This window comes from Magallana gigas, chromosome 9 (assembly GCF_963853765.1).
Source record: "Magallana gigas chromosome 9, xbMagGiga1.1, whole genome shotgun sequence".
Taxonomy (NCBI): Eukaryota; Metazoa; Mollusca; class Bivalvia; order Ostreida; family Ostreidae; genus Magallana; species Magallana gigas.
In genome coordinates, this window is record NC_088861.1 from 16,823,363 (window position 1) to 16,895,451 (window position 72,089).

Below are 72,089 nucleotides of genomic sequence, written 5' to 3' on the forward strand. Positions count from 1 at the left end.
TTCCAAATATGCTTGGCGTTCCCACCTTCTCGCGAGTATCAAAGTAAAACTTTTGGGAAACAGATAAAATGTGTAATTTTAAGAACATCATGCTTTTTAAGTAATAAAACAGTTTATTTTGCGTAGTTTTTTTTTCAGGGTAGTTTTTTTTTAGACAGACGACACATGACCGACGTGAACTTTGACGTCACAATAAGGGTAAATTAATCTAACTAGTTATTGTAAATTTGCTGAAATATAAACACTAAAAACTTCTCAAAAATTTGCAGAGCTAACGAAAGGGGACATTTCTTCAGAGATAGGAAACAGTTGTAACTTGCTCTTATTTGGATGAATGCTTACATTTATTTTATTCACTATAATATTTACGATAATATCCAGGAACGTTTTTGGGAGTTGATTTTAATCAACTCTCCTATGCAGTTACTCAGACAAACCGAAAGTGAAACAGTGTTTGGACCTCAGCACAAATCATTGCTGTTGACAAGACTTAGTTCTTGAAAATAATTGAATAATTCGATGTAATGTAGGCTAAAGCATTGTTTTTCAAGGAAACATATTTATAAATACCTTGAAAATAGTCAGATTTTAAATGGTATGAACAATTTAAATATTTTTTGTAGTCGTATGTATTCCTACGCCAGAAATCAAAATAGTCTCGTTCAACTCGACGCTCGGCTGTCTCCGTAAATCCTTGTCGGAGATTTACGGTATCAGCCGAGTGTTTGGTTGAACGAGATTAGGGTTCAATATTGCTTGGATCCTTACAATTTTCGAGAAATATTTCTATTACTGATACATAGTTTGATTGAATTAATTTAATCTCTAAATATTATTTAACATGATTTATATGGGGGTTTCTCGGCATTCTTGTCCAAAAAGTAAAAAAATTCGTATTATAAAAATGTGCGTAATTCATATTAGAAACTTCATGTACTTGTCATGCAAAATAACATATCATTGATTTTAAAATAAATAAACATCGACAAAATCAACTCCCGTCAGTTCTTCAGTACTTTGATTTGAAAGGGGCGTGGCAGCCTCATTTAAAAAATCTTCACAAACATAAAGAAAAAGAAAATTCTCAAAATCAGGCAAGTTCTAATCTAATCCACGGTGGGGAATGGAGAGTGCATAGTATGCGTTTAGCTCTTTAGCTGCTCAATGGTATCTTTTTTTCACTCCAATTAATCCAAGCTCCAAAGGGGGGGGGGGAGACTTCATTTTACTTATATGATCAGCAAATTTTTTGTACGTAAATTAAATATACAAAATTATATTTTTTTAAACGGTCGATTAGTCATATTTTAATATGTAAGTTTAAGAAAATGTCTGTTGCAGAGGAAATAAACTGCAACGAACATTATTTCAAAATCTTTATTATTCAGTAATAATGTATCTGAGATAAATTCTACTTATAAATAAATAAAAAGATCTTATAAATTATGAATAATGAAAATTAATTTATCATAATTCAATATTTGACCACATGCTGCGCTCGCCCCAATGGTCGCACTGTAAAACATATTGATTAATACGCTAAAGATAGAAAAACTAATTAATTATAGTTTGTCCCAAGTTATATTGCTTCCATCACTTTTTGATCGTTTTTAATAAAAATACACATACCTGTAAAAGAAATGCAGCTGAAATCGATAAAAAAGAGAATAGAAGAAAGCTTTTGTTTACATTTTGAATGTTGGAGTGAAAATTCCAGTTTTAGACATTAAATGAATGTGTTAAACATTAGGAACTCTTTATTTATGCTTAAAATCAATAAAAAATAGACAAATCAGCTTGAGAAAGACTATGTACAGATATGTTAAATCTATGTAAACAAAAACACGGTACGAGCCTTGTTTACATGACAAAGAATTGTGAGCCCTGTATCTTGCTTATAACTTAACGACTAACTCTCAAATTTTATATGATCATTAAAAATGCATTCCTAAAGCACTTTAAATAATAAAAACAGAAGATTAGAATTTGACCAAAATCGTGACCTTGCCCCTTTTAACATTTCGTTACTTCAATATACAAAGTATAAATTCATCTACAAAATCGTGTGCAGTCATTACTCGGTCCTAAATTCGACGATTGTACTAAATTGTCCTGTCAGTTAAATTTAATTTATCCTCACAACATTACTTGTTTTTAATTAGTGAATCTTCAGTCCTTGCAAACGATATATCATAGGGTTCGTCATTGGGTTTCTATGTTTGTATTACGATGATTTAAATTCAGAGTAAAGCTGGATTAATCAAATTAGCTCTTTGCTGTTTTTGTTGAGAAAGATTCATAAATTAATTTCTTAGTACTTGCTTGAAGTGCATTTTAATAAATATTGGGCCAGTTGATTGCTAGTCTACCATAGTTTCGAAATGTCGACCCTGTTGATTTCAGGACCTTCGACCATGCCAATATGGTTCAGAATGATCAACAATACGATTAAAATAAACATACATACATTGTATAACTGTCTTCAAGTTCGATGTACAAACAATGATAAAAGTTGGGGTTTTTTTTATCATAGTTGGTTTCCATGGTTTCAAACTTAACCTAATACTAGTAATTGCTTTTCTGCCATTTCTGTGATATTTCCATTGTCATATAATAATATTAATAATAATAATAATAATCTGTTCAATAATATGATCATTGTGTGTAAAAACTCCGCGCTCTACAGGTCCATGCTCTGTGTTCTGCAGAGCAAATACATTTTTGTAAACGTAAAACATCGTTATATTGATGATTCTGAACAATCAATGTGCGATTCTAAAACGTAAACATAAGTAATAAACTGCAATTAAAAAAATGTTCACCGGGAAATGAACTTGGCTAGTACATGTACGTGATCAAATCTTTCGAGAAGCCTTCAAGCTTTATAGGATTTAATCACGTGACCAACTAAGTTTATATACCGGTGAACTTTTTAAATTGCTCTTTATCTCTTAAATATTCAATATGCAAAATAGAGAGTTTATAAGTAATAAGACTTGTATAAAGTTAATCTGAGAAAAACAATGAACTGTTCCATGGGATTTCATAAAAAAACAAGAGGCCCATGGGCCACATCGCTCACCTGAGGAACAATAGGTATGATAAAGTCAGCTTAATGGAGTCATAATACAAACAATCTGGACAATGTACAATAATACATGTAGATCCTGTATAAATAAAATCCATTTTCCCCCCTTCGAACTCGGATAGCCCTGATTGCTGCCAATATTTACAAGAGCAGACTTTAGTTACCGCTCCTGCACATGTATAGGGACTCAACGTTACGCAGGCAGGGATGTCCGCACACCTACGCAACTCAACAGGTACCAATGTTAATGCAAGCAGGGATAACGCAACCGCACACTTGTATTAATGCTATACAGGGCAGGAAAGAGCACACACTCTGTATCATAGGTTAGAAAACACGAAGATTAGATAGAGCAGGGGTGTCCACACACTCACTCTATCCATACCTGTTCAAGTTTAACCCCAAACAGTCGCACATTGTAATGGAAGAGACACTGTCCCTATATATGTGCTGGCCTAAAATAATTCATAGTATCTAAAAATTGGAAATCAAAAATAAACAAACTAATCCAGCCTAACCCAAAACTACTTACGCAGAACAACTTATATACATTGAATATTTATTATTGTATAAAAATAATCATCACAATAATTGGTTAACAGTGGATGCATTAATTAAAATAATCAAGAATCAATAAATCAAGGGCAATAACTCAATACAGAAATACAATAAGATTTTAATGAAGAAATAGCTGCCTGCCTCAATTTTATAGTCATATCACATGTTGAGTATTGCAGTTTTCAAAAAGATCCTTTTCAATTGTTTATATATGGGATATTTTGCTGCATCAAACTCTGAACCTTCTTGTGAGGCTGAAGAATTGTCCTGGAACCAAAGTCTTAACAATTATAAAGTTTCATCTTGCTGATCCGTTTCTAAGAAGAAGATTTTTAAAGATTTGCTCTATATATTCCTATGTAAAACTTTAACACCCCCCCCCCCCAATGTGGCCTCACCCTACCCCCAGGGGTCATGATTTTCACAACTTTGAATCTACACTACCTGAGGATACTTCCACACAAGTTTCAGCTTTCCTGGCTGTTTAGTTTCTGAGAAGAAGATTTTTAAAGATATACTCTATATATACCTATGTAAAACTTTGACCTCCCATTGTGGGCCCACCCTACCCCCGGGGGTCATGATTTTCACAACTTTGAATCTACACTACCTGAGGATGCTTCAACACAAGTTTCAGCTTTCCTGGCTGTTTAGTTTCTGAGAAGAAGATTTTTAAAGATATACTCTATATATACCTATGTAAAACTTTGACCTCCCATTGTGGGCCCACCCTACCCCCGGGGGTCATGATTTTCACAACTTTGAATCTACACTACCTGAGGATGCTTCAACACAACTTTCAGCTTTCCTGGCTGTTTAGTTTCTGAGAAGAAGATTTTTAAAGATTTACTCTATATATTCCTATGTAAAACTTCGACCCCCCATTGTGGCCCCACCCTACCCCCGGGGGTCATGAATTTCACAACTTTGAATCTACACTACCTGAGGATGCTTCCACACAAGTTTCAGCTTTCCTGGCTGTTTAGTTTCTGAGAAGAAGATTTTTAAAGATATACTCTATATATACCTATGTAAAACTTCGACCCCCCATTGTGGCCCCACGCTACCCCCAGGGGTCATGATTTTCACAACTTTGAATCTACACTACCTGAGGATGCTTCCACACAAGTTTCAGCTTTCCTGGCCGATTAGTTTCTGAGAAGAAGATTTTTAAAGATTTACTCTATATATTCCTATGTAAAACTTCGACCCCCCATTGTGGCCCCACCCTACCTCCGAGGGTCATGGTTTTCACAACTTTGAATCTACACTACCTGAGGATGCTTCCACACAAGTTTCAGATTTCCTGGCTGTTTAGTTTCTGAGAAGAAGATTTTTAAAGATTTACTCTATATATTCCTATGTAAAACTTCGACCCCCCATTGTGGCCCCACCCTACCCCCGGGGGTCATGAATTTCACAACTTTGAATCTACACTACCTGAGGATGCTTCCACACAAGTTTCAGCTTTCCTGGCTGTTTAGTTTCTGAGAAGACGATTTTTAAAGATATACTCTATATATACCTATGTAAAACTTCGACCCCCCATTGTGGCCCCACGCTACCCCCAGGGGTCATGATTTTCACAACTTTGAATCTACACTACCTGAGGATGCTTGCAAACAAGTTTCAGCTTTCCTGGCTGTTTAGTTTCTGAGAAGAAGATTTTTAAAGATTTACTCTATATATTCCTATGTAAAACTTCGACCCCCCATTGTGGCCCCACCCTACCTCCGAGGGTCATGAATTTCACAACTTTGAATCTAAACTACCTGAGGATGCTTCCACACAAGTTTCAGCTTTCCTGGCTGTTTAGTTTCTGAGAAGAAGATTTTTAAAGATTTACTCTATATATTCCTATGTAAAACTTCGACCCCCCATTGTGGCCCCACCCTACCTCCGAGGGTCATGGTTTTCACAACTTTGAATCCACACTACCTGAGGATGCTTCCACACAAGTTTCAGCTTTCCTGGCTTTCTGGTTCTTGAGAAGAAGATTTTTGAAAATTTCTCGAAATTTTTCATTAATTTCTAATTATCTCCCCTTGAAAACGGGTGTGACCCTTAATTTTCACAACTTTGAATCCCCTTTGCCTAAGGATGATTTGTGCTAAGTTTGGTTGAAATTGGCCTATTAGTTCTTGAGAAGATGTTGAAAATGTGAAAAGTTTACGGACAGACAGACGGACAGACGGACGACAGACAAAATGTGATCAGAATAGCTCACTTGAGCTTTCAGCTCAGGTGAGCTAAAAACCAAGCATTCTGAGAGTATTACATAAGCAATACACGTCCCCTACCGGTTTGTACTTTTTTATGAAAGCTTCGAAGCATACATCTATTTCAAAACTATTTTAAACGAGATGTTATGCTTTAATCAGAGATAGAAAAACAGAATTAAAATAAAAATGGCTTATATACAATGCAATACTCTCTATTTTATCTCCTGTAATTTCGCCAAGTCCATTAAGTATTTGCTGGTAGAAAGAAGAAGGTACAGTTTCTTTCAATATTTGCCCTAAAAAGTACCAAGTTAAACATTTTTATCTTGTTTGAATAAATAGTTATGACTTAAACATTTTGGCATATTTCCAAGATTTGGTAAAAAAAAATGATAAAAAATGGCACATTTTCTCATAGTTATTTGTAAAGGAAAATGTGTCCGCAGCCGTCGCCCACAACGAATTTAATATATTTTATGTGATATCACATGATGAAGTTAAAATGCGAGTTTCATTGTGGGCGACAGACATTTTTCTATTCAAAAATCTACTTAGGAATTGACGTCTTCTGCTCAGTTTTATTAAAATTACGGTAAAATGCATTGTTTGTGACATCACAATTAAACTTAAGGAAGTCTAATCGGGTAACTATATATAGATTCTTAGTTTATGGATATTCTTGTGTATATAAACGTTACATTTCAATTTCTTGTGATATCTTTAAATATCTAAAACAGGGCAAAATAAGATTGATACTGTACGTAGTTCTTTGTGAAAACAATGCACTGTTTTGCAGAATATCATTTCTTACCGTCTTCTGTACCTTGAATCAACAGACCAACCATATAACGAACCAGATTGTAATAATACAAAAAACCCTGTCGATTAAATTTATAACATAAAACTTGACACTGTTTTACAGAGCTTTTTTGTTTTTTAGAAACAATAAAAGGAATGGTACAAGTAATGCACGATTTTATTACTGAATACATACTTTCCTCGTTTATTCAATACACACCGAACCCGATAACGAACCCGAACATTAAAAAATTGGAATATATAAAAATAATTTTCTCGAAAATATGTCAACCAGACGCTACAAAAGTGTAAACTTGATCTGTAGTTTGACATTTTTAAGCTGTTGAGCACATTTCATATTATTCCTCAAACGCATAAAGAAAAAAGTGTGGAAAACTGAAGTGGGACAGAGAGATGGACTGACGGACGCAGAGGAAAGCTAAAGTCCCCTCCGGTGAAACCGGTAGGGGACTAATTAACACATGAAGAAACTTAAATCTAATTTTGAATTATAAAAAATAAATCTATTAAAATGTCATTGTCTTGATTTTATTAATAGATACAGAAACAGATATATCAGGGAAATGTGGATGAGAAGCTCATGAATGAGCTGCTGGGAAACATTACAGAATATCATCAGCTGATAATACAATATCATTTGATGATACCTACATATGTAATATTTTAAATTAAAATTTTATAATGTTCATACAACAGATAGATGGTAATAAGCCACATGGTCCTTTTATTTCATATGATGAGAAATCGTTTGAGAAGAATATCACGGAAGAATTCGTGATCAAATTTTTATGCAGAACCAGAAAGCAAGAAGCAGAACGACAGCAGTAAGATACGCTCAACATATTTTCTGCTCTCATTTTGTTACTGGTTGATACTTCAAAGACAGTGAAATCTGGTATGTATTAGTAATTACTCATTCAGATGCCATATTCATCAATACATAAGTCATTGCTGACGCAAATAATGAAATAGATGCATTAGAAAAACCATTTTGAAATTTAATCATACTATCTGGTATACTCATCAATATTTACATTCCACATATTTTGCACATAAAGTATGTGTAAAGCTACTGTAGATATACCACCATAACGCAGAAAGGGTGCTCAAAGGATACTAGTAAATAAGTTTTATTATGGCGTCACAATATTTGAATGCTAATAAAAATCACATGAGTAAATTAAAAGTCACGCTGCTCGTACATGTACAGTTATTTCATGCATATCTTTTACAATTTACAATTTAATGCTATGCTTTGGCATGCGATGTTAATGATATGCTATGAGATTTCAATATTATAATGCTATGAGATTTTTATGCTCTGTTATGAGAAATTGAAATGGAGGGCTTAATGATATATTATTTATCATATTAATCTTTATACTTAATTTTCCTATTTAATATTCCAGAAAATGCTAGAGATACTCCATGTCCATTTCTTGACCAGCGTCCCATCCCCACATAATTATGATCCCGAGTTCGTAAATTTAATAATTTTGTAAGACGACTTTTTGCTCATCAATAACATTACGATATGCTAAAATAGTATTATATAAATTAAAAATTTTATAAAGCAGAAATTAATGCCCACTGCAGTATACCCTTACACCAAAACCCCATACCTTAGGGTAATAAATTTCTCAGATACGATACAGGCTTTCTTGTTAAATATAAACCATGCTCTTAGTTTATCCGATTAACGGTAATTTGCAGAAAAAGTCATTATCAAAAAAGCACCTAAAAATTATGCATCATGTGAGGTGGGCGTCCTGAATTAACACTTAATGATCCGTCCTGAATTAACACTTAATGATCTTTCCTCCTTTGTTTGCACTTAAAATCCAGAAAGCTTTAAAGAAAAAAGCTATAAATATTAAAATGAATAGTTACCATATCTCCAGGTCCACTAAGCATGAAAAGTCAAGAAAATGTTTCATTTTAAAAAAGTCATTAAAAGCGTTAAGTACACACAAATGATATATCACATAAATAATGACGTCTAACAACAAAAAAACCTTCTTACATTCTTTACTAGACAAAGGCCTTAATACATTGAAAGCTTAAATATATTGTGATTTAACATTTTTAAAATTGTTGGGAAAAAAACAATTAAAACGTATTACATGTGTTACAAATAGTCAAGATTAACCATGTACAACCGATTCGATGCTCATAGTGGCCACTCATATGTGCAAGGTTACAAATGAAACTCAATTTAAAACGTATACGGAAAGTTAAAAAACGTTAAAAAGTTTAAAAAAAGAACAACCTAATTTACAAAATCACTCTTGCAACACACATGTTTCAGTGATGGTCTACCCTCAGCACTTTAGCAGGTGTGAGTAAGCATCTTTAAAAAAACAGGAATTGTTTCATCAATAAATAAATTCTGTAAAGAAGTGAAGGAAAACCGCAATAACATCATACAATTTAACATTTAGATAAGACAACTAATTTCAAAATAAATGACGAAAACAAGTTTCAAAAAGCATTGTGTAAAGAATAGACATTGGATATAAACTGCAAAAAATATATAATTAAGCTATATGACAATATCATTACATGTATATATGTTAAACCAATCAACAATGTAGTAGTTCCCAATAAAATCAAATACAAAATGCCGCTTAAAGACTGTTAAAAACTATATAAATCATTTCGTTTTCTCTTGGACTGAAATGTCGTATTTTCATTGGTTTAAACATAGCACGTGACTGCTTTATTTATCTTTATGTTAGTTCGGTGAGAATAAATACTAGGCAATATGAGCGTCATTGGACGACTCTTCGCCTTCTCATTTCGACATTTTATATTATTTAATACAGAAAGGGCATGCTGTAAGTTCTTAAAATATTTGGAGTAGTTCTTACTTCGCTGTCTATGGAGCAGAACAAAATGGCATCGTCGAAATTTGCTCAAATCTCTGCAGAAGAAAGGGTAAAAATGTTTAAAATTGAATAGCAACAAAACATTTTAGGTTAACATGGGTGAAGCGAAGATCTTTAAAGAGTATTTAAAAAGTGAGATTGATAATTTTGAAGAGTTTAAATAAGTAAAATTGGATGAGATGTTAGGCATCATGTACATGATTTTGCGTGGATCATGATCACTATTTGTGAATAAATGTGTCACTTCATAGTCCTCGATACAATAACGCGCTTTCCATTAACGTTGCCTCATCGACGACGTCATCGAGAAATGGTGACGTAAATGGAACGTTTGGCAACATCAAAATGCTCTAGCAAGGACATATTTCAATGTAGTTGGACAAATTCTTGTATAAGTAATTCTGGTTTTGTAGAATATGATAACTATGACGCCATATTGTTTCCTATATTCTGACCCAAAATATTTATGCTGCATATTTGAACGATCTTTCATAAAAATACACATACCTATGAAAGTAGTGCAATTGTAATCGATGAATAGGAAAATTTCCATGATAAATTCATTCACATATTATCATATTTTACTCGTAAAAATTCACAGTAACGAAAACAGATTTCTTACGGAGATTTATAATGGGGAATGTTGACATCTTTTCTCCATTCGGAAGTATTCGGGACACTTTGCGCAATTTTTCAACGTTTTCATCCGGGCGTCTTTATCTCTTTGGCAATAGAAACCCCTCGGGGACTTTTTATTCTTAGCCCTGTATTGATACCCGACAACCTAGAGGGGGCGTTTCAACGGGAAAATCTTGGGATTTTTTCATACTATTGAATGAACATTGTCTAAACCAAGAGGTATTTAGAAATATCGAATAATTTAAGGAAATATGCGGCAAAAATATCTTGGACCAGACTATAATCGGCAACGGTATATTGCGTTGCACGACGCGCGTTCCAGCAATCGCCGGTGAAATGGAAAGCACCCTTAGAGATTGATCAACCCAATATATTTCTGTAGTCGGTCAGTAGCAAACCTAATAAGTAATATTATCTTGCAACTATCCCTTACATTGACCGAGTAAATATAACCTAATTAACCAAAGCCAATTCAGTCAATGCCCAAATATAGCCTCGTGCATTTAACCGACGTTCAAAAGCATTGTGACAACATTTTTTGCTTCTTTTACGCCATAGCGTCATGGTTGAACTGCAGATATGATATGATAGTTCTTTGACGAATAACGCTCCTTTAAAGCGCAGAATGTCATATCATGTTGTAGGATCAACAACATACATGATAACGGTATTCAAATATAAGCAATATTTGGGCTCGGGTTCAAAACGTGGAGAGGGCTCGGCAAGCATCCCCCTCTGTCACGTTTTCTTAACCTCGCCCAGATATATAGCTTATATTTCAAGACAGTAACCATGCATTTCATATATACTTACTATTTTATAGATCACTTATTGAAGACAGTTTTAGATTGCTAGAAAAGACGTCATATGGTATAAGATGTAACATGTATGTATTTTTTTGATCGACGTTATAAAAGGAGCTAAATGGATATAGGCCTATTTAAAATCATATAAAAAAATTTAATAAATTTAAATACATTTAAATTAAATTGGTCTAAAGCCATGCCATTATAAAGATATGGCGTCAGAAAGATAATCTTCGTTTAATAATAAGGAATTTTCCTTTTTTTTCATTAAAAACCATCAAGCGCATACTTGTTTACGTACCATTTTGTAACTATAATGATGTGTATGCTATATAAAAAAAACTATGAGAAAATATGGAACCCGATCAGCCATGCGCTTTAAACATCCGAAGTACAAATACTTTCAGTATTGTTTTAAATTCATAGTTATATTATTCCATCCTCCTTGCATATATTTCCAGAATTACAGTCAACAATATTACTCTTGAAATTCCCTATTAAACGATTATTTGCCTAAATGTATATGCATGCAAAAATAGTTTTTACCTAATCATTTTTCAAAATGGTAAATGTACATGTAGGTAAAATGATCAGAGTATTCACACAGTGAAAGTGAATCTTATACACAAGACACAACTGCACTCTAATCTCCGATCTGCATATTTGTATGCATGTTTAAAAAGCAGTTATGTGTTCATGTGGACTTATAAAATATGTTCAAAACTTGTTCTTTTTGTGTGAATATGTCCCATAGCGAAAGAAGAATCTCATCATTTGAATTCAAATTGAATATGTATTAGTTCTTTGAGGTGATGAGTCTTTGTTTAGGAATTTTTCAAATTATTTGAAGCAGTACACACTTTCCTACATGAGTGGGATAACTTTGATTTAACGAGGCCGGGTCTAATTTGTTCTGCCCTAGATTTTTGGATGAAAATATTTACATGAATTTCTACTGATATAATTATTATTTTAAGATTAAAAAATAAGACATTTACCACACCGTTTGTTAAGGGGGTCATCTCAAAGTTTGTTAATCTTTAACATTGGCCCCTGTGGGATTTTGCATGAAATGTATCAATTTTGCACATTTTTTTAGAACTTCTGCCCTAGGGATTTCTTTTTCTGTTCTACATATTAAAGTTATTGCTAAAAGGCATCAAATGGTCAAATAAAAAAAAATAAAAAAAACCTTTTACCTCCTGGTTTGTTCCAGGGGTCTTATCAAAGTTGATTTTTGTATGCCCAATTTCCCAGATTCATCAGATAACGGCTATTTTTTATTTGACAACGGTGGAAAAGGTGATCTATATAGAATTATTAAAACATTAAGACATATTTAAGTAATAAAAAGATATATAGCATCACATATTAATGGTCATTAATATAAAATACATGGTTACTGTCTTGAAATATATGAATTAAGCTATATTTACGCGGGTTAAGAAAACGTGACAGAGGGCTAGGCTTGCTGAATCCTCTTCATGTTTTCGACCCGAGCCCAAATATACTTATACTTCGATACATTTATGTTTATTCCACAGTATAACATTAATTTTACGCATCAAACGAGCTATTTTCAACAAACTTCGCTGAATATCTGCAGTTGAAACTATCACGCCATGGCGTCAACCAAGCAAAAAGATGACGTCACAATCCAAATGAAACGCTGCGCGAAAGCGTGCGTACTCGTTCTGTACTCGGCCTCGTCAAAATAAGAACGCTTAAAAGGAACTGCGAACGCTGACGCCCGTTTCCCGCCTACATTTCACATCCAAATATTTCGGAATTTCTGTCAGATATTAAAAAACTAAGTTTTCTACTAAAAAGTATAATCAAATCCTAATCAATTTATATCAAAATAAAATCAAATTATTTATTTTAAAAAAAAAATTTGCAAAAAAAAAAATTCATTGAAATCTGTCTGTATGAGTGAGGAAAATTTTATTTAGCGGTCAATATGTGCATAAAAACATAAAAATAACATATTTACTATATATATTAAAGTAAAATTTCATTTTAATTCATATCTGTTAATCAGTTAATCGGGTATTACAATATTTTGTTACCTAAATAAATCTATTAATTGTTGTTATTAGAGAGATGCATATATATGATATATCTCTAAATGTACGAGGGTCAATAAAAAAATACGAAGACTTTTGTCATAGCTATGTTACTTAACGTCATATCATATACTAAATTTGGTAGACATAATTTAGCAATAGTTTCAAACAATTTGCAAGAACAAAATTTCATAAATTTGTTTATTTCTAAGAATTATTGTGAATCTAATCTTGCAAAAATGAGGTCACGGCGCACGGTCAAAATTTGTCTTATGTCATCAATAAACCATAAAATGTTGAAAGTAATATCTCTATGAATTGGGCTTAAAGCCACATAATATTGAAACTTCAAATTTGATGTAGTCATGGTATTATATGTACCAAATAATGACGGGATATATTGTTTTGTCGAAAAGATATTAGTAATTAAAGACAAATAGTCATCTTTAGAATTGACTAAAAACATCGACATCGCCGGACTTCACGGCGCAACAAAAAGTACAAACAAAATAGATTTAACCCAGGAAAAAAACGATACAAGCTGTGAAAATGGTCAATGGTGCATAAAATAAGTCAACAATTATTTGCAAGTTTGTGTTTAACTGTAATAAATTTTTTGGGGGTGGTGGTCATTGTATTTTGAATATAAAACAGTCCGAAAAAGAGCAAATATCTGTAAATATAAGGTCAACAAAGAAGTAACGTCAACCGACGTTCAGGGTTATCCTTACTGTAAACTAAGAGATAAACGGTTAGAAAATGAAAACTTTGAAGAACTAACTTATGATTCTAAAACACATGGGTGCAAATAAGATGTTAAGTGGTTCAGTGTCATTTTAAATTGTAAGGAGCAAGACACACGATACTAAGCATGATATAAAGATGGGGTATATCTATAAACTGTGCGTGTTTAATCTTGACGTCATGTTTTGAACGTTACCGTGCGCCGTGGTGACAAAACATGTTGTTTTTAAAAAGGGGTAACAAAAATACCGTTTCATCAAATGGACTCAAACTTTGCATATCAATAACATAAGTGTTGGTGCACAGATTAATCTGTTAAGTATGACTTTCATGAAAAATATATAATAGACAGCCACATTGTCTTCGTATTTTTTGATTGACCCTCGTATAAATATATGATTTAGTAATATTACATATGTACGTGAAGAAATTACATGGACGAAGTAATTGTTTATGTAAGAGCGATAACTTAAATGATTATGTACATCGTATAAATTGTTTATATCATTATCATGTTGTGCATATTATAAGGCACACTCTCATTGTATATTTCAGGGTTGTTCATTTTAATACAGAATATATATATATGAAAATCCGAACCATCAGTATTGTTATTCTTGGTACAACGCCCAATAGTAACGCTACTTCATGTTTATTTTGATTTCCCGTTTTAAGATACTACAAATTATTTTAGACCGGCACATATATAGGGACAGTGTCTAAAGCATGTGAATGGAACGACTGTTTGGGGTTAAACTTGAACAGGTACGGCTAGATTGAGTGTGTGGACATCCCTGCTCTATCTAATCTTCGTGTGTTCTAACCTACGATACAGAGTGTGCAGTCATCCCTGCTTTGTGTTGCATTAATACAAGTGTGCGGTCATCCCTGCTTGTATTGGTGGTGGTTGCGGCGAAGCACTAGTGTGTGGTCATCCCTGCTGGTGTTCTGACCTTTCTAGCGCAAGTGTGCGGCACTCCCTGCTTGCGTTAGGTTGCGTTGTTGATGCAAGTGTGCGGTCATCCCTGCTTGCGTTAACGTTCGTACCTGTTCAGTTGCGTGGGTGTGCGGTCATCCCTGCCTGCGTAACGTTGAGTCCCTATATATGTGCAGGAGCGGTGATTAAAGTCTGCACTTGTAAATATTGGCAGCAATCAGGGCTATCCGATTCTATCTCGGGTACGGGCCTGCGGGGGATCACAGGCAGTGACCCCCTTGCACGTTACACTTGCTTCAACGCTTCCGTGACCTGTTTTGGATTCCTAGTACTTTTAACATTACTATATTTTTTATCAAAATTTGATATGAAATTGATTTTTTCAAAGGTTTAAATTAAAAACTTTAAGGAAAACACATACCTGTGTAGCATAGGCGTCGGAACCGGGGGAGGGGGGGGGGGGGCATTACGGGGGGTAAACACAATTCAAGTAGGTTCGGTACGATATTTCCGGATTTAGATTAACAACAGACATTTCAAAATCCTCAATTGTTTGAACTGTATGCTAATTTTGGTAAATTGTAGCGTGCATAATTATAAATCAAATGAATCCAACAGGGCTTAAATATTCACGGTAAAAAGCAATTCATTGATATTTTCTACATGAAATGGTACTGAAAAGGGCCTATTTTCTATAGCACTTGTTCATTTGAGGATAAGTATGTAAAACATTTCTTGAACTGGCTTGTTTCTGCCTTAAAATGGCCAAAAATGCTGCCAAAAGATATAAAAGCAATGAACATGAAGCCTTACGGTAACATGTAACATGTCATTTTGTTTGAAAAATTACACACAAGAACAGGACAATGGTTTTTTTTATTACTCAGAACAGATGTCGAACTGCGCAGCTTCAGTATTATTTTGTAAAATTAAAAATCTGAAGAAAAAAAATCACGAATGGGGTTCATTGGTGTCCTCTCTACAACCATTTGTTGAGAAAATTATTTAATCTTGCACGTTTATGTTGTAACTTCGCCTCATATTAGGTTACCCTGTTTTTTATCAGTCGGCATTGGGTGGATCTATTTTTAGAACAAGGGAAGGGTTTGAAAAATATGATTTTCTTAAATTAAAAAAGTATAGATTATATTTCTATGAAAATATATTTTCCATGTACCTCCATAGGCACAGACAAATATATCTTGTGGTATTTGAGGTCAAATTTAAGAATAGGGTACCCTACTTCGAAACAAAGTTACAACTGAAATAAGGAAATTTATTATAATACCTTCTTCAAACATATCCCCTTAAAGCTGAACACCACTCGTAAATAGGCACCGTCACACAGACAATAGGGGCTCGTAACATGCATACAGGGTACTTAAGTCTAAGACAGTAGGACTTATGTACATTCTTAGACTTAAGTCCGTAACTAGAAGAGTGCTTAGCTAAGACAATATACCCGTAGGCGTCGGAACCGGGGTTTGTTCCCCGCAAAATTATACCTAACCATTGGGCACATAGCATCATAGAGGGTTAACCCTCCCCCACTTTTTTCTCGCAGGAAATAAAATTGTTCCTAAAAAGATAGAAATATTGAGAAGTTGGAGTCAAAAGTATACTAGCACCCCCCCCCCCCCCCCCCCCACGAATTAAGAATTTGATGATTTGGGGGGGGGGGGGATTTGGTACGTAAGATTTTTTTTGCAACTAAAGTTACTCCCCCCCCCCCCCCCCCCCCCCCCCCCAACGAATTAGGATTTTCATGATTTTCGGAATTAGGTTTTTTTTTCAATAATTCTAAGGAGTAGTTTAGCCCCCCCCCCCCCAAATTTCAATTTGCTTCTTTGCCACTGTTACCCAAAACTTAGGCGGCCGGAAGATGTGACTTAAGTATTGTTTTCACACATTTAGAAGGTTTTTTGTTATTTTGAAATTATCTAAATTCAGCATATGATTACAGAGTATCTAATCACGTTATGCTATTTACACAGAATGAATATCTTAATATTCACCAATATAACATTTTTGATTTGATTGATATAAATATTATTAGTGGTCGTAATAATCTGGCACATTTTCCAAAAACCGTTAGTATGCAAGTGATCTGCTGGATATGTTGTAAACACGGTAATGGTTGGTTTACAAGAAGTAACTGCATTTTTAAACTCGCGAAACTTGATAAACTAAAAGAACGACGTTCAAAGACAGAAACACCCTTAGAAATTTTAAAGACGACGATTGCCTCATTTCAATATATCGACTTAATGAAGGAATGATTATACCCAGATCATTTGAATTGCTTTATTGGTGAGGTAAGAGATAGAACAAAACATAAAAAGAAATCCACTATATAGTTATATTAAGTTCTACGGCATCGCAATATTACGCCACAGGTAGTCTTCGAGAACGACTTAAATAGTGAATATTCGTCAAAACAAAAAATCAACAACAATAGACTGAATATATTGTTCGAGATCCATCGCTTTGAGCTTTTCAAAAATTTTAGGCACATACATGTATGTACATGTTTATACTCATGCCACCTTGAATGTTGTGTCTGTACATTTACATCTCAAAGATGTCATGCATGTGTATCTATAAAAACCAATACATAGAAATTCGACAAAAGAAATGAAAAATACGTTTTTACCGTTTAACATAAACATGACTTAGCTAAGACATTACTAAGTTTGCTTTATGCTACGGTATAAGACATACTTAAGCAGGACTTATGTAGGTCCTAAGATTCTGCCTAAGTCCTACTTATGACCCTACTTAAGTCAAAATCTTAGCATGCTTTATGTTACGGGGCCCGTAACATAAAGCATGCTAAGATTTTGACTTAGGACCAGGAAATTAGAAAAGCTAAAACGAATTTTAGCGTTTGGAAAAGAAGAAATTTAACAATTTTTGGTACAAGTTAGTGTACAGTTGTTTACACATTAATTATTTCGAAACTCGTTTATACTGAAGTTTATAACTTTATTATTATTATTGTTATATTCAGTAGTATATTCTAACTATATTTACTATACTATATTTTATATACTATCAGACAACAATGATTTTATTAGCCCCTTTGGGACGAACATATTGCCCTCCGCTTCGCGTCGGGCAATATTTCGTCCCTCAAGGGCTAATATAATCAATGTTGCCCTCAACCCCAGTCAATATTTGTATAATATTATCCAATCTAGACAATGTTTTGAAGATAAGTTAAGATGAGCTCGCTTGTCATCTTAGTCTCGCGTTTTCACTACATTTCTTTCGAAAAAGTAAGAATGAGATCAAAAGTGGGCTCATATAAGATTAATGGCCCCAGCCCAAACACCAGTAAAGCTCTAGTCTCGAGCTCGTTTAGTATCAGATACTGTATAAGTAGAAAACATTACAGTGTTTTTAATTTCACAAAGTTTAAGATCGGACAATTGTCCGTGAACATTGTTGTGAACACCTGTGCTAATTTTTAATTTTTTATCTTGAACATCTCATTAGGGAAAACTTTTTATAGACATCCTTTAAACCCATGTTGTCTGCGAAAGGTATAATAATTCATATTGGGCAGTTCACTTTAAAAACCTAAAAAAAGAGGTCCTAGACTACGTTTTCCGCCTTATTTACAGGCCAAAATATCAGATGCGCATTATAGACCAGTGCGTATTGTATTTGACAATTTTTTTAAATTAATTATTTTCTCAAAGCATTTAATTGGATAAGTACAGTAAATTAACGTAATTCCAAAAAATAATGTAATTGCATGGTTGCATGTTCTGGTGGTTAATTCATTACCCATAAGAACTGGCGGTTAATTAAATAAATAACTCATGTGTATATTAAAAACCAAAGGTAAAAAGAAAGGTACTTACAGAGGAAATTATGAAATAATTTTAGACCCGTGGAATTAAGTAAGTTTACAGTATTAGTTCATTTCAAACTGGTATATGTAATTGTTAGAAAACAAGCACCGGCGTCGGAAGCAAATTGAAAGGGGGGGGGGGTAGACTAATCCTCAGAAATATTGAGGAAAAGGTAATTCCCCAAATCATGGAAATCCTAATCCGTGGTGGAGGGGGGTGGGGGGTGGAATATACCTATACTTTCAAAAGAAAAAAAAATTACTTACCCAAATTTTTTTCTCCATCAAATTCCTAATCCGGGGGGGGGGGGGGGGGCTAGTATGCTTCTGAATCCAACGTCTCAATCTTTCAAGGTAAACTTAGGAACAATAATCTTTTCTGCGAGAAAAAGTGGGGGGGGGGGGGGCTGAACCCTCTATCATGCTATGTTTCTAATGGTTAGCTATAACTTTGCAAAAAAAGCCCCCCCCCCCCCCCCCCCTAGCCCCCGGTTCTGACGCCTATGACAAGAAAGGTTTATTCTCAGGCGAGCATTAATTTTCATGCTCAAGCTGAAGTCAATCATGAATAGTATCTGTGGCTTGCTTTAAGTACATATATATTGGTGATGTATAACAAGGGGAACGCCTTTTGAGCACCTTACGATATATACAGTAATTTTAAGGACCTCAACTCGTATGGTTATTTCTGTTTCATGGAAAAAAACTAGATTCTGTTATTGTTTTATCATAATTATAGTTTATGATTACTGTACATAGTCTTGACTTACTATTCATGGTGTAGTGTTTTGTTACATGTGTGCCCCCTTCTCTCTTCTGGTTTTCTTTTTTTCCTGAATAATTATTATAACTCATTTACATTTGTATCGACTAAATCATTCAAGGTAGTACACAACAGTTAAGCTAAAATTGTTATATCGTTCGATTTTTCTATTACATGTAACTTGATATATTATTACAGGGAATGTTCAAATTATGGAAAATTTGAAGAGGAAAACACGGACTTAATATTTTTGTCCACTTCGCCTTAACTTGAGATGCTGAACGTCTGTTAAAGTAATTTTTTCATCAACTATTTAAATCTTCTTTCAATGAAGTGTGAAATGAAATATTCATCGTTAGAATAATTATTATTTTTATTATTATTATAAAGATATATCTACCAATGCTTCTACTGCTATTAATAAGATATACCTTTTTGCTACTTGCATACATTAAAATGACCCCTAAATGTTTACTTAAGGTAATTGATCCACAATAGCCTAATATTCATTGAATCTGGATGCCAAACAGATATGTTTTGGCATAATACTTATTACACTTGATTTTCATTTTTATGTATCAATATGTAAGAGAGTAAATTGTCCTAAAGCTGATTTTTTCTTATCTTGTATAACTTGTAAAAATCAATTTTTTAAAAACCGAAACAAAAAATTGTTTTTAACTGCTTTTTATTCCTTATGATCAAATGCATATTTCAATAATATCATTTATTTATATTCTTAGTATTTTTTTTTTATTTTTTTAAAAATAAATATGCTTGTCCCCAAAGACCTTAATGCAATTTTCATTATAGCCTGTCCCAAGATAATTATGCTGCACATTTGGACGATTACAAACAAAAATACACATACCATACATGTACCTGTTATAGAAGTGCAATTGAAATCGATGAAAGGAAAACTTTACAAGGTAACTTCATTCACATATTATCATTTGTCCGACAGGAACGAAAACAGACTTCTTTGGGATTTATCATGGGTAATGTTAACATATTTGGTACATTTGGAAGTCACTCAGAATACGTCGCCGAATTTTTCAACGTTATCACCCGGGTACCTTCATCTCTTTAGCAATAGAAAATCCCCGTAGACTGTTTAGTCGTGTATTGAAACCTGGTAAGCTAGAGGGGTGTTTCAAAGAGGAAGACTTTGGGTTTTATATCGAATAATTTAGGAAAATAAGCGGCTAATATATCTTAGGACAGACTATAAATTTATATATTGCTGCTTAGATAATAACAATATTGAAAATTTCTCGTGGTAAATCCTTTTCTACTCTAAAATTCTTCAAGATAATATTAGATTGCTTCCGAAGCATTGGTGGAAATTCAAGGTTTTAAAATAAGGTCCTAATATGGATCAGATACCTTTGGGTAATTTCTTTTTGCAGCACTTAAAGGTCTCTGAAAAGAAATTGTAAGTTCAAATTTAAAATAAAATTTAGGTATGTGATTGCCATGACCCCGTTATTAAAATTTGTTTTTTCCTCGGAGTAAAATATAAGACATTCCTTTGTTTAAACATGACACGTGACTGCAGAATATATATTGATATGACCTTGAAATTTGATTAACAGTAAATTTGTATTCTGATAATTGTTGAGGCTAAATTTCAGGCACATCTTCAAATAATAAAAATCGCAAAAATATCAAATGAATATAGCTTTTTTAAATTATCAACATACGTATACGCTCTATATCATTTTTTTTTTGCCTCGAGTTATTTATTGGTATAGTTTATGTTATTTTCTTGAAATAATGGACCAACGTTTAAATGAACTTACTTTTTAAGAATACTAAATATATCGCAACAATTAATATCGCAAAACACATTGCCGCTGAAATGAAATACAGAGCCGTCATTGATTTCCTAAAATTGAAAAAAATATTAAATAAAATTAAACAGAAAATGATTTCTAAAAATGTTGCCGAATTTAGTTACGTTTTTACTAATCAGTCTGGGCGGACTCCGAAAACGGAGTAAAATGATTTTTCACAAGTGAAAATACTGCGAAAAAGAAGTTTGGCGCATGCGCAGTCCATCAAAATGCCACATTTTTACGTGAAAACAGGACACTCAGGAAAATTGATCGTGCAATGCGAATTATTCATATGCAGGTCTGAAAATTCGTTTAAATGCTTTAAAAGACAGGTTTCGACAGAATGTATTTGGCAAAAATAGACGTTCGTTTGGCAAATCAAATCTTATATGCTGTCAAAGTAAGTCAATTCTGTTTCCGATCACGATGTCAGTAAAAGTGAATAAACTAATGTTGTTTTTTTTATGATTTCATTATAATTAAAGATTATTTATGTGCTAGGGTGTGAAATAAACTACTAACGCGAGTTTTATATCCCGTTTGTAGTCTTCACACTTTTCTGTTGATCACGCGACGGCTCGCCCAGTCGACACTTCTTAAAACTTTGTATAGATCGTAATTAGTCGTATTTTTTTTTAACATCACCTTTATTAAAGGCTTGAATATTTACATAAGTACAACATTTAAATTTCCATCTCTATACTTCCAAATTTTAATATGAAGTCCGATTTTTCAATCTTACAAGTTCGGGTCAACCACGCGTGAATTGAAATTTGTTTTATATATTTTTCCCGTTGTTTACTGAAACATTTTCACATTTCTTTTGAAGTATAATTCAAAAATTAACCATTTCTGTATCTTTCCAAATTTTTTTTTACGCTTCTGAAGGATTTTAATCTATTTTTCAATCACGTTTTCACGAAGAAGGGAAGCAACTCTGCATTATTTACATTAGTTACAAAACGGAAGTTGAGAAAATCGCAATGCAGCATGACGGTGCCAAAGACTCCGTTTTCGGAGTTAACTCCGTTTTCAGAGTCCACCCAGACTGCTAATAGAAATATGTTTGTCGACATCGTTGAAAAACTAATTGAGACTAAAAAAATCAATAACATAATTTACAAACTATCTACAAAATGATCTTACGAAGTATTCGATTCATCACTATTGGTTGCTGCAATTGTTAATTTTGTTGCGGACATCGAAACAAGCTTATAACAGTCAGGATCTGTAAATTTCAAAAGCTCTTACAATATTTAATCAATATGTACATGTAATATATTATTATTTTTTAAAGTGCGATTATATATATATATATATATATATATATATATATATATATATATATATATATATATATATATATATATATATATATAGAGGGAATTTTTTATCTCGAGTCCTATATCAGCCCGAGAGTCGTCAGGCTCAAGGGCTGATATACAGCAACCGAGGGCTAATTTAGTATGCAATATAAAAAAAATGCCATGTCTCCATTTTTAAATCATTAACTTATAGAAGATATCGAAGAAACATCGTTATTGTCACCAAATCGCTTCGTATCTATAGATTTGTCTTTTATAAACTTTCCTGTCCGTTTGCACCAGCTGTTGTTACATTTGTATACCAAGTTGACGTCGACGTAATAGTCCATTTTCGAGTAACCGTATTCCGGTAAGAATTTCACATTAGGTTTCTACTCGATGCGGGTATATGAACATCCGGTTTCCCGAAAATGACTTTTGAAAGGTTCTCAGTGCCACAAAGCGGGTATTACAGAATCGCGGAGTTACCTGTCACTTTTACAGAAGAGATCCCCTTCTAAGACAGTGCAAACTTGCAGAGGAATTAAAGTTGGAAGTTTTAAACGACGAATCAGGTAATGTATTGGAATAAAAAAACAATGCAGTCGCTTTGAACATGTTAAAATCGGCACCCTTATTAAATACATATACTTTACGATTTAATTCTTGAAATGTAAAATTGCATTGTGAAAGGTTAGGCCTATATTGAACTTCATTACATCATATTTATGGCTGATAAAAAATACAATATCTAGCCAATTTATGCACGTTACGTGGATGAAATTTGAAAAGTTTTCCTTGAATTCATATTTTATTTCTTATTTATAAATCATCTCATAAGAGCCGTAATAAACATAAGTTCTCACAAACATTATTAATAAACCGAATAAATTTAATATCATTCAGTTACATTATTTTAAAATTCCAAGACGAGTTGCAAAGTGGAAATGGAAGTACTGAGAAGGATATTTTGGCAATAGGGGATGTTACAAAGTGGTCAGTTAATTTGGCAATATTACCATCAGTTGAGTCGTGTGACATAATGGTGCATCCCCTGAATGATTGTGGATTGGAAGCTTCACGATTAACATCCTACATGAAGGATAATGCCTATAAGTTACACAGAGACAACCATATCAGTGATGTAACTATTGCGGAGGTAACTGTTTCTGCACCATACATTTAATACTTTTATGTGAAAGCATGCTGTGTACCAGAAACTAGACAGACTAAAACCCCATATGTCACTTGGGTACTTTTAAAAACTAACGGACATGTTTATGGTGGCGGTTGTTCTTGTGTTTGTAAGCAAATTTTGTATATCTGTATTATGTGAATGATAATCATGTAATAGTTATAGATTGTGCACTTGTTTTCCTTTCATTAATAGCATTTTCAGACATTGTTTTTCTCATTTTTGTGTTGCAACTGAGAGAAGTACTTAAGAGGCACTTAATTTAAATCGGTTTTTTGTTTCGTATTCGTACTTGGATCGTTGACTTCACATTCATACACCACCTATCATCTACCCCAGTGCTGGCAACTTGGGGATATCCATTTTCATGTAACCAGCTATTCATCTGGTATGAAACTGGTATTGTTTATCATCTTCATTTCATCATTTCATTCGGTCATCCAATCCAGTGTATTTGAATGATAAGAACAATATCAATATTTACTTGATAATGTTTTGCATTTTTTTTTTCAGATGTAATAGAATATGTAAACAGTGTGTTGCCCTATTGTTCTCCCTGGTGAGTTTTAGTGATAGACAAAAGAATCGCTATACGGAGGCATGTACTGCCATTGGGTGTATGTGGGACAGGCCAAAGAAAACATTTGAGCCAATGGAGATAGACAACATTGATTTGCAGAAAAATACAACAACTGAGAAAACATTTTGCCAACTCCCCAAATTTCTCCCCTTGTGGTGAAATCAATTTAAGGGAAGTTGAGAAAAATGTATTTACTCTGTTTTAATCAAGCAACTTATTACTACTACAGGTTTTAGATCATCCAAGTGATGACAACTCTTCTGATGATGAAATGGATGTTCCTACACTAAAAAATTGCTTTACAAACTGGCACAAAAAATTTCCATTTTAGAACACTTAAAAATGACTTACACACCAGATGTTGTATTAGAAATAGAAAAGATTACTAGAGGTCAGTCCAACAACACTGCCTGGTTCGAACATAGATACATGCATGGCAGGATTACAGCACCAATTTTTTATGGAGGGTAATCGTGTTCAAAAATCCAGACATGTAAATTTGTTAATCCGAATGCGCAATCTTGTCGATGTGTGAGCCTGAGTAAGAATGAGTGTAATTTTGATCGTATAACCTAAAAAACGCAGGGATAAACACTTTAGAGTTGACCCCACAGACCTTCAATCTAATTTTCCATACAGATGCTTAATTGCAGCTGTAAAATGCTGTTTGTTATTTACATGTAACCTGCTACTTTAATACACACTTTCCATCTCAAATCTCTGCATTTGTATTTCCGTTTTCTGAAATATCACGGCTGACATCTTCCAAATTGACAAATGTAAAGTCTACAAGTTTATCGAATTTTGACATGACCATTTATGGAAACAGTGACGTCACTGATTGAAAAAGGCTAGCTGCAGGTAAAGGCATGCCGTAATCGCCGGAATAGGGACGGAATAAATAAAAAAATATATATTAGGTAGGCCTATAATCATATTATCTCTGGATAACAACATTTCATAGAAAGTATTATTTTTCGGAAAATTAAATTATGAGATTGGTGTACATTTTATCAAAAAAATGTATAAAAGATGCTAGTAAAGAATTCGATCGGCTTCAGATATATCCTCTTACAACTGAAAAGAATTACATTTAATGACTTTGTTTGAATACACGTGTACAAAATTATATACGCATTTTTATTCATAGGCGTCGGAGCCCGGGGGGGGGGGGGGCTTAGCCCGCCCCGCCCCCCCCCCCAATTTTTTTTGCCAAGTTAGACCTAACCATTAAAAACATAGCAACAGGGATGGTTCACCCCCCCCCCCCCCACCCCACCACCACTTTTTCCTCGCAAAAAACAAAATTATTCCTGAAAAGAACTTAAAGAGAATGAAATATTAATAGTGATATTGAAAATTGGAGTCATAGTAGGTATACTAGCATCCCCCACCACCACCACCACCACGGATTAGGAATTTTTTGATTTGATTGGGGGGGGGGGGATTGGGAAGGTATACCCCCCCCCCACCCCCCCCCCCCCCCCCCGGATTATGATTTTCACGATTTGGGGAATTCTTGTCAAGATTTTCTATGATTAGTTTAGCCCACCCCCCTTTCAATTTGCTTTCGACGCCACTGTTATTAGAATACATGCAACAAATTGTTAAAGTATAGGCCTCGGCTGAATTAAGAAAGTATCTCCAAATGCATCGCTACCACAAAGTTGTGACAAGACAAGACGCACCCCCCCCCCCCACCCACACACACACAAATCCCCCGCGAAAAATTACACGGGGTCGGTTAGCCGAGTAGCAAAGTTATCGATAAGAAAAACAAACTATTTAAAGACATTGGTTTTGAGATTGTGATTAATATGGGACATAAGAAATGAAACCCTCTTTAAAAAAATGAATAAAAATTCCAAAAATAATGTGAACTGTCTTGAAATTAAAATGTGTATACATTATTTTAAGAAATGTTTCTTTGCATTGTCGGCAATATATAGGGAAAGAAGCCTATCATGCAGGTAAAAATTAGCATGTTTTTTTATTATTTCAAGCAATTATATGAATATGACGTCCTGAATGTCGGTTCAATACAAACTAATTTTGTGAAGTTGGTTGATAAAAATTTTCTGGAGAGCTATTATGATAGGCTTTACAGCCACCTGTGAACTAGCTGCAGGTATGTAGCTCCCGGTCTGAAAAAAATTCAGACGAACGACCTGGGAGCTACAGTGCCTCCCATAGTAAAACCTCAATTTGCGGCGCACAAAAAATATGTGCTAGTTAATTTATTATTATATATATCATGACAGCATAAAATGTGTATAAATTATTTTAAGAATTTTTTTTGCATTGTCGGCAATATATAGGGAAAGAAGCCTATCATGCAGGTAAAAATTAGCATTTTTTATTATTATTTCAAGCAATTATATGAATATGACGTCCTGAATGTCGGTTCAATACAAACTAAATTTGTGAAGTTGGTTGATAAAAATTTTCTGGAGAGCTATTATGATAGGCTTTACAGCCACCTGTGAACTAACTGCAGGTATGTAGCTCCCGGTCTGAAAAAAATTCAGACGAACGACCTGGGAGCTACAGTGCCTCCCATAGTAAAACCTCAATTTGCGGCGCACAAAAAATATGTGCTAGTTAATTTATTATTATATATATCATGACAGCATAAAATGTGTATAAATTATTTTAAGAATTTTTTTTGCATTGTCGGCAATATATAGGGAAAGAAGCCTATCATGCAGGTAAAAATTAGCATTTTTTATTATTATTTCAAGCAATTATATGAATATGACGTCCTGAATGTCGGTTCAATACAAACTAAATTTGTGAAGTTGGTTGATAAAAATTTTCTGGAGAGCTATTATGATAGGCTTTACAGCCACCTGTGAACTAACTGCAGGTATGTAGCTCCCGGTCTGAAAAAAATTCAGACGAACGACCTGGGAGCTACAGTGCCTCCCATAGTAAAACCTCAATTTGCGGCGCACAAAAAATATGTGCTAGTTTATTTATTATTATTGAAGATTGTATTATTATTTATCTTTCAACCACACAACAACAAAAAGTATAAATACATGTAAAGTAACATAAATTTTTCCGCGAAAAATTACCAAATCTTTGCAGGTCTAACTAGTCTAACTAATTCAGAAAAATAACAAGAGTAAAACTGTCAATGACAGCAAAACGGGTTTTGTTTTGTGTGAACAGTTTAGCTGAATGTTATGTTTATTTTTCGTCCATTCCGGCGGTTACGGCATGTCTTTTCCCGCAGCAAGGCAGTTGCCATATAAGGTCATGTCAAAATTCGACAAACTTGTAGACTTTACATTTGTCAATTTGCATCATGTCAGATGTGCTATTGCCGAGCCTGAAGTTACAAATGCAGAAACTACGGATTGAAAGTGTGCAAAGTTGAAGGTTTAATTAGCAAATGAATTAATTTTTAACTCTGTCATGCATTTGAAATTTACTTACAATCCTGAAAATTATATCTTGAAGAAAATACTTAGCACTTCTGTAGATTGTTCTCATTCTCCTGTACCTTCCCTTGCATCTGGTAAAAAGTATGAACCTGTAGCCAGACAACAGTACATTGAAAAACACAAAAGATCACACAAGAATTTTAAAGTAGACCCATGTAGTTTGTTTGTGAGCGAAAAATATCCTTTTATGAGAGCTTCACCAGATGGAAGAGTTTCTTGCAAATGTTGTGGAGTGGGGCTCCCTGAGGTCAAATGTAGTTTAACGTACCAAATTTCGAACTGTAAAGAAGCCTGTTAAGAAGACCATTACAATCTTTACATTGATGAAAACAAGGATGTTAGGTTTAAGCATATTTCTCCATGGTATGATCAAACTCAAGGGCAGCGGGAATTTGCAAATCCTTATGGTGTGATTTTGAGGGGGGGGGGGTGTTCACAAGAAGGGGAATTATTATTGACAGAACAAATTTTGATGGTGATATGTTTTTTGAAATTCAAATGTTTTGATAAATATGTCATAAACTCACTGTTACATTAAATGTAACTTCCTGGTTGTAATATAAATTTGTAATCAAAATTTGATCAACTTTCGAAAAGTTCCCTTCATATTACATGTGCTATGTAACAATTCGCATTAAAAACACCAAGTTCAAGTTATTGCAGATATATTATATTAATTTTATTGTTCTTTTAAGCAGATTTTTATGGTCTTTGCATTTGTCTGTACAGGCAATTTTTGGCCAATGAGATTTCGCTAGGAAAATAAAAAACAATGACTATACTGTTACATGAGTAATTTTTCATCTATCACTTAAGACACACACTACTCACATTCTTCATGTGTACAATGAAATACCGTTATCTTATTACATGTCATGTTAAGTTCCTGACAATTGCTTTAAAAATCACACATTGACAAATAGTTTAAACTGATACAATCAATTATTTTCTCACCTCTTATTTCACTTAAGGCTCCCGAAAGGTGCTTAAAAAGGCACATACTTTTACAATTTTGTCACACAGACGTTTTATTTTCAGTGGAATAGTGTGGGATAAAATTGTGTTGTTCTTTAACCTACAAATTGCTCGTTCCACATGGATACGAAACTTTGCAATTTGTTTCGTTTTCAAAACATCATGTGCAGTGAGATGTTTACATTTCCCCCATGAACACATTTTGATAGATGGAGGTATATTCAATATAGCCATTCTTTCTAACAGTAAATCTCTTATTCAAAAGCCCATGTGTGTCCTCACGTCATCACAAGGTCTTGCAATATCTAAAAATCCAAAGTGCTCAGTTATGTACCTGTTTGATACATTTCCACTCCAAAAATTTGAAATGAACATGAAAGCTCCTGAAGGAGTAACAACAACTAACGCTTATAAGAACTGTATGTTCTAGACTGTGCCGTTGGATTGGAAGGCCATTCAATTAAAACATTCAGTACAATCAATTATGCAAGTTGTTTTGGGAAAACTGATTTAAAACACTTTCAATTTTTTTTTAAATACATTTAGAAGATGGTCATCTTGTCCACAAACAAGTACCGCTTCAGATCATCCTTGTACCTAAAGGTCATGTGCAGCAGTTCAGCTTCAGACTTTTCCATGTCCTGTTGTGTCAAGTTTGTCTGGCATTCTGCATTACAAGTGTGGGGATGGACCTTTTCATTCCCATATGAACAATAATCATGATCACTGAAAGCTAAAATATAAAAAGAAAAGTTATACCACATGTTATTATTATTTACTTGCATTAGTTTGTCATTATTACTATTTTGTTATTATAAGATTAAGGTTTTTTTTGCATTATAAGGTTCACATTTCTTAAAACAAATCAACATACTTGCGGTTCGTTCTTCAAATGGTATGGGTTGCACAGTGATTTCCTTATTGACAGGGAATGGAGAGAGTTGTTCTCCATATGCGTCATCTTTATCCTACAAATATATAAACAGTACATGTACAATGTGCATTCTTTTGAGTAGGCCCTATATGTAAATTTAGAATAAATACATTTGTATGCCATTGATTTAGAGTCAATTATAAATCATTGATTAAAAAGAAGATATACCGTGATTCGAATAGAGTACATACCACTAAAAGAATATCCGTTGCAGTAGCGTGAGTAGGTCGATGATCATTCTCCTGATCAGACATGTCTCTGTTGGTGTTATTTGCGGCTTGTTGAATGGACCACTTTTCGAGTTGTACCTCGATTTCCCCAAAAGCACTTAAAGTTATTGTTTCGGAAAAGCTCAGGGTATGGGTGGTCCTGTGTTGTTTACCATCAACAAAATGCATGGAGCATATCCTGTCGTGTCGAGAAGGTTCGAAGTCACGGCATCTTGGCAATTCAAGCAATTTTGTTTGAAGTTTTGGATGCTTTGACGAGGGAAAAGGAAAGAATTCTACGTCTCTCATAAACCCATACTTCCCCCTTTTCCTTGAATCGGAAGAACAACCTTCTGCGACACAGTAATACTGTGGCATGTCGTAGCAAACGATGTCGTTTCCAATATAACAATTTTGCTGGAAGTGATGCACCCCGCATTTTCATAAAAATCACGTGACTTATGTGCGGACTTAATTATAGAATAGAGCCGGTAATGGTAATCCGAAAATGGACTATTATTTGATATGATACTCTGACATTGAACGACTCATACCGATATCTACGTCATAATAGCTGATGATTAATGGAAAGGAGTGTAATAACAACCAATGATACCCAAAAGGGGTGTGTTATAAATCTAATTACACACCCAAGGGTTTTTTACACAAGGGTAGGCGAATTTTCGGTTTATATTACACAGGGCGACAAGGGGTATACTTCTATAAGGAAATCTCTACTACTATATTAAAATAATATACTTGAATTTTGGGGCTTTAATATTGAAATCGGAAGAGTACTGTCTTTTGTTTTACATATTTTAAACATCATTGGTACTTGAAGATTACCAATTTATTTTTATTTTACTCAATCAAGCTTCGCTAATTAATAATCAACGAAAAATCCTTTTAAAAATCCGGAAATCATCTGGATTTTTTGGAGTTTTTATTCTTGCGCATGCGCATTACATTCACGCTAAATCACAGGAGGCTTTTTAGTTTATGTTTCCACAACATCACATTTGCATGGATAATTTCAGTAACGATATTACAAATACGTATAAATTGAAAATTTGTCATATATTCTGTTCATAACAGGAAATACGGGAGATAACTCTAGCTCAGTTCATTATATATATTAAAACCGGAGAGTTCCGAATGTCAACCTGGTGTGTAAATTCGAAACGAGTAAAAATGTTGGAGAAAAAGTGTTGAATTATTCATTAATATGATTTTTTTTTTTAGATGAACGGTAATTACAGTCTCAAAATGGTTTGTTATGAATAATTTGACTGTTATTTTAAATGCAAATTCATTAATTTTCATCCAAAATCGATTCGTAGTGAATATGCAATGTTTTGCTACAATACGGGTATATGGGAGGTATTTTACAGTTAAATTATTCTAACTAAGCAGAGTGAAGTGAAATTAATAGCATGATTATACGGTTAAAGCTTGGTTATGTAAATGTCAACAATACGGTTTGTAAATGTATCTCAGCATTTTGTAAATGTCCAATATCATTTGCAATGTCAACCCGTGCACGCACGGGTCAAAGTCTAGTGATATATTATGCATTTATATAATTGAATGTATAGCTTTAATTTAATATGCTTGGTTCATGTAAAGGACTGTTGAATGTCTGGTTACGTTAATCTGACTCTGAATTTATCTTTTTAGAACAATACGAATACTTACATTTGTAGCATGGGACTGCCTGATTTATCTCAAAGTCCGTCTGGTTAATTAATAATGGACAAGTGGCTGACGTACGTTTCGTCTACTTATCTCAAAATATCATTATATTTAATACAGAAAACGCGTTCCGAAAATCCCTGAATATTTTGGGAGTAGTTGCCCTTTGACATTGCTGTTAAATGAAAGTAACTGCACTTTAAATTTAACGATTAACGTCACATAAAATAGCAGAATCGAGGTATATTCATACCTCTGCAGAGAAAACGGAGAAAACATTTAGAAGTAAATAGCAACAACACATAAAACAAAGGTGCAGCGAATATTTTCAAAGACTATTTGAAATTAAAAATTAAAAAGTTTTAAATGTTCAACTGTGATAAATTAGACGGGGTGTACCGCTAATGTAAAGGCCAATTTGAACGGATGTTTGAAGATCATCGCTTCTTGTGAAATAAATGTCTCACTTGAAAGTCCTCGGTAAAACGAAACCTTTATAAGGTTTGTTACTGACTGACTACGGTACTCTATCGGGTCGATCAAGCCCGAAATAGTTCCGTAGTCAGTTAGTAAAAAATCCAATAGTATACACTATGGAACCTAATGATTACACGTTGCGATCACGTCAAACATCAAAATATTATGGTTAAGTTGTTGTATATAGATGGCATTTTTAAATTGCATCACATATTAGCCCGAGATTGCTGTGTATCAGCCCAGAGCCGTCAGACTCGAGGTCTGATATACAGCGACAGAGGGTTAATATGAGATGCGATTTAAAAAATGCCATGTCATGATTTTTATATCATATACTTATTGAAAATATGAAAGAAACAATAACAAAACATCATGTGATTAATGATCATTGCCATCAATTCACCCTGTGTCCATATAATCCATCTCTTAAAAACTTTCTTAGAAAATTGCTGTTTTCATACCAAGTTGACGTCGACGTAATTAGTTGACGTCATATTAGAACATCGGAGTTAAACGACGCATTCCGAACTCAACGTCATAATTGCTGATGATTAACAAAAATGGGTTTGTATTTCATCCAAAGATTACCGGACAGGGAAGTGTAATAAATGTTATTACACACTCCTAGAGTGTATTACACACGGGTTGGCGAATTTTCGGTTTATTTCGCATATCAAGGACAGAAAAGGGTATATTTTCTATAAGTATACGATAAAGTCTTCTTACATTTGTATGCTGACGAAGAGAGATAAGAAGCATCGCATTTCGGAAACGTTTCGCTGCATGCAGCTGATATCTGATCTTGAATTACTCCTCCAGGAACATTAAACTCTACACAATGTCCTGAAAACGTACAAAAGTGTCAGACTCAAACTAATGCACAATATTTCATAAAAATATATATTATAAGCTATATATATATTTATAAAGTATATGATTAAGGAATTGTATATTTGATGAATGAACAAAATCTGCTTTTGGTTTTGCTAAATCAAAATAAAAACCCATACCAAATATAAATCTGGAAGGAGCGCATACTTCCAATGTTTCATTTCTATATCCGTTTATTACGCAGTGGTACTCGAACTGTTCAACACTTGAACAGTTTTGCAAAAATGCTATTCTGATACAGTTTTTCTTTTGAGCAGCTATGTCCCATTCTTTTTTAGATGTTGGGCAAGATGATACGATTTTAACGCTGTCGACGGCCTCTTGACAGTATCTATTTTCACTTTGCTACATATTTGTTATAAGAAAATAAAATATAAAATAGTTTTATTAATCTTTTAGTGTACCAATTTCATAATATTTTCAATTTGATCATTTGTATTACCTGTGACTTTATTAAGAGCACAAAAAGTATCAGAAGCAGACGCATTTTGATTCCTTCTTTGTACCTCTACAAAAATGAAATTATCCAAGATTAGATTATCGCCGTTTACAACAATTTATTTATTCCTTTTTTTACCTATTATCATTATATTTCAGTTTTATCAATATTTGTTACAATTAAATGAAGACCAAAAACTACTTGATTCAACGTAATGCAGCTTTACATGTTTATTTCAAATACTGTTAATTTTAGGAAAGTAAACATAATGATACAGTGTGTCATCGTATTATTATAATACCTAGTATTGTTTGATGTCTTAGCTTTAAGGTTCTCCGATCCTAAACCTCAAAGTATATTTTTAATCATAAAAATGTTACTTATCTTTTAAACTTTATAAATGAAATGAAATAAAAAGAAATTAACTAATAGTACCCATGCATTTTACGAATTAATTGCAATGCTGCACACACGATGGATACGATAAAGTTGAGATTGAAAGAGAAAAAAACCGGTTGTACCGGTGCATCGGAGGGTTCAACCCATTTCCCAATAAGTAGTAGTTCTCCGTGAAACCACTAAGCTTAGCAGTTCGTTGAATACATGAATGTAATAATAACACTACAAAACTAATTAATTTGTCTATATAAAAGGCAGATTTATGGTACGAATAAAAAAATCGGATAAATTAGACTTATCTAACATTGTTGAGGATGGGAGACCATTAAAAATAAGCAAAGGATGTTCTACCGAGACTTCGTTTATATTAAATTATAATTTTAAAGTCTTATATTTAATGGTTGCATATTTACTATTTAGTCGTGCTTTGTATAGTACTGCATGGTGAAATACAACGTATTCAGCAGAGTGTTTTTTTTCTTTCCAATATACTGATCTATTTTAAGAAATTATAGACTGTATGAACAAGTAAACCAAATAGATTGCATTTTAAAAAAATGAAATATATATATATATATATATATATATATATATATATATATATATATATATATATATATATATATATATATATATATATATATATATACATGTATGTAACATTTTTATTGTTTTCTATCCAAAGAATTTGGCTGATTTCAAGGCGTAACCCTTTTTTGAAAATTATAAATAACCACAAAATAATATTACTCATTATCTATTACAAATACATGTAAGCAACAAATAATGTATTATATACTAAAATGTAACTGCTTTGCAATGCTTCCAAAATCACCTTTAAGACAGATTGACATGTTACTTTAAAGCCATATGTCAGATTCGGCAACACATATTATTGATATTAGAAATTGTCCTATTGTTGTTTTTACTCGATTACATTAATTCATCCCTTTCAGTCAAAACGTATTTTGTCAATAATTAGACTAAAGTCTCCGGTGTCTTCCCACTTAGCTAAAATTCTGAATATTTTATGGGTGACTGATTTTAGCTAAGTGGGATTGGTGCACAGGTAAGGGTGTCAAAGAACAAAGGAAATTAATTACAGGTGAATTAAAGTCTGTTCAATTATTGACCTTAGGTAAATGTTTAGTTAATCAATAAAATAACAGGCAATTTTTTAAAGATTATGTTTAAAATAAAGAAAATTAAATATATGTAATAGATGTAAATTTTAAGAATTAAAAAGGCTTTGTTCTATGATTGATCATTAAATTTTATTTTATGTAAAATTACTTAATATTCATTCTTTTAAGGAGAGGGAAAACAGACAAGGTTGCATTAAAGTTTATTTTAAATACATGTACAATCATAGTCAACAACAAACGCTGTTTAGTAATTATGACTGTTTTTGAATATCATATACATGTACATAAATATTTTAGCATGTTAGTTTGATTTAATTTACTTTTTAGTGCAAATATGCTTGGGTGGATTGAAGCTTATCTTACCGATAGACAATTAACAAAGAATGAATTTAGAAGGTCTTTCATCCATTTATTAAACTATACATGCTGGAATAATTGTTATTTAATTAGAAAACCTTAAATTTTTAGGTATTTCATAGTGTCTTTATACCGTTGTAAAGTGTTTTTGAGATTGAAAATGAATCTGGGATACCATAAGGATTAGTATCAGTGCTTGACCCTTTTTTTGTTTTTGATATACATTAATAATACTGCTATAGCATATAAAATAACATTAGATTATTTGCTGCTGATACAATACCCCTGTTTTCTATTGTTGATAATGAAACTATTACCCCTTCTATGTCCTTAATTGGGGATCTTGAAAAAATAAAAATTACATGGTCCAAATGGCTGTTGATCAAATCCTCATGTACATATAGGAGTACATTTTCAGGTTGATTGAACTTGGACTAATCATATACTATAGTAACAAATATGCAAGAAAAGATATGTAAGAGGCTGAATATACTTAGATTACTGAAACATGTCATAGAAATTCCTTTATAGAATCTATTTTGCTTTTATGCTTCAAAATGGTACAGGTAGAAGCTGCAAAACTTATTTATGGGCTTAGAGTTAATTCATCTAGATCATGTTTTTATGATGGACTTGGCTGGGAACCTTTACATCTTAGAAGAACACAACATAAACTACATTTAATGTACATGTATAAGATAGTAAATGGTGTAGCATTTACTGAAATTAAATTAGTTTGATTGAAGTTTCATATGATCTAATTAAGCCATCAATTTCTGTGGTGTGTTGTTTATGTAAGCAAATGTTTGTCAGGCCTAATAAATTTATTTTATTATTTCATTTTTTTTTTATTTTATTTTATTTATTCAATTCATAAATAATAATCCTTTCATAAATTTATAGAACTTAAAATCTTAATTTTAAAAACACTGTAGTTCCATATTGACAAGAATATATACACGTAACTATATATCACAGGCGATTTCTATACACGTCAGGTAGTTCACACCTAAAACAGACCATATTCAATGCTCACTCAGGTGTGAAAATCACAATTTTAGCAAGATGGGAATAGGAATTTCAAAATTTTAGCTTCGTGGGAATAAACCAATTGTCCTATTATCATTAATGATAAATAATGCGTCTTGGGTAATATGACACCCAACTCAGACAATTGTATATAAATTCAAATATTATCTATCTATCTATCTATCTATCTATCTATCTATCTAAACATTGTTATATATATATAATTCAATCGTTTTTCCAATTACTGGTATTATTTTGCATGCTACAATTCAAATACTCAATGAAAATGTTAACTATTAACGCTAATTAACTCTACCTATGAAAAAAGGTTTACTTGTTACATATAAAATTTCTAGCTATAGATTGTAATTACGAAATCGAAAGTAAATACTTTAAAAGATAGATTATTGAATGTCTTGAACATACTTTAAAACTATAAAACAACTACATATATTATATAAGACAAGTTAAGCTAGTTCTTCAGGTTATCATTATCTTGCATTATAAAAAAAATATCACTACCATACAGCTATTTTTTATCCTTCATTAATAATTTTTGGGGCAATCTTTATACGTACCTTTTTAGCAACCGGAAGATCTTCACTACGCAAACGCGAGTCTAGTATTGTTTATCAAACTCAATGTTTTTCTTTTGTTTTTGTTTTTGTTTTTGTTTTTTTTTTTTTTTTTTATTTTCCCCAAAAAATAATTGAAATCGTGGTTGAACTTTACAATGTATATACAAAAGTCGATTTTTACAACATTGGTGATAAGAAATGGTTCTGTATAAAGTAACGGTAAATTAAAATGGGTCGTTGACCCATTTTAAGGTGCTCCTAATAACAGGTTTTGGGGTATCAGGTACTTAAAAACACATTGAGCTTGTGTCGGCCTTGTAAACTGCGTGAAACATTCTTAAATTTCCTGCAGTTGTCCTCATTAGTTGAAATGTGGTGATTGAGTAGAAAGTAAGATGCCCTTCGGCATTTCTTGAACCTTTGCAGGTAATATGAAACTTTTTTTTTAGAAAGTCTTTTTTATTTAAACGCCCCCGTAAAATGTTTGTAATAAAATGAGCTTTTCAAACGTTTACTCTTTCTATGTTTCGACATGAATGAAATATATATTTCAATTGAATGTGTAATTTATTCCAGTATATAAGAATAGATAAAATCGGATCGAACAGCAGGCATAATTCCTACAATATATGATATACCTTATAGTAAAGGTATACTATTAATATAAATTTTCTATATTCAAGAATTACACACACAGACAGATATCGTATTTTCATGTTATATAAAATAATTATCCCAGTAAGTAACATCAAAAGCCCTCGCGAGATTCGAACTCGGGATGTATGGATCACAAGTCCGACACCTTATTCTCTCGGCAATAGAGTAAGTTACATGCTTTTTACTCCATAAAATAATTTTAATAAAACGAAATGTTGTTTCGATCAGCGGTCAGCCATTTTGTGATGATGTGTTATTCCACCTTAAGTAAAGAAAATATCTGATCCATATACTAGGTTCGGTGGGGTTAACATTTTTGCTTCATGAAAGCGTCTTGATTTTCAATACAAAATAATATTCAAGCTTATCCAACTACTTATGTTCTCATAGCAGCTGTTACATCTTAACTCTAAAATCAAGTTAAGTTAAGAAAGACCTTTATTTTAACGCAAGCTTAAAAGAAAATATTGCAAGACAAGTTAATATCCCCACTTTCTTGGAATACTAATGCGTTTTATCTTTAAATTTATTTCCATAAAATGATTTGAAATAATAAAATTTCAAATATTAATTTGTTTAATGTCTACTTATTGTTACGATCTGCATAATTATATGATTTATAAAAACAAGTGCTTGAACTCAAATTGTATCGAGTATAGTAATACATATGATATTATCAAATCATCTTTCAAGTTGGTTTACATAGCGGATAGCGGTAATCCCATCATCCCGCAAGTAAAAAAAAATATATCGTTATGCAAATATATATATATATATATATATATATATATATATATATATATATATATATATATATATATATATATATATATATATATATATATATATGACGTAAATATACATCATTAATCGCATTGTATAAATGTGTAGGAAAGTTACAGTAGTGTCTACAACTGGCAATCGCACATGTTACAAGCCTTTCGTCTTCTTGATGTACTTGAGGCTCAACTCAAATTTAAACTTAGGAATCACAAGTCCAATTGTTGGTTACCAAGCAGTTAATTAACAAGCGTAATCGTATAGTCAGAATTACAACATCAGTGAAAAGCAGCCCAAATCAAAGATCGATTTAATATCATTTTACATGGACATAAACATTGACAGTTCCAAACAGTTCGGCACATCTAGTACGATGATCATGAGTGAAAATTTAGTGTTCAAATCCCAAAGTTATATTTTACATGTATTTCTAAATAAAGTAACCAAACTGCCAGAACTGTCTATCAAAGAGTATGGATGCAGGTTTTGAGTCCCCGAATCTCTGAGTTTCCCACCTGTGTATGATTAACCGTTTACGCATCATACATTCATTCATACATGGATTAAAGGTCACAAAGGTTAAATAGCATTACATGACTGTAGGCCCTGTCACACCAAGCTGCGTCCCCACGGCGTGTTCACGGCGTTGTAAAATTCATGGAATCGCCGTAGGATCGCAAGGAAAATTAAGAAAAAATATAGAGTTTTATTTGAAAATTTTACAAGTGGGGTCGTCAGGGCGTCCTGACCATGGCGACCGAGGCGTTCTTACAGACCTCCCACGGCGTGTAACTGCGTTTCCACGGAGTTCTACTCGGCGATTAACTGCGCTCTCGCTGAGTCTCCGCCGCGCGCTCATGGCGTGCTAGGAGATTTTACTGCGCGTCCTCGGCGTGCTCTGCGCGCTGACTGCGTGCACAAGACGTTCTTTACTTCTTGGTAGGTTAATATTAATTTGTACAATTGTATGGGAAACAAACAAGAATTTACAACTAGTAAACAAATGATTAAAAAAATGTTTTGATTTTATGAAAAGGTACATTGTAATTGAAACATAGTTACTTCTAAACAATTTGTGAAGGACTAGGATTAAACTCTTAGTAGTCAGGTCTATAAAAAAGATCAGTTATAAGTTGCTAGAAAACATAGAAAATATTTGAAAACATCAGAACCAAATGGCATGAATTCCATCTACGTCCATTGAAAGGTCTTGGAATATTAGCAAATGCTACTTTTTACATAGTCATCTACATCCAGTTTGATAATTATTACATCGCTTGCTATTGTACATGTACAACAGCCATTTTTCGAGTTTTCGTGGTCTTGATGACAAAGCACTAAAAACGCCGTGGGAGCGCGGTATAAACGCAGAAGAAACGTCACGAGAGCGCGATAAACGCAGCAACAGCTCTTTGGGGTCGCTGTGTGAACGCAGCCAAATCGAAAACAACTTAATTGTTCAAACGCTGTGGATGCGCAGTGAGAGCGCGATAGAGACGCAGTGAGATCCCATAGCACTCCGTGAGGTATTCGTGCAAGCGCAATTGACTTATCACTGCGTCTACACGGCGATTAGCTGCGTTCCTTGAGCGCGCCGACGGAGCTCTCGTGGCGCTGTTGGAGATCTTACGGCGCTGCCACGGCGATCTCACTACGCTTCTACGGCGTGTTTATCAGAACGCCGAGCCACGGTGCGTACTTTGTGCATGTTCAAAGTGCGCGCCGTCGCATGGCGTTCCTCAGTGTTCAAGGCGATCCCACCGCGACGGACGAAGATTCCGTTGCGTTCTTACGGCGCTGTAGGAGACTCTACTGCGTTTACCTCGGCGTTTTACATTATTTAAGGACGCAGCGGGATCGCCGTGAGGACGCAGCTCCGGTGTGACAGGGGTTTAACTTGCAATATCAGGGCCTTCATTGCAGACACAGGATGCCAAAAATGACAACTTGTTGATAACTTGTTTATCTAGGTATACATAAGTATCATAGTGACTAATTTTGTTTGTCCTGTATGTACTTTCCCTCCGAACTATTTTAACCCGTAGTGTATTCGCCCCAACTGTGTAAAAATCGGCTCGCGAAAAAAGATCTGTTTAATCTAAGTAATTAAAACTGAGTGTGGTTTTAGCTATGAAACGAAATTCAATGAAATAATCAACATGTCAAAATATAGGTTATGATAAAGTTTTAAACCATAGAAGATAAAATGATTTACAACCTCAACGACAACAATCCAGATAGGAATAGTGTATTGTAGGGTATCAATGTCATTGTCGATATGAGAGAGAGAGAGAGAGAGAGAGAGAGAGAGAGAGAGAGAGAGAGTTTTGTCAAAAGAGAAAAGAGAGGATATAGCTAGGGTAGGGCAGACCAACTAGCAAGCTTTAATTTGAACGGTGTTACATGTAGCGCACGTGTGGTTTACATCGACTCTCTCTCTCCTCTCTCTCGCTTGCTATTTCTCTCTCTCTCTCTCTCTCTCTCTCTCTCTCTCTCTCTCTCTCTCTCTCTCTCTCTCTCTCATCACCTAGCATTTCCTTTTCCGTGGAGGGGTTTGGGGTAATTGTGATATCTTACATTAGCTAGCGAAAATGATTAAAAAAAAACATGAACTTTTCTTTAAAATGTGTGTGGATGTTGTACTCAATAATCTGTTTTCAGTATATAAATTTCGGGGGGGGGGGGGGGGGCTATATAGTCCTAATTTAATTTGTCAGTTATTCTGTCCCCACTTCGTTTTCTCTTCGTTTCCAGGCTTTTTTTGATTTGGCTCGGCAAATTAATTTCAAACTTTCTGTGTAGCTCCATAACGATTCACTATAGATAAATATATATATATATATATATATATATATATATATATATATATATATATATATATATATATATATATATATATATATATATATATATCCGTTCTTGATTAAATTTGACTCTTATAATGGATTTAATGCTCCAATAAATATAGGGTAGAAAAGAGTAGACGGGACTTTTTTGCGCATATCCTACTGTACCATTCATTCAACACAGGTATTAGCACTCATCGAGTTCGACTTTAATTTTTTTATCCACTGGTTTTAAAAGCTGTATAAATAAATTAGAGCTGCGTTGGTGCATCTATTTAGTACCCAAATGGACCAAAATATAACCAAATGAATCTAAAAAAATTGACAAAATTAGTTTTAAACGACTCATTTTTCAATTCTAATCGGGTATGTCCTTAGAAAAATCTTGAACCACACACATGTTTAGCAAATAAAACGACAATTGTTTCATTTTTTATGGGAAGGGGGTGGTGCCGGTAAAAGACATGTATTGTTTGTGGCAGTTGGGCTATACTCTCATTTGTTATAATAGGTAATACTACATATTGATATAAAATGAAAGTTTCCAATTCCACTGTACATAGCTTCTATCGTGCATTTTGACCCGCACGATAGTTAAAAACAGTTTTCAAAGCATATAATGTAATTCAACCGATCATTTTTGGAAATAATTTTTCTGGATCCCCGCCTGGTACGTCCTCCTCCATGTACATTAAAATTACATGTACGTTGACTATATAATTATGTAAACATTAACTTAATCGGCTATGTTATATGAGGATAACATTTTTTATCAATGTATTTGCAGGATAGGTAACAAATACCAGCCTATTTGTTGGTTTCCGCACTGGTTATTTGAGATAATTTGCCGCCATCTTCTATGCATTCCCCACACCACACACAGTTTCTTTATTTGGTCTTCTGTGTGTATGGCGACAAATTGGTAAATTTGCACTTCTCGACCCTTGTAGCTTCACCCTTATTACAATTTATCTGGCTAAGTGTAATGTAGTAGTATATTTAAGAGTACACACATCTTTGCAGTGCTTATATACATCTTTAGAGAGTAACGTACATACAAAGTAAACTTTTGTATGATTTATATGCATTTATTGTCAATTTTGGTGCGTGGGGAGGGGGGGGGGGTAGGAAACTACAGAGACACTCAACTTGTGTGTGATACATATGCCTGTATATACCTTCTATTCTTTCTTGTTGATACATCAATGAATGAATTATAACAAACTACAACAACAGATTTTGAAAAATTCATGCACAATCAAATTTTTAAAATTTTACTGTTCTCTGCACAAGAAATCGGCAATGTGAACAAACTGGCACCTATTATCCCTACCTTTAATTATACAGAATATGTATCCTTCTATATTGAAAACAATGCCAAAAGTAAGACTCATAAAAAGTTGTTTACTCAAGAAAAGGGGAAAAAATTGTATTGATTAATAATTCCGTATGATGTTGTAATATTTCAATGATTAGTTTATAATCATAGTACTAGTGTATGCCTGTATACATAAAAAACGATAAGTAATGCTTATATTTATTGGTGAAACCTGGACTGATTATTTATATTTAGATTAAAACATATTTTAGTTACTATAATCTTCATGCGCGGAGGGGGTTTATAAAGGAAGGGTTCAGGGGGTCTGGACTTTTCTCGGAAAAATTGAAGCTTATTTCATTTACATAGTAAAATTATTGAAAATTGGCCTAGGACCCTCCCCCTCCCCTACCGAAAAAATTGGCTCCGCTTATAAAGCTCTCTACCATAACCGCATTTTTACACAAAAAGGGTGAATAAAGCCGGGGTTTAAACTATTGGTGGTGAAATACCCCAGGGTTCAAACGCATCAGGTGGAAATGCACCAGGGCAAACAAAATCGCTTAGATCTGCGAACCACACTGCATTATTACTAGTCTACTTGAATATTCTGTGTAAAAATAAATACAAACAATTATTTAGCTAGCTAGGGAGAAGTCAACATAGCATTTATTGGTATATAAGAGCTTGGACTAATGATCTTTTTTTAGAACAGTTTGATGTCGCTAGGATACGTGTTTTCAGATCCTTGATTTGATTGGTTAATTAGATATTGAATCTCGAATTTCGAATCTTGAATCTCGTATTTCGAATCTCGTATTTTGAATCTCGTATCTCGAATGATCCTTCTCGGCTTTTGTACATAATGTGTCATTCTTGTTCAAAAAGAGGTACATATTAAACTAGTCCAGCATTTAGTTCTCTCAATACTTTGATTCGTAATAGGTAGCGCCTTTCCAAAGCTTCTGGGTTCTGATTACACGAATCAAAGCGTTTAGCATATACCGGTATGCTAAGCGCTTAAAAAAGAAAAAGCAGCTAGCAATGATGTAGTGTTCGTATATGGAATTCCATAGTTCGTTACTCAAAAACTGAATAGTTATGAAAATATAGGAGTTTAATATTTTTTTTTTACTTAATAACGAGTAATCGACTAAGAAATTCGATTATTTGAAAGCTCGTCGACATCCTTAATATATATATATATATATATATATATATATATATATATATATATATATATATATATTAGATGTATTACTTTAGGAATAATCAAAACTTCTTTAAAATACATCAGGCTCAAAAATGATTTTATCTAAAACCCGAACAGTGTACAAGTGAAATTTAATCAAGAAATTGCGCTTATCAATATCATGAATTATATACATGTATATCTGTACCTTACATGTACATGTTAATAAATTATCATTAACTGCATACAAAAATTAGGAACAACCATTATTTACTCTTTATAATTAATGAGTTTAGGTCCTGTTAACTCGACTTAAGGCATATCCCCAAGTACCGTACATTGGGGAAAATGTCGTATATCTGTAATTGCCTTTATGCTGACCACAAATTAGAACTTGGAGGTTAGTGTTCCATGAGAAATAATTTCATAAACATACAGCTAAGTTGAAACTGGGCCTCAATAAATAAATGCTTTTTTAATATGATTGAAAAGGAAATTGATTTTGATATTAACTTTCACGTAATGTAAAAACAGGAAGACGGATATTGTTTTCATTATAATTATATTTAATGTTATAGTATTGTTTCCTGGTATTCTTCTACGACCGATGATGTTATTATTTGCAACGGTTATTGCTTTGTTTAATTTAGTTCAATTTATTGAAAATCGGCTATGTAAAGGGTGAGTATTTTCGATTTTTTGATTACATGTAAACTTTTTCAAGATATTGTCAACATAAAAAAATTCGTATCATTTTAGGGTTGATGGAAAAGATGCCTGCTGTCTTGGGTTTTGGTTGAATGAAAATACTGGACAATGTGAAAGTAATTATAATCAATAGTTTACCTTTTACAAAAAACAATTGATATTAATAGGAAAAACGATGGTTAACGCTGTCAAATATAGAATAACCTAAATTAAGAAATTCTGTTAGTTCATGTATTCAGGTAGTTCTTTCATACAAGGGGTGATCCAAAAATAGTGTCAAACTATGTACAGCGCTTCTCAATGACGCGCTATTGTATAAAATTATACATTAAAAATTTCCTTATCAAAACTTAAATTCGAGTTAAAATGTTCATTAAATTTCGTTGAACACCTAACAAGATATTGACGTTTATAGCATGATGTACGTGTCATCGCCGAGTCATGAATCTTTTTTTAAGTTTGAATATATGAATGAGTTACATGCTTCATAATTTGAAAATGCCCCAAACAACACAATATTTTAAAACAGATATATTATTAACTTTTTTTCTAACTATTTTGACAAATTTAAGACCGTTACTGTCCTTTTCGGATATCTATTCAATGCCTTTTGTCTCTAGATCAAGTGATAAAAAGGCTGGACGTGCGAATAGTGATATAATGCATTTTTTGCTCCGATGGATAGAAATCACTAGAAAATATATCAACCTAAAATTGAGAGTGAGTGACATGGGTACCTTAAACGTGGTTCTAATACTAATAAAAGCAGATGTCATGTTAATAAATCAATTAGATAGATAGAAGACATACACTCTGAAAGAAAATTAAAGCTGGGTTTGTACGTCAATGGCTATATCATAAAGCTACGTTCATGACTTCTTGAAGAGACCTCGGCAAACTGATCGTACATTAAAGAATCCTATATACTACTTCGTCGATGACAAAAAGATTTATTAGTTACTTTATGAAAACAAAAATGATAAAAAATGTAAAATTGAGCATTGTGGCGAATTAATATAGAGTACTAAATTACGAAATTCTACCAGAACGCCAAAGATCTAAAAATTACGTCGCTAGCGTGCGGCGGGTATCGCGTTACCTCATGCTCTACAAAATATATCATATTCAGAAATAATTATCACAATGCATTGGAATTTCCAGGTATAAATTGAATTTGGTATATACCTTAAAGCACGAATTTTTGTCACCTTACGAGGATTTTTCACGATTTTGTCGCATCTGTGACATTACTTTAGGATAAACCCTCGTATATTGCATTCATCAGTTCAAAATGTTTCATAAATGGCATTTGATAACATAATTTTAGAATGTCCTATTGGATATTTTGGCAAAGATTGCGCAGAGAAATGTAGCTACCCCTTTTATGGAGAAGACTGTCAATCCATATGCAACTGTTTCAAAGATGGCTGTCACTATTCTCAGGGATGTTTTCCAACTGTAGAAACAATATCATACCAACATCTAAGTATGTTCTTTATTCATGTGTACAGTAAAATTATAATTCAATATTAACTCGTTATGCTTTTTAATTGCATCAATTAAGCAGGGGTTTTACGTTTGTCATTTAATGAAATATTTTACAGGTTCAACAAAGACCTATTCGACGCAATTTTCAACCATTTTTTCAACCATTTTGATGTTAAATAAAACAGAATTTTTTCAATCAGAAACGACCGACTTCCTTAAACCTTCAACAAAAACAAGTGATACAACAAAGAATATTTTGCTTCAGAACAACGACTTGTTAAAAAACAGCGCTTTGATAAATTTATTCGGAGTTTTTGTTTTAGTTTGTTCTATATTTGTAATTGCTTACATATATTTCAAGTGTCACAGAAAGAATCACAATGCAAGTGGAATAAATCAAAACGAGGGCCAGGCTCAGTACAAACTGTTGAGTTTGGCTGCATTGGACACTCGAAATACAGCTTATTCGGAACAGCAGGCATCATCAAATACAGATCCTATGTATTTGTCACCTGTATTTAGTTCCACCGAGAGTAGAGAAATACATGGCTTTCAAGAAAATGAACCAAGACTAGACAACAATGAAGTTTTAGAAGAAAACACGATAGACAGACAAGGCAGTAATCACAATGACACGTACACAGAAATTGATCCTACCATTTCTTTGGACGATCAAGCAGAACAATTTTACAGAGAGCTTGCTCAACACGTTTAGCTTTGTATTGCCTTTGGCACAAAGGACAGTGGAAGAATGTTTGAACAATGCGACAATTCATTACTTTTAGAGTCTGTTGAGATTATTGCTATAGACTACGGTTCATATTGTACTTCCGATGCACAAGGCTAAGACCATTTACTGTAACCTGGATTAAGTAGATGTTCTTACTTTATCTTATCAGCTTTTAAGTTCAGCATTTGAGTATGTAAATTTTTTTCTGCAATGATTGCTACCTTCATAACCCGCATGAAGTATCAAAGAAAGCATTTTATTGTTTATATTTACATCTGTCTTTTTAAATTTTGATAATAAAAAGTAAGTAAAATTCACTAAATTACTGTTTATGTACATGTACGTTGGCTGAAAAAAAAACCCGCCAAATCGTCTCCTGTGAGACTTTGAGTCTAAAATCATTAGGATTTTTTCACATAGTCCGTGAATTTTTTTAGGTCGCTGTAGGTTACGACCAATCGATAAACGGGGCGTGTAGATTTCAGTCTGGCTTTTCTAAGGGACTGTAAGATTCCTAAGAAGTATAGGGAATCATATTCGGTAGATGTAAATATAATAAAATGAAGGTTTGTACATGTATATATGTGTACGTTATATGAATAACATATGAAAAAAGGAATAACGTGTTCGCCTTGGGACATTTTACATAAAATGTTAAACTATTATCCTGGTAATTTTTTTCTTATTTTTTTAATGAATCCGTAGTACCAATCTACATTTGTAGTACTTCAAATAAATAGCAAAAGTTAGTGTATTTTGATGTTTTGAGATGACCTCAGTTAAAATATAAATAATTATACAATAAGTATTTATTACATTTAAGGTAAAAAATTGGTATTACTGATAAAAAAAAATACAATTTAAGGAAATTCTTATTTATTCCTATAGTACATGAACCTCTATTTAGAGAAGACCAAAAAAGAAGAAGATTTTCTTGAAACTTTGGATCGCATGTTTTCATCAAATTTTTATCCTTGCTGTTATATCACTTGCAGAAGAACCCGAATACCAACTTATTCAATCTTAGAATTGCTAAATGTAGAGTAAGTTTACATACTGCTTGAAATAGTGACCTCGTTCAATAAAACTTAAAAATTGAAGGTTTTGTGATAATAAATATTATATTTATCAGTTGGCTGAAGATGGATCGGTTCAACAACTTGTAACTTGTCAGTAAAAATTGACCCAGTTAACGTGATAAATGTATTTATTTCCTAGTATGTAGCTTGTAACACAAGATTTCATTGGCTGACAAGCCGGGAGTAAATTTCCGTACACCTGACTTGAGCATTAAATGAATAAATTATTTGTCAACATCATTCTTTCTGAATATTCTATTGGTATGAAGAAATTGTTTTCAGCGCAATTTCAATTCAGATTAATTGATTTTCAAGTTGCAAAGCACTGGTGAAATAATATAATTTTAAACTTTCTTTAACTTAGGAAATAAATTCGTTATCCAGGTCCAATCAAGGGTGTACGGGGATTTACCCCGGGTTATAATTCTACACACCCTGAGGCTGCAGGCCGAACGGTGTATGGAATACAACCCGGGGTAAATTCCCGGACATCCTTGATTAGACCACGTATAGTACATGTACATAGGCATAACATGCAGATATTCAGTAAACGGTTTTATCGCGCTACCACATGAGGTCACTGTGTTTTACCGGTAGATGTAGTTTGATAGCACATTTCAAAAAATATTCACCGGCAGTATTTTTCGGATGGCAGACTTGTTATATTATACATAAAGGGGATATAATGTTTTTTTTCAAAATGTTTGTTTTAAGAAATGTTGTGTAATGAATGTAAATATGTCATAAATAGAAAATTTAAAGAAAAAAATGAGTAGAGTCACGGGGGCCTAGATGCTTGGGGTGGGGGTGGATGAGGGGGGGGGGGGGGGGGGGGAGGTCGGTCCTGTCCTCAAGCACTTGTGTTTTCAAAGATATACATGTTATAGCAACGCGTTACCGAAATGTATAGGTGTGGTGATACATGTTCGTCTCTTAGTTCTAAATTGCGAAGTATCAAGAAAATCTACCATCTGCTGTCTCTTAACTTCTGGGGAGTGGGCAGATACATGTAATAGGGACTGAACATGAAATCTTCAAATGACATGACGCATAATAAAATATATATGGGTAGGAATAGATGCATCTTTGGATAATGTTAAACACACTACTTATTTACCAATCTTGTCTGAAGAATAAGATATTGAAGTGCCAATGAGGCAATTAACAGTTTAATTGTTAAGTTATGGCTTACGTTTTGAAACGCCCCCTCTAATGCTTCAGGTTTAAATACACACTAAATCAAGGTTTTTGCTTTGAAAAGTACCCGGATGAAAACGTAGAAAAATAGAGATGAGCCGAGTGCATCCTGTGTACCTTTGATAAAGTGTGTAGTGTGCTAATACTTATTAGCAATGAACCTGCTTATACAGATTTTTTCCTATCCTAAAATAAAAATATTGAATAAAATATAAATTATCAAGACAGATATTCTCTCTCTCTCTCTCTCTCTCTCTCTCTCTCTCACTCTCTCTCTCTCTCTTTCTCTCTCTCTCTCAATGTTTTGTTTTCGAGGTTTCACGTTTTAATTTGATATTTAACTTGAAGATGTTAATATTTTTTTGATATTTCAATAGAGAAGAAAGAGGAAGGCTGCTGGCATTTCACCCCGTGTAGTTACAGGGTTTTTAGGTACACCCGTTTAGATTTTTTAAATGGGTCAAGGGCAGTCTGAACTTTACAAGTCAATGGTCTGAAGAAATAAAAACAAAGTAAGCATGTCATGAGTTCAAATAAACGTAAATACTTTATTTGAAATTCAAAAATCGTTTAAATATTAACACAATTTTTTTATATCAAATTTCAAAAGTTCACCTATGCGCAGTCGTAGATTGTCAGTCATTTGGGGTAGACAGAGGAAGAGAACTAGATCTATTTATAAAAAGGTAATTTTTTTTCATCTTTTTTATCTGCACAAGTAAATCAATACTAGTACTTATTTAAAAAATATTGGTCTCGTTATTTTATTCTATGAATTCAAGATATTTTTCTGAAGCTCCAATGTAGAATTTGTAAAATATTACTTTCGGTTTATAATGCTGATTTGCTCTCGTTCACAGCGGTTAGGTTATTAGGTGAATGTTATCAATATATGTATGGACAACATAACTTTGTATTATTCAACTCAAATTCAATCTGGTTCCTATTTTTAGAGAAATACTTTAGAATCATCGTATGAATATATGCAACCATTGTCTTTCAATTACAACTCATTGCACTTTTTTTCTGGCAGAACTCCTAAATTGTATTTCCATACGTCTCACCGGGTGTTGATACTAATGAGGTCACCCCCAATGGTTTGAAATAATTGCTATATTTAGATGTTTTATCTGCATGCAATATGTGGTTGGTTGTATCGTTAGATTTAATCGAGTTTTATTTTCAACCTCGTCAGACTATATGTACATTACATTAACTCAATGTTGATGAAGATGATGGTGTTTTGGATACCCATTTAATAAACCGTAGGTCGTTTTTGATTTTGTGAGGAGGACGCGAAAGTTGCAAAGGAGTACGCTAACGCAATATTTTGCTGCATTGGTACATATCTTATTACAAACATAAACAATAAATAAATAATTTTATTGTTTAAAAGACCTACTTGGAATGTGTGTTTTTATTGTCGAAACACACACGTACAGCCTTTTCATGCCCCGGTAAATTGTTATTTACCAACATGACAAATATATTGGTTATATATTCATTATAACATTATCGTTCTCTGACCTCTGTTCATGGGAGTAACAGTTCACTTTTGCCGCTTTAACGTGTATTGCAAAGAGAAATGGAAATACATTTGTTGTCTTATTTTCTAGACTTGAAAAAATGAACAACATTTTTCATTTGATTCTGGTTCTAGTTTTCCAACAAATTCAGGTAATGTATTCAATGGGTTTAATTTAAACACATGCTAAAACTGTCAAATATCTGGGGATTTTCTTGTTGAAAGAAAATAATTTCAAACAATTTTCCACAACAGTGGTGTACAAGTCAGAATATATATTGTCAGGAAGCTGTTGACAGTGTGACCGTCGTGGAATCCTGTCCCACTTCAAAAGAAGAATGGGACAGTGCCGCCTTTTAAAAAAAACTGCAGCAGAATAGCAGCACGACAAAATTGCATAAATGCAAGGGAAAAGTTCCAATACCACTGTGTGATCAACGGACTAAGAACTAAATTGTTGGAAGTATGCGCACCTACAAGAATAATATTTAGTATGTATACAGCTTTTCTGAATACTGTAGATTGGCAAATAATCACGATGGTTTTAATTTCACTATATTCGCGATTTATCGTTTTTTCCGCTAAAATAAACCCATCGTAAATATCAACTGGTTTTCTTGGAGGGCGAAGTTAAAACCATCGTGATTGGTACTTTTTGAGATCTCGTGAAATTATAACATCGTGGAATTAAAACAACTTACAGTATTATTTCATACTTGTTTATTCATCAAAGCTTTGAGTTTATTTTTGTAATCGTTGCATGAACCAACAAAGGCCATTAGCCCCTGAATCATCAAAATATTCACTCTCCTCGATCCTCGAATAAGATCTTTCAATTATAATATACTAGTATCCTGCTACCTTAAATATATGTGTCAGCCCCTGATCTGGTTTATAATATTTCTCAGGTTTCATGAATTCTCAGTATGTACATGTATATATGGTAATTCAATAATTTGTTTCTTTTAATTTTTTCTGTATACATTTGATTTTCAGAACATTGTGTAGAGTTCAATGTGCGAGGAGGTGTAATTCAAGATCATCTATCAGCTCCATGCAGCGCAACATTTCCCAAAAGTGACGAATATTATTTCTCATCGGATGCTTACAAATGTAAGGTTGCAAATTTTAAATTTCAAGAATTGAGATTAATTTTGGTTATTAGCCTACATTTTGATGTCGCAAACAGGGAGAAACTCATCAAAACGAACAATTGGATATCATGTTTATTTTAGTTTTTTAGAAGCCTACATTTTAAGAGAAAAATGTTTGCATAATTTGAATCTAATTGACTATTTTAAGTAGCTGTTCTAATCCAAATTACAGATCCAGATTGTTATACTCTCGTTTCCAAGAGCAGGATAATTTCAAAATCCCTTACATCTGAAAATGATACATTTATAACGGCCGATGATTCCAGCCATATGTAAGATCACAAGTTTAAAAGATAACAACAAAATAAAAAAAAAGTTCAGCAGTTACGTGTACCACATGTAGATTAGAACATTTTTTTCTGGATTTCAAAATATGAACACCTAATGTTGTTTTAATGTTGTTTGTGTTGCTTTATCTTTACATTTTAGAGAACAGTGGCAAATCAGCACTATTGTGACTTTCATTATCATCCTTTTTATACCAATATCTACAACTCTCTTTCTACTTCTATCCAAAGGTAAGTTATATCATGTATACATCATTGCCTAAAATTGTAAAAAATCTATCCAAATCGCTCTGATCCTCTCAAATTTTTGCTTAACTATATTTGACCTAAATCTCAAACGAGGGTGCAGTTCGCGAACAGCGCGCGCTAGATTCCGTTTGTCATTGAGTAATGCCAAAATGGCCGAGTGGTAAGCGCGCTGGCCGCTCACTGCTAGGTGAGTGGGTTCCAAAGGTCGTGAGTTAAAGCTCCGGTTGGGGCGGTGACGGAAATCTTATACGGTGAAACTCTTTTTGTTTATATATATATATATATATATATATATATATATATATATATATATATATATATATATATATATATATATATATATATATATATATTGTTTAGGACGTGGACAGAGCATACGAATCGGAGAGGAAGACAAATTATTGCCAACAGAAATTGCCATTGAACAGAGTAGGGAAAGATATTGTGCATGTATCATTGTTATACATCTACAGTTTCGATATGTCTTTTATAATTATTTACCAATAAAGATTTACATTATCATATAGATGACTCTCTCTAGTTCCATTTCAAGCTATGCATATATGATGAATAATGATTAATTTTTGAAAGGTTATCTTAAAAGGTGTCCATGGTTTGTTAAGGGCTAAACGGAACCAAATTAAACATGCTCATCTAAACATGTACGTTAGATCCAACAATGCTATAAACGATCTGCCAAAGAATTCTAAATATGCAGCAGCAAAATATCATGCACACTAATTATTTCAACCCTCAAATTAAGTACGCGGCGGAAGCATATGGGCAATTTAGCATCTTATTTTGACAGTTATGTTTAAAATCGTGAAATTTAATAACTATTTTGAATAAGATCAACAACTTAGTATAATCCTCTAAAATAGATTTTAGTGCAATAAATTCGGGTAGTACATTACTGCCACATTGGTGCATTATCACGTGACAGCTATAAATGGCTTACGTATATTCTTTAACATAAAATGAGATAGAACAACACTACCCCGCGGTTTCCAAAAAATAAAAATACCAAGTGAAAAAAAGATCTCAGTTTAATCAAAACCGCTGCTAGAATTCCATGTTCCTCCTAGTTAAATAGTTATTCATCCGGCTCTCGTAAAACATTCCCAATTTTTATAAAGTTTGCACGGAAAACGGTATGTTGCATCAAAACAACACACAATATGGGATTCTAGCAGTACTTGTCAATTTAAGCATTGGTCAAACTAACGATACGTTTAAATTTGAAGTTCAATATATACGGGGTAGTGTTGTTCTAGTCGGATTTTTATATCGTAAAATATTTTGAATATGATGACAATGCTTTTCGATTTAATTCACACGACATTAAACTTTTAGTCATGACGCCATCAATGTGTAAATCTACGTAATTCAAACTAATTTCTAAAAAAAAAGATGTCTTCAGTATTTTTTATTTGTTTTGGTCTACGTTCCGTTGCTTAGATATTTGAACATGTACCTAATAACTAAGATTTGTGATTTCACGGAATTACATGCAACTCAGATTCCATATGCCTTCTTAACACATCTGCGTAATCTCAAACTATGGATGCAAAATACTTTTCAACACCATACATGTAGTTATAGTGTGTTTCAGAATTATCTGTTGTGGCATGTAATTTGTTTGGTCAACTTAAACACACATATAGACTTCTATTTATATAAGGGAAATCGAATCATATAATATTATTCGTTGTGAGAAGTTTTATATCTAAATTGCTACTGCCAAGATTTCTAACAATTTCTTGAACAATTTTAGGATTAGAAATTCATGTATTTGTCCTTAGCGGTTTTAAGTAGCAGTTAACAATTTTTACTTGTTTTATATCGGATTTTGTTTTGTTATTCTGATTCAATATAATACAGTTCCCTTTAAAGACAAAACATAAAACTCGCAAGACACTTTTGGAAGTTGATTTTAATCAACTCTCCTGTGCAGTTACTCAGACAAACCGAAAGTGAAACAGTGTTTGGACCTCAGCACAACCCATCGCTGCTGACAAGACTTAGTTCTTGAAAATGATTGATGAATTCGATGTAATGTATGCTAGAACATTGTTTTTCAAGGAAACTTATTTATAAATACCTTGAAAATAATCAGATTTTAAATGGTACGAACAACTTAAATATGTTTTGTAGTCGTATGTATTCCTACGCCAGAGTTCAATATAGTCTAGTTCAACCGGACGCTCGGCTGTCTCCGTAAATGCTTGTCGGAGATTTACGGTGTCAGCCGAGCGTTTGGTTGAACAAGACTAGAGTTCAATATTGCTTGGATCCATACAATTTTTGAGAAATATTTTGTATTACTGATACATAGTTTGATTGAATTAATTTTAATCTAAATATTATTTAACATGATTCATAGGGGGGGGGGGGGGGGGGTTCTCGACATTCTTGTCGAAAAAGTCCAAAAATTAATATTATAAAAATGTGCGTAATTCAAATACAAAATTAGAAACTACGTGTACTTGTCATGCAAAATAATATATCATTGCTTTTAAGATAAACAAACATCGACAAAATCAACTCCCGTCAATTCTTCAGTACTTTGATTATTGATTGTAGCTAGCATATTTCGAAAAACTATACAGAAATTTACTGTATGGTTGCTTCAGCGTGCTATGCAGTTTATTATACTGTGTAAAGCTAATAAGCTCAAACCGATTTGTGTGGATTTTGCATCAAATTTACATCATTTAAAGCAGATCATTGGAAAGTTATTCATCTTAACTTATCAATATCAAATCCATCCCACATGTTATCACTTATTTTAAATGATGAGCTAAGATTGATATGTTATATCATTATTATTTTACACTAATGAGGAACATTTTCATTCCTGGTTACAACAGATAAAGGTTATAGTTAGTGATACTTTATGATTTACTTTATCTAGACATTGGCCATGATGTCAGAACTTCAAACCGATCTATGGATCAGCACTTTGCTAAAAGTGAATCTTCAGCAAATAGTAAGGTTTGAAATATACACAGAGAGAGAGAGAGAGAGAGAGAGAGAGACAGACAGACAGACAGACAGACAGACAGACAAAGATAGAGAGGCAGAAATACAGAGGCAGAAACAGGGAGATTGAATAGAATGGAAGGGAGGAAAGAGGATTACATCCGATTAAATAATGCAATGTATTTCAATGAAGTGTTTACTAAATAATATAAACACTACAAGGATAATAATAAGTGAATAGTGAATAAAAAGGAATGTATATCAGAAAAGTGTGATAAGATTAAACAGACGTATGCACATTTCATAACTTCATAACCTAATAATATCAATCTAATTAAAATTAGATCCTTCACGCTCCCGTATTTGATCTGTTGCTCACAGCGATAAATCAAATACAGAAGCGTAAGGGATCAAATTTACATATAATTAGATTAAATCATATTTGAAAAGTTAAGCTAAAAAGTAAACAAAAAGATATATTTGCTAAATATTTTGACCTTCCAAAATAGTTGCCGTACAATGTCTTAGCAAATGTGCTTTGTAGTGACAATCATCATTTTACCAATGCCAACCATTGTTCAATTGTTAATTTATTGGTACTATATACATTTGTTTTCCCTTGGACTGAAATGTCACATTTTCATTGGTTTAAACGTAGCACGTGATTGCCTCATATATCTCTATATTTGTTCTGTGAGAAATAATATTAGGCAATATGGTCGTCATTGGTCGACGCTTCGCTTACTCATTTCGACATTTCATAGTATTTAATACATAAACCGCATGCCGTAAGTTCTTAAAGTATTTGGAGTAGTCTTTAAAATTAGAGTAGTTGCCCTTAGAATATTGACGTCACATTGTTTTGTCTGGAGCAGAACAGAATGTCAGCGTCGAAATTTGCTCAAATCTTTGCAGAGGAAAGGGAAAAAACATTTAAAATTGAATAGCAACAAAACATTGTAAGTAAACATGGGTGAAGCAAGGATTTTTAAAGAATATTTGAAAGGTGAGATTGAAAATCTTTGAAGAGTTTAAATGAGTTAAATTGGACGAGATGTTAGGCATCTTGTATACCAGTATACATGGCTTTACGTAGATCATCGCTATTTGTGAATAAATGTGTCGCTTGATAGTCCTCTGGAAAACAAAACACTTATTAGGTTAGTTACTGACTCACTACGGAAATATATTGGGTTGATCAATCTCATAGACGGCTCGACTTCGCCTCGCCATCTATCAGATTGATCAACCCAATATATTTCCGTAGTGAGTCAGTAACTAACCTAATAAGTAATAGTAGTATTTGCTTTTTATTTGAAAATATTTTAATTTCTTGATATCTTTAATTAAGACATAAAGCAGCGATCATCAAACCAATTGAATCAACGCTTTGCAAAAAGTGAATCTGCAGCCTACAGTAAGTTATGAACGCATTGATTGAAGTTTTAAACATGACGTACACTTACAATGAGAGAGAGAGAGAGAGAGAGAGAGAGAGAGAGAGAGAGAGAGAGAATATATCAGGAATTCTTAAAAGATGGCGCATAAGATTTCCACTTACACTTGTATGTAATAGAAGCAATATTGCAATTAGAGATGGAACGGTGTGTACATGTAGTATTTGTATTGTAGCTACATAGCGTTTATGGAAAATTTAAGACTTACGTACTATTTAAATGACTATGAAAATAAATACATTCATTGAAACTACAATTTAGTCCATCATTTTAAATTTAACATTGATTAAGAAAAAGAAATCACTCAATTATTTTCTCGTTTTAGACAAAGCATCAAGCCAATCTAGCACTCAATGCTTTGCTAAAAGTGATTCTTCGGCTTACAGTAAGTACTTTAAATTTCTAATGTTGATAAATGGAGAAAGAAAGAGAGCAATTGCAACCGAAATTAAATATTTTTAATGAAACAAAATTCATACAGCAAAATGAAATTCTGTTATTAATTTTATATAAATATTTTAAAGGCTTGCATTTTCTGTTACCTTTGTCTAATGGGTTCACTTCATCATATTTTTCATCTTTTGATGAAGCTGAATAAAATCCAATCGTGAACCTACTGTGTAATGAATAAGATGACAATATTTTTTCGATTAAAGAAATTATCAAAATTATATTTTTACTAAAAATAATAGTGTGTTTAGATTCATTGAAGACAATGCAAATAACTTTAAGTGGTGTGTACATGTCACAATATATATTTTCTTAAAATATAAACATCTCTTTGTAACATTAGGAAACGCCACCTTCCTACTGAGATAATATCCCTTGGATAACCCTACAGTTGATGTTCACCTAAACTACAAATTTTGCCTCCGATACTGCTATGCTAAGTCAATTTAAGAGCCAAATACTTTTTCGCAGATGGTTATGGCACACGACTATCAAAGATCTCGGCTGATGGGCGATCAGATGTTTCCCGAACGAGAAACCCCGTATTCATTGACCTAAAATGTAGCCTTTATCTAACTGGATAATAGTGCAGGGTTCGGTCAAAAGTTTGGATTCTCCTTTATTCGATATGAACATGTAATCACTTAAAATTAGTTAACCCAAATAAAATATCAAACAGAAAACCAGTTGGTTTTTTCAGCTACCGCATAAGCAATTAAGTTTTCTAATAAGCTGTATGTAATTTGTTTGTATTAAAAATAACAGTTTAGGAATTAAACGAGATTTGTATTAATTTTTATGAAATATGACATGAACTTCTAATTAAGCCATCAACTATCTTTTATTCATTTTTTATTATATATTTTTATCAATGCTGTAAAGTTAATAGGGACCTTTTATGCGGTTCAAAACATTTGGCAAAGCAAGAACATAATCTTGTCTAAATGGAGAGCAATGCAAAAGCCAGACATAAAATAGTTTTCTTAAAGGAAAATAAGAATATTAGTTTTTTTTATTATGCCCCCTGCAAACAACGTTTGTTGAGACTATTAAAGAATCCACTAGTCCGTATGTCTCTCTGTGAATCGTGCCCGGTTCATATATTTCTTCTTGAGAAACATTTGAATTTAAACTTCACATAAAGATTGTTTATGACCTTATGATGTGTAATGATTTTGACCAATGGTGATTTGGGCAAGTTCGAGGTCACTGGAGGGAAAAGTGCAAAATTTGTGTCCTGTCCATATCTTTGTTATGTAGAAGCAATTGAAGTTCTTATACGTACTTCACACAAAGATTGCTTATGATCTGTGGGTGTCATGCTTTTGACCTAAGGTCATTTTTGCTAACCTCAAGGTTACATTGTACTTGAAGAGAAGTGTTTCCGATACATTTTTTAGGAACATTGGGAGTTCTTACTTCACAGAATAATTGTTTTTGACCAACGTGTGTTTCATGGCCGTGACATAGTGTCATTTGTGCAAGTTTAAGGTCATTGTTAAAAAAACGCAAAGTTCCTGTGTGAATCACATCTTTTAATAAAAAAGGATTTTTTTTATTTTTTTAAGGTCATTGTTAAAAAAACGCAAAGTTCCTGTGTGAATCACATCTTTTAATAAAAAAGGATTTGAAGCCAAAATTTGACACAGACACAAAGATTGCTTGGTCATTGTTAAAAAAACGCAAAGTTCCTGTGTGAATCACATCTTTTAATAAAAAAGGATTTGAAGCCAAAATTTGACACAGACACAAAGATTGCTTGTTGCCTGAAAATATTGTTTGATCTGCAGTTTTTTCAAGATCACTTTAAAAATGATGTATCCATAAGTTTTTAATAGAGAAATATTTGAGTTATTATATTTTCTAAGCGCTTAATACCTCTAGTTTATTTCAAATTTGGTTAACTTATAAACTATATGTATCGCGCAAAATAATGTTGAAGAGTGTACCAACGTTAAGTATTTTATTATTTTTTCCTAATGCTGAATGGCGTTTCCCGTGTCTCTCTTACTTTTATTTTTTAAAAAAATGAGTTATTTGATCTAAATTTGAGAAGCAGATTTTTGCTGGGACACCAACAAATTTTATATAAGACCTTTGGAAAAACCTATTTTGTTTTTTAGCTCTTTTTTATAACGACTGTGCTTTTTTTTTTTACAAATAATCATGTTGTACAGTTTTTAACATTTATTTAGTGTGTCATGTGTTATAAGTGTCATGGAAATAAATAGATAATAAGCGACTGAGTTCTATGAAATTAATGTACATAATTACATGTTTAGGCAATGGCAATATGTATGTGCTTGCTTCCTCCCCGTTCCCAATAATGATAGACAATTTTCATCAGAGTTTACAAGGAAATTTAGGCACATATTGATGACATCTATTGGGAATTTGTAATGTGAACATTATTGTTAAGTGCTTGTAGAGTCTCTGTAGCACGTAAAGCCTTGCTAAATTGCATGTTCTCCTTTTCTTTGCCTTAAGTGGCTGATGGCAGTTGATAGTACAAAACTGTTTATTATAAGAAATAAGATGGTGTCTTATTAACTATTTATGTGTTTTTTTGTCCAAAAAAATCAATGCCATACATTATATTACACACAACGCATAAACCTAAGAACGTTTCATAGTGATAATAAATGCTAGAGTTGTTGCGCTTCCTCTGGAGGGAGAGCACTTATCTTAAATATGAATAGAAAGATAACAAACGCAATGTAAACTTTATGCAGCACTTGAATCACTAGTATTTGAATAAATGTTTATTTTAATCAAAATCTAATACTCGTTTTTAATTTGTATCATTGTATCATGTACCATAAAATACATATGAAATATAACTGAAAGATACAAATTGTAAAATGCCAAGGCACGATTCGAACACGATACTTGCAGATCAGACTTACTGCGCTTTGCTGCTACATGTAGACATTAAAGGGGCATGGTCACGATTTTGGTCAATTTCTATTTTAATGGTTTTATTATTTACAATGCTTAAGAAATGCATTTCTAATGATCAAATAAAATTTGAGAGTCATTCGTAGAGTTGTAAGCAAGTCACATGGCTCAAACTGTTTGGTCATGTAAACAAGGCCCGTGCCCAGTTTTTGTTTACATAGGTTCAATATACAAGTAGAAAATATATCCCTAGCTTATTTGTTTATCTTTTCATTAATTTTAAACATATACATGTATAAAGAGTTTCTAACGTTTTACTCATTCGTTTTAGGTTTAAAACTGAAATTTTAACTCAAACGTTTAAAATGTAAACAAACACTTTGTTTACATAGCGAAGAATTTCAAGCTCTGTTACTCAACAAATGACACTCAAATTTCGGTTGCCTATTAAAAATGCCTTTCTAAAGCATTGTGATTATTAAAATCGGATAAATAATTTTTGTCCAAAATCGTGACCATGCCCCTTCAAAGTTATAAAAAAAAATGTAGAAGTCATACTTTCACTATGTCATTGTTGATCTTACATTTCAGGAAGAACACAAATACATCAAATGCAATATCAAAATGCCTGACTGACAAGGAGAAGAAACTACAGAATTGGAGTGGCCCAGACGATGTATATTTGTATCAGTGGAATGCATTGCTCATTTTTTAAACGATTCATATACTTTATTACCCAACAATCACTTCTTTCTGCTTGGCGTCATTTTTGATGGTTCTATCATGTGTTTTTTTTCTTCCAAAACATTGTCAAATTTAATTTTAACTTAACTTAAAGGACTATGTGCGGTTTTATGCATTTTTTGCCCCCCAAATCAAAGTTTTAGAAAGTGCTTTTAAAATAAGGTGAAAGATAGTTAAAATCATATTGGAAATAAAGGTATAAGAGGTTATTACCACAGTGACGTCATATTGTAGAAATGACGTCATGAAGATTGCATTATTTTGATAAATTGATGTTTTGTAGCAAAATATGGGTGTTTTCCTATGGTTTTTCGATTGGGAAACATCGAGCGCAGGCTTGCTCAAGTACCATTTTTTAATATAATGTGTATAACTATCGGAAGAAAAAAATATGTTAAAATCGCACTTGAGCAGACCTGCGCTCTATACTTCCGAATGCAAAATATGGAGAAAAAATGAGAGTATTTTTATTTTTTTGCAAATTTGCGGGAATTAGGTCATTTAAGTGACGTCATAGATACACAGCGAATGAGCAATGGTGACTACAATCAAGATTAAAGTTATAGGCATCCTCTTTACAATGATTTGTGAAGATTTTATTTTGATACGACACTATTTAAAAATTGGTTGAAATCGGGGGCAGATATTTGACCATACTGCACATAGTCCTTTAAGCTATGTTACACTTAAAGGTATTTTTTCATTCTACATTCTGTTGTTCATCCATTTGGTGTGCATAGTTCACTGTTGTTGATACTTATATTTTTTGAATAAAGATACATTTTAATCCAAACACACCTATTACTTTTCAATTATTCTCCAATGCAAATCTTTGACTGAAAATGGTTTACTTTCGCGCAGGTCAAATAAAGAGAGAACAAGTATTACATTTATTTTACATATAGTTTATGTGAAAATTTTATATCTGCTCACCTTTATCACCAGTAACCCATGGATGCTTGTGTGCTGTAGATAAGTTGACAAGTGTAATTTCAATAGCAATGAATCAGTATACAGATTTCACGGTTTTTTGTAAGTGCACGTGCACTGCAGTATGTATATTACATGCTATGGATGGGCCTATTATATAGGTTAGAGGTATCTGCAATGTAAATAACTAGCCCTCATGAAACTTTCCCCGCTTATTTGTTTTCATTGAACTCAAATATATGTCTACCCTCTCGGCACATGTTTGACACTTACTGTGATATTCTATTTACAGGAAAGCTAACCATTTTCTGTTAAGTTATCTCAAAGGACTATATATGATAAGGGCCAAAAATGGCCCCCTAAAATGAACATCATCATTTTACTATCATTCTTTGTTTTCTTAGTACAGGTGTTACACAATATTCATTTTGGTTCAAATGCCCACAATTTAGAAATATGACATTGTAAAGACAACCTTTTCCCGCCATTTTTGCATTTTTAGCGTAAAACAGCTTGTTTTCAAGCAGTTTTTCCTTCTGAAAACATAGAGCGCATTCTTGAACAAATAAAATATTTTAATCAGAGATGTATCTAGCCAAGACTGCTAAGTGACAAAATAGTTTTCCTTGTTCAAGCATGCGCTCTATATTTCCCATTCGTAAAAAGATAAGAAAAATATCAATGTTTGGCTGATTTTGATTGAATCATAGAAATGGCGTCACTTCTGACGTCATGTACTGCCAGTGAGTGCAAATAAATCAAATAAATAGATGAAAAATATATTTTTTATCAACTCTTCTAAAAAATTAGTTAACATTTTATTGTACCCGAAACACTTTAAAAATGGCGAATTATGAGGGCCAAATTGAACTCTTATCATATATAGTTCTTTGCAACTTGATATCATGACTTAAAATGTTTACATAAGGGGTAGATGACTTTCTTCAAATTCAAAATTTTAGATTTTTGCAATTGTGAATGAAAAAAACTGTTGTTGCTATCTCCTTGTTTCTAATGTCAATAGACCAATCCATCGTTTTTAAAAGAATGATAACTCTTGTATCATAGTATCTTAACACTAAAAAAGTCCATTGTTTATGCACACTTTTTTTCATGTGAGTTTAGTGTCTCTATTCTTCCTAGTGCAGGCAGATAGCTAACCGCAGGTTGAATACGAGTCACGCAATTACACAGATACTGACCAACAATTTTATCAAAATAAAAAGACTCCCATAGTGATTTAATGCACTAATCAAATAGGATGCAAGAGGATTGTCAAATTGTCAAATTGTGACCAAAAAGTCTATGTCAAAGATGTTAATATAAACTGAAAAGAAGTTAGTTTGTACAAGAAATACATTTTGTGAATTTTGTGAAATTTTGGACATAGTCATCACAAGTGTTAAGGTCATATCAGTTTATAAAAGAGATCATCAGCAATTCTCATTAATTAAACATGTTATCTGAATTATCTTCTTTCATAAAAAAAATAGACAAGGAGCATGCACATGGACCTCTGCCATTTAGTCAACTAAAATGTGAAAAAAACGTTAAGGTGACTGAATGACATTACTATATCTTTAAGTCACCTTGCCAGACAGTTCAGTTAACATTCAGTTGACTGAATGTCACATGCTCGTCCCCTGATTTGATTCATTTGTTAAAGGCTGAACACTTATAGAGTTTATACCATACTTATAGTTTTGTCCTATAGTAAAAAAATAAAATCACCCCAAAAGTGTTGACATTTATAAACGGTGAAAGTGAAGCTTAAGTTTAAAGCGGATGTATTTTGATCTCTAAATTAAGAGCTGGACAATTTCACTTGAGCTGAACCGGAAGATAAATTGATCATTTTAATCTAGAGTTGCTGTGGAATAGCATGTTTTCTGGTCGTTTTCTTCCTCGGTCAGCGATGTTCACAATTTTTACAATATTTGTTTTTTACGATTTATTTCAGGTAATAGAAACTCGTACGTGTACAGGGTAAGTAATCTCTGAATTACCGTTGAGAAAAAAATTGATTTGGATATAATTGCCATTTAAATCCTGTTATTCCAGAGTTGATGGAAAAGATACGTGTTGCCTTGGATTTTCGCTAAATAGAACCACTGGAAATTGTGAAAGTAAGTGTACAGTATATTATATTCTTCTTTCTTCGAATTGATATGATAAAACGAATTTTCATTATTTCAGACACAGATATATAAATACGTCTTCATTACGTATTATTATACTCTGTCGATCTTGTAGCTATTGTATTTGAACAAAATGTATTAATAAATTCATTTTTGTACGGTATATTTTACATTTTTTGTAGAGTGTTCCATTGGCTTCTATGGCAAGGGTTGTTTACAGAAATGCATTTACCCTTTCTTTGGAGAAGACTGTCAGTATGTATGTCATTGTCCTAAAGATGACTGCCACTTTTCTCACGGATGTCTCCCGAGAGCTGAAACCGTTTCATACCAGAAAATAAGTATGTGTTTTCATAAACATTGAAATTGTCTTGATATTACAGTTAGCATGCGAATTTTTTGTGTTTTAACGGAACAAAATTTATTTTTTAAGGTTCATCTTTAATATATTCAACGAAAATTTCAATCTCGACTTCAACTGTTTCAACAGCAGGTAAACCGGTATACAATCCAACCGTTACTCGCAACTTTTTCACGAATGATCACGAGTTAAGCGATTCAACGGATAATAGTTTTAATAATAATGACCTTCTAAAAAACAATGTTGTCATCACTTTTTTAGGAGTTTTCGTTTGCTTTTTTTCTGTATTTGTTACTGCATATATTTATCTCAAGTGTTTTCGAAAGAGATCATATGAAGGTATAACTAAAGAGACTGAATGGCAGGCTATGTATCAATCGTTGAATCGTGAGGCAGTAGATACTCAAAGTACAACTTATCCGGAACAAAGGCGATTCAATGTCAATTCAGTGTATCTGTCTCCAGTGTTCAATCGCAGTGAGAGTAGTGAAACACCGCATGGTTCACGGGAAAATGATATGAGACTACAAATCAATGAAGTTTTACAAGAAATTTCAATTGACAGCCAAGGATACGACTCTTCAATTACAGAAATTGAACCAAACTTTCTAAACGATTGAGTAAATCATATTTACGTCGAAATTGCAGAGGACAACACATAAGATGTTGAAACTGGCTGTGAATCCAATTGTTTGACAATGATGAGGCTACCACTTCTTTGGAGACAAGACTGCAAACATTAGTGATTAATTATCGAAGTAAAAAAATGCTGATTGACGTGAACAAAACATTTTGATAGTTCTTCAAATACTTTCCTTTTTATAATGTTAAGGCTAATCGGTATTTCGTAACTTACGACAGGTCCTTTGTTTTTATAAACAAATGGTTCGTTTTATTTGTTGTTTACATGAAGCATTTGATTTAATTATGTAATACCTGACTATTTGCAATTACTGTTTATTTTTTTTTTACAGACACTTGTACAATTAGCAACTAACTTAACCCAAATATTGATCAAATGGTTACATTCATAATAAAGAAAATATATAACCAGTCGTCATTGTTTTCATAGAAGAATCACACTATTTCAATATCACCAAAAATGAGAGTTTAATCTCACACCATGGCCATATAACTTTTAAAAGTGAATTGAATGGTTGTGTTACAAATTGTAATCACCCGTTCCAAATCTGTTGCAGTTAAATTGCTTATTTTGTGAGATTTGTTTCCTGTTTCTATTACACACCCGCTTGCATTGGATATATATGGATTATTACATAGCAATTTTTATATCGCATCCTATATTAGCCCGAATTTGCTGCATATCAGCCCGAAGGCCATCAAATAGTTACATCGACGTCAACTTGGTATACAAACAGCTGGAGCAAAGATATCTGAGAAGTTTATTATAGATGGAATATAAAGACATGGAGCGATTTGATAACAATATTCATTCATCACATAATTTTATTTTATTGTTGCTTTAATATCTTTTTTAAGTACATGAAATAAATAGCATAACATGGCAATTCTGATATCGCATCCTATATTAAATGAGATTCTCGTGCTGATATACAGCGATTTCGGGCTAATGTAAGATGCGAGTATATGCAAGTGTACATAAACTTTCACCACCAGTAAACATTAGAACGGTAAACATAATGCTGAAATCTGTAAACATGGAAAATGTCATGAGGAACAATTAGTGCAAAAAAGCATCCTGAGGTAGTAAGTTAGTTTGAATCCTCATCCTCGAGGGTAAACAGGGCATTGATGGGGAAATGTTTTATTATATAGTGGTGTAGACACGTCTGTAGGAAAATACTCTTCACGATAAAATCAATGCTTTTATTTTTTATCTACTAAGCATTTCGATAAAGTGACAATTCTTAAAATGTTCGAATTGAACATCTTTTACCTAGGAAATTGCAAGTAAGCGATTACATTAATTTTTGTTATGAATGAAGCAAATGAAGAACTTATCATTTGATATTTGTAATATTGATAAGATTTTTGAGCTTCTAAATTGGTTTAAAAATGTCTTTGATACCTGCCTCAATAAAAGTTTTGTCGCACCTACTTTTCAGAACTGTTCTGATTTAAAACTATTTATAGAACGGGAATTTCCGAAATAAAGATTGTCAACGAAAGGCAACGTTGTGTCTGTTTAGTTGCCAGCAAACAAAAAACAAATTTATAACTTTTTTTTAAATTAAAAAGTTCAACCTTAAAAAATAAACAACACTTATTTTTGTAGAATTCAATAAATAGAAAAATTAAGCGTGTTTTAACGACATCGTCTGCTTGAGATCAACGATCAACATTTACGGCGATGCTAGTTGTTCCAAATCAAGGAATAACTATACAGAACATATGGTCCTATACGCTTTCACGGTAACACATTTTTGATCAATGATACTTCACATTTAATGATTTGGAAATGTTTCATTAAATGATCAGAAATTAATTTAACAATTTTTCCAATGATCGACGTATCATCAATAGAAAAATTATTAAATTCATTTAAAAAAATCATATGATAATTAGTGAGTTTAGCGGTAATCAGCTGATTTGTTAGGCGATAAATGTAAACACAATTCGGGAAATTATAATTACTTCATAAATCATTAAAAAACATAGCATTTATTGATAAATCATTCTTCAGCGTTTTGTTTATATATTTCATTATGTAAATAGTGCCTGCTTGGGGGGGGGGGGGGGGGGGGGTAACAGTTGACATTGATACCCCCGAGAAAACCATTTTCAGGGAAATGTCTTCATTTTAATATCATTTGATATTATTCGTTTGATGAGATATCGGCGCTTCTGATTGGTCGAAAAATTTCTTTGATACCTGCATCGATTAAAAAAATTCCCGGATCTACTTTTCTAAACTGTTCTGATCTAACACTATTTATAGAACGGGAATTTCCAAAATAAACACTGTCAACAAAATGTAAAGTTATGTCTGTTTTATTGTCAGCAGACAAAATACAATTTTATAAACATAAAAACTTGAAAGTTTAACCTTCAAAAATAAACAAAACACATTATTTGATTCACGAAATAGAAAATAAAGCGTCTTCTCACGATTTCGTCTGCTTGAGATCAATCAACATTACTGCGAGGCTGGCTGTTCCTTTTCCAGAATAATTATAACGAACATATAGGCCTATACACTTTCACGGTAACACTGCTGTTCAAATTTGGTAACGATGATTTTTAAATTTACACACGTACATGATCGGTCATCAGAATAAGCATCGTAAAGAAAAGCTAAGACTAAGAGTAATGCATCAACTCCTCCGGCGCATTCCAAGCGGCAAATATACCATTTAAGTACATCACTGGCTAGCTAGTTACCACAACGTTTACAAAAGTCGCTTATACATACTATTTTTTGTCGACATATCAACTATATTCGTCCATGATCGCCTCTCCTTGGATGGTTATCTCCAGTTGCATATTCCAGCGATCACACATGAAAACTAGTTTTATTACGAATTTTTCAGCACAGTGAATAATATCACAAGCTATCGCATGTATTTTCCTTTTGTTTTCAATTCAGCCGGTTCAGATTTTAACTCACTTTTTGTGTTTAATCCATTAATTCAGCTCAGTAGCTCTGCATCAGCTGAAGGCCCATCCATTTTAAATATTGTTGCTGTTGTTGTTTTGTATTCATACGCGCCGCTTCATTTACATTATTTACATTTTTGATCAATAACACTTATCATTTTTTGATTTGAAAATGTTTTATTAAATGATAAGAAATGAAGATAATAATTTTTCTATTGATCGACGTATCAAAGAAAAAAATGACCGGAAAACTTCATCAATGCGCGTAGCGCATTGATGAAAAAGTTTTCCGGTCAATTTTTTCTTTGATACGTCGATCAATAGAAAAATTATTATCTTCATTTCTTAAAAAAACCTCTTTTTATTATTATTCGCATTTTTTCAAACGTATAAATGACAATTTAGGAATGACGTGATAAAACATAAAACAAAATTCTTCTAGTCATATAAACAAAAGCAAAAACTCAAAAAACACGTTTTTGTACTTACAGACCTGCTCAAGAATGTGTAGTTTTAATTCTACAGATTAATTTTTTTTTTATAAAAATGATGTTTCTGATAAGTAATAAAAGTTCCCTTCCACTTTTGCATTCGCGTTCTTTTCTCATTTTGCTGTGACTTGCAAAGATCGATCACTTTGGAGTTCCGAATGAAAATTAATGAAAACGGATTGAACGATGATTGGACACTGAACGAACGGTGAGCGCAATGTGAACACTTTGTAAACGCACAATGAGCGCACGTAGAGCATTTTGTGAACGGTGAGCACGAAGGGAGCAAAGCAGAGCGGAGAACATAAGTGAACGCTCATTGTGCGCACTGTAAGAGCACGGTGAACTCACAGAAAAATGGGAAAGACGAACGTTTCAGGAACTATCCCTCTCTGTGTCTCCCTCTCTCTCTCTGTCTCTCTCTCTCTGTCTCTCTCTCTCTCTCTCTCTCTCTCTCTCTCTCTCTCTCTATATATATATATATCTACATACATGTATTACTAAATTGCATCTTCGCTATTCAAGGGTTTTAGGTACACTCAACTCCCCATAAACCCTTGGCAAATCACATTACGAAAACTCGGTTTGGCACTATCAAGCAAATAACTAGAATTGCGCCCCATGCAGCTTATCATTTGCGGAATTGTATAAAGGGAGAATTGTATAAAGGAAGGGGATATAGTTGCATGTATATGCAACAAATATATATACAAAACAGGAGAGGGGCGAGCTCTTGAATAGGTTATTTAACTATGTTAAACTTCGTTATTAATAGTTTTTAATAAAGTGTGTGTTTTCTGGCATTCAGGATTAAAATTAAACAATTTCTTTAACATTTCCTCCTTTGGGGTTTGAATCTCTTTAACTTGTTAAAGGGAAAGGGCTGATAGATTTTATACCATACTTCTAATTTTGGGGAGTTTTATTCAACTCTCGTATGTAGTGTTACTTAGGCAAACAGAACTGTAACAGTTCCGAACTGGACCTAAGCAAAAATCATCATCGCTAACGAGACTTAGGTCTTGAAAATAATCAGATAAATCGATGTACTAACATTTTCTTCTTCGATAAGTCGTTATTTAAAGTGAAGGAAGAAATTCAAAACATTTTTTTTCTTTATAACGCAGCAGTTTTGGAGCTTCGAATAAAAAAAGAGATTTCTTTTCTCGGCATGTTTAATCACGTTACACTCTGCTGAATCAAATAGTTGTCCCTTGTTCATTTTTAAGCGGCTATAAATTGATCTCTGTCGAATCTGTATTTCAAAGTATTGTTCTGAATAAAAGTACTTATACAAACATGTACTTAAAGAGATTAATTGTGGTTCTCCTAAAGATGTATCAATAAAACGTTTTTAATCATTGCATCTCAAGGCGTTTTTTTTTAACTATTAGTTGTAATTGTTAATTTGGCACGACACGGGACAATGACTATATATCAAACAGGTCATATTTGATTTGCCCAATACGACATAGAACTATATTGTGTGTAAGCGTCACAAGAAAATTAGAAATAGCTAAGTCATTAGCTAACGGATATCTAGATAAAATGCTTTTTAGTTTATTTGAAATTAAATACATCTAGTGCGTATTATTACTTAAGAAATAAACAACGTTATTTAGTGAACATGGCGTTATGAATAGCAATTGCTCTGTTGGCATATTCCATGATGCGCGCTAGCGCATCATGGAAAATATGCCAGCAGAGCAGTTGCTATTCATAACGCCATTTTCACTAAATAATCGTTGTTTATTACTTATATTTGCATTTTACCACTCGCAAATACCCTGTATTAGCCTAGACTTTGACATTTAGCTATTACATCAAAAGTAAACATTCAGACTGTAATGTATCTTTTTAATTCACATAGATTTGTTAACAGAATCAATGATATGTTATAACAGTAATTCCTTTAAAATGTTATCAAAAACATGTTTTAATATTACATGTAAATACGTCAATTTTAATCGAGTTGGAGAAAAACACATGATGTATCGTATAGTGGTTTAAATCTATAACGTCATGGAAAAGTATATATAACGTTACACCTTTATGACGTCATAGTATACTGACAGAGCAATTGCGATTATAGAGAAATAATTGCAGCTCCTCCGTATGGGCTTACAGTGGGAAAGAACAATGGAAATGCAAATATAAGTTTTTATATGTTTCTTATGGTTAAGATACGGTGTATCTAACAGTAGAATAAAGACACGAAGTTTCAAATAAATCAACGAGTTATCGACTATCGCTCGACTAAAGGCTCCGATTAATCGACCAAGCCAACCGAGTAAAATTGACATCCCTACTTACAACACATACTTAAAAACACAGAATGAGAAATCCAGTTTAATCAAAATTTAGACCATCCAGTACGTCAGGTATCGGAAGATGTTAGTGTCAGGTGTATTTTGCAAAACTTGATTGGAATCCGTGGAGAATACTTAATGAACCAGTATTTGTTGACGAAAGAGAACATATATCAAGTCCTTTTCAAAGTTCAATACAGATACATAGATTTATTTGAAAACTTACAGTTATTTGTCAAAGTTGACATGAACAAATACAGTCCTGGTGGTTAAAGTTCAAAGTAACATAATTGAGAGTGACAAATGTTCACGAATTGCACCTAACCCTCTGAAAATTAAGCCAGGTTTTCCTGAAAACCAGACCAGAGAAATAAAAAAAAAATTAAGGCAAGGGTGAGCAATGTTACTTGTGTCTAACCAGGTCTGTTAGATACGATATATAAACTGTTAATGCTAATATGAGAACACAAACCAATTTCTACTCTTAACATTCCATTTTAGTTCAAGTTAACTGTTAATGCATGAGGACATTTGCACCCTTATGTTAACAAACATGACTCGAATCAAACAAAATTCCATTCAATATAAACATTTTGAATAATTGGTATACTGAGCCCGATTTTTCTTAAAACAATGACCTTGAAGTTCCTCAATTGACCTAGGGTCAAGGTCATGACACACCCTCAGGTTATAAGCAATGTTGATGTGAATTGGGAACTTCCAATGTTTCTCAATTAAAAAGATACGGATCGGACACAAATTTTGGACTTTTTCTGCCAGTGACCTTGACCTTGCCCAAATGACCTTGGGTCAAGGTCATGAACCATCCGGAAGTCATCAGCAATCTTCCAGTAAGAACTTCCAATATTTCTCCATAAGAAAGATATGGACCGGACACGAATTGAATAGACAGACGGACAGACGGATGGACGGGCGGACAAGGTGATTCCTGGCTATATATTCCCCTCCCCCCAAACTTCGTTTGCGGGGGGTATAAAAATGAACATGTCATCGACTTTGCTTTTAAGGAGGCACATGTCAATATGCGATGTGTCGTTATTTTTCTTCAATTGTTCATGAGAAGTACTGCGCAAACTATAAAAAAGGTTATATACGGTCATCATTTCCAGGTTGATTTATAAAACAAAACAACAATCAAATGTGCTAAACATTTTTTATTAGACGGTTGCTATAAATAGCCACGGTCTATTGCTACGGTCCTGACCGGAAGAGTATTTCTCACGGGTACCCTAGCGGATAAGGAACGATAACTCTGTTAGGTATGCAGTGTTACACGCAATGTTTTATCTATGTGTTGATTTCAGTATGAGAAGTAATTCTAATCTTATCAGATATTTTAAGCATTTTATCTGCTAATTTTTTTGTACATATATTTAAATAATTTATGAAATTGTGTTTTATTTTAAATGAGCCGTTACCCTGTCTGCTTACGCGGTATCGATAATTTATGCACCAGCTGCCATACCACTTGTGACGTTAAACTCTGTATCAGGACTGCATAAACTATATCACTGCGATAATTGGCTAAGAGATCTCAAAATAATCGCTTCTTCTTTTTTTATGATGTAAACAATTGTCAGAAACACCCTATTTAAACAGGTTTGCCATTTCATATTTCAGCAATTATGCTTCACCTATA

General features: G+C 33.1%; 1 protein-coding gene and 3 long non-coding RNA genes across 4 annotated transcripts; 2 read left to right on the plus strand and 2 right to left on the minus strand.

Moving 5' to 3' along the window:
• Window positions 1–7,193: 7,193 nt before the first annotated feature.
• On the minus strand, window positions 7,194–10,708 carry LOC136271507 (uncharacterized). Its single transcript, XR_010709386.1, has 2 exons — window positions 9,558–10,708; window positions 7,194–9,037 (listed from the first exon to the last, which is right to left on the minus strand). It is a non-coding gene; the product is annotated as an uncharacterized lncRNA (long non-coding RNA).
• Window positions 10,709–18,111: 7,403 nt separating this feature from the next.
• LOC136271477 (uncharacterized) lies at window positions 18,112–36,897 on the minus strand. Its single transcript, XM_066071553.1, has 9 exons — window positions 36,881–36,897; window positions 33,376–33,441; window positions 33,053–33,278; window positions 32,769–32,885; window positions 22,374–22,455; window positions 21,192–21,277; window positions 20,776–20,811; window positions 19,397–19,459; window positions 18,112–18,140 (listed from the first exon to the last, which is right to left on the minus strand). Exons 2-9 carry the CDS (start codon window positions 33,418–33,420, stop codon window positions 18,112–18,114), a joined length of 684 nt encoding a protein of 227 aa, XP_065927625.1. The 5' UTR covers window positions 33,421–33,441; window positions 36,881–36,897.
• Window positions 36,898–44,431: 7,534 nt separating this feature from the next.
• LOC117691030 (uncharacterized) lies at window positions 44,432–47,354 on the plus strand. Its single transcript, XR_010709808.1, has 3 exons — window positions 44,432–44,497; window positions 45,709–45,867; window positions 45,986–47,354. It is a non-coding gene; the product is annotated as an uncharacterized lncRNA (long non-coding RNA).
• Window positions 47,355–62,929: 15,575 nt separating this feature from the next.
• LOC117691590 (uncharacterized) lies at window positions 62,930–65,045 on the plus strand. The gene is made up of 3 exons (XR_004603287.2): window positions 62,930–63,677; window positions 63,872–64,030; window positions 64,123–65,045. It is a non-coding gene; the product is annotated as an uncharacterized lncRNA (long non-coding RNA).
• The last annotated feature ends 7,044 nt before the right edge of the window (window positions 65,046–72,089 follow it).

What these genes read in the sequence shown, in the direction of transcription:
- LOC136271477 (XM_066071553.1), bottom strand. Translation starts at nt 33,420, where the DNA reads ATGCGTCTGCTTCTGATACTTTTTGTGCTCTTAATAAAGTCACAG. An exon ending in CTCTTCGTCAGCATACAAAT is followed by an intron (nt 22,456 to 32,768) that starts GTAAGAAGACTT and finishes TGAAATTTACAG; the next exon opens with ATCCTGACTGTTATAAGCTT. An exon ending in AGTGATGAATCGAATACTTC is followed by an intron (nt 21,278 to 22,373) that starts GTAAGATCATTT and finishes TTTCAATTTTAG; the next exon opens with GAAATCAATGACGGCTCTGT.